This window comes from Sinohyriopsis cumingii, chromosome 15 (assembly GCF_028554795.1).
Source record: "Sinohyriopsis cumingii isolate HCF-2022 chromosome 15, ASM2855479v2, whole genome shotgun sequence".
Classification (NCBI taxonomy): Eukaryota; Metazoa; Mollusca; class Bivalvia; order Unionida; family Unionidae; genus Sinohyriopsis; species Sinohyriopsis cumingii.
In genome coordinates, this window is record NC_142975.1 from 80,700,549 (window position 1) to 80,772,637 (window position 72,089).

The window sequence follows — 72,089 nt, forward strand, 5'->3', positions numbered from 1 at the left end:
TATATATATATATATATATATATATATATATATATATATATATATATATATATATATGGGGTCATGAATTAAGCTGCCACTAAGCCAGCAAATTTGAAATGTAGGTCACATTGACATCCTTTTGTAGTATTACTATGGCACTAACCAATTGTCAATATTTTGCAAACAATCATCTAGTTTTCTGATAAACAGATCTTGCAAAGTAAACTTAAAACTGAATCTAAACCAGTGAAGCATGAATATAGGTCACAGTAACCTGCTTCTGTGATGAGAGTGCAGTACTCATACTGCTGAGTATCTCACAAAGTTCCCTGAATTTAAGTATAACATTATATCGATATGGTACAAAATATATCTGATCATGAGTTTAACATAAAAGTTCAACTTAAACCAGCAAGATGTGAAATGTAGGTCACCATCACTTATTTTTCACACAAGCGTGAGATACTAATAGAGGTCCAAACAATTTTGCAGTTTGATGATTCTACCATGAATAGAGCTTGTGAAATAAAATTAAAGCAAAGCAATTAACACAAACATTAGTAAAGCAAAAAATATACATCAAAGAGTCTTCATTTTTGTGATGAAGCACTTGCCAAGATGCATTGCCCAATTTTCTTATACCAGGAATAACAGTATTTATATGCAGTGTGCAAAACCATGATGTAAACACAAAACTTGTCCAAAAATTACAACTATATTTTACACATATGTACAAAGTCAGCTCCCATAGACCTCCTCCCTGAGACAGGTGCTATGAAGCCATTCCAAACTGCTGCAAAGGGTCTAGGAAGAAATAACATCAGGTAATACATGTTTCTTTAGTGCATAACAATGAGCCAATAATGAAGGTAATACCACCGATAGTACAATAAAAAAAATTAAGGAACATTTTCAGGGAAATGTATAATAAATATAATCTGTATTTGGCTTTTGGCAGCTATTACTATTCAACCCCTTGGCAGGTCAAGAAACATGGTGTAATAACAAATTATTCCGCACATAAATTTGACCCCATCCATTTTCAAGTTATACATTTTATTGTATCTTATCATGGGCCATATACCACCCAACTAATTATCTGTTTGAGTTTTGCACATTAAGCTGAAAACTTAGTGCAAAGAAATAAAACCCAAAACTAAAACTACATCAGTGTAGTTTCGAATCTATTTTTGATGGGTATGCAACTCTCCCTCCTGACAGACCAATGACCAGCACCCTGTCCTGAATTGTGGTCTGAGAACAACACAATATACTGCTGTTCTTACCAAATACTGATCATTCCATGGAAGTGATTTCAGACTACCTATGACTATTAAATGAAACATTTATAGAACATAAAAAGATTATTCTCAACTAAGGTGCACTTTTTTTGCTGACTATGTGCAGTAACATAAGCATCCAATACATCATTACGGTACAATAATAATAATAATAATAAAGAAATTAATAAAGAGTATTAAAATATAAAACATTCAAATTCAAGGTAAAAATCTGAATCCAATGTTTTTCAACATGCAAATTTAAATATCAACCTTAGAAACGATATTAGTGTATACAAATAATACAAACATTCCAGACAAAGATAATGGCTTTGAAAATGACAGTACCCACGTGCAAAATGTTATAATTAACATCAATTTCATGAAACATGATTTCCCCACACATACTTTACTCACCTTTATAAATTTCAGCTAAGCAAACATATGTTACAACATGGGTACTTATCAACAGCCTGATGCTGTCAAGAAAAATGGTGATGTAGGTGTCTGATGTAATAATAATAATAATAATAATAATAATGACCTTATTTAAAGAGGGTAACACAATTAGCTAAAAACTAATCTACCTTGAGGCCCTCATACAAAGGAATTTATTTATTTAAGCTGCATCTCTGAAGCCACTGAATATATTGGGTTTGGAAGAAGGAAATAGAGTGGGCATTTCTAATCTCAGCTGGAATACTATTCCAGAGCAGAGTTCCAGAGTATTGGAAACTTTTTTTAAATAACTCCTTATTTGGTTTGGGAATTTTATACTGTTTGGTAGACATGGATCGCAGGTGGGGAGTATTACCAGGTAGCCTATACTGGAATAGTGATTGTAAATATTCAGGAGCACTATTCTGAGATATCCTGTACATTAATTTGGCTTTTCTCAAACAGATTCGGTCTTTAATAGGTAATATTTTTAACCTACCAGCTAAACTTTCCTTGCTTTCTTTCTGGATTGATATTAGACCAAATGCTCTTTTTTGAAGATGTGCCAGCTTTGCTATGTTTTTATCATTTGAATTACCCCATACTGTACTACAGTAGTCCAAATAGGGTTGTATGTAACTGTTATAAAATAGTTTCCTGTGCCTTTCAGGGAGAAAATGTCTTATCCTACTGAGAAGCCATAAACTTGAATTGACTTTTTTACTGGTATGTTTGATATGTTCAGTCCATGATAGGTTATTATCTACCAGAACACCAAGTAGCCTATCATGACAGACTATTTGCAGATTTGTATCCTTCCATGTCAGACATAGTTCATCACTATCAAGATTTGTCCTTCTTTGCCGTGTTGAGATAAGTAATATTTTAGTTTTACCAGTATTTACCACCATGCCATTACATGTGCACCAGTTTTCCAGTTTGTTTAGTGCATTCTGTAAAGAAATTTCGAGCTCATGCTTTGTGTTTTGGATGTCTGACAATGTTGTGTCATCTGCATAGAGATCTGTAGATGATATTGAGTCTCTTAGTAAAAGTGGTAGGTCATTAATAAATAAAATGAATAGTAGTGGACCTAGAATTGAGCCTTGTGGTACTCCATATCTAATTGTTTCAGGTTCAGACGGAACATTATTTATGTAAACATGTTGTGTTCTCTCATTTAAGTATGAAGTAAACCATCTAATTGTTCTTTCATCACACTGGTAGATTTTCAGTTTCTTCAAAAGGATTTCATGATCCACCATGTCAAAAGCTTTCCTGAAATCTACAAATACAGTTCCTATTATTCTACCTTGGTCAAGTGCTTGAAGCCATTTATCAGTTAGGGAGATCAAGGCAGTCTCACAGGAATGGTTCTGTCTAAAGCCTGATTGATTAGGGTGTAACAGCAAGTGTTTGGTTAAATATGACATGAATGAGTCATGGACATGTTTTTCAATCAATTTTGACAAGTTTGGTAGTATTGAAATTGGTCGGTAGTTATCAGCATCATCCTTAGAACCAGATTTGTGAATAGGAGTTACTTTTGCAGTTTTCCATATTTTGGGGACAGATGAGGTTGCAATACTTAAATTAATTATGAATGTTATGCTATCTACAATAGCAAAGGCAGAAGATTTAATGAGTCGTGGACCAATCTGATCAAGTCCTGTAGCTTTCTTGGTATCAAATTCACTGAGACATTTTTTAACAAAGTTTTTTGACACTGGTGGGATAGAGAAACATACCTCCTTTGAGATTTTACTGCTGCAGAACTTTTTCAGTTCATTAAAGTTGTTTTCTATCACTGGCTCTTTTAACTTTGTGGTAATGTTGATGAAAAAATCATTGAAAACATTTGCAATGTCAGTTTCATCAGTGACTATGGTGTCATTTACCAGAAGTGAATGAATTTTATTTGTCTGTTTTTTGTGCGTTCCTCCAGTGAGTTCATTGAAGACTTTCCAAATGGAGTTTGTGTTGCTCTTTTTGTTTTCAAGTAATGATTGATAATAAGTTTTTTTAGCTTTTTTGATCATACTTGTTATTTTATTTCTCCATACTTTATATTGTGCATGGTTTTCCATAGCCTTGAATTTGTCTCGTGTTTTCATAGCATCTAGGATTTCAGTAGTAAGCCAATTAGGTTGAAAATCAGTCTTTACTCGATGTACTTTCAGTGGTGCATGCTTAGATACTACATCCATAAATAAGTCAGTCCACACCCTCATGGCTTCATCTATGTCATCCAAATTTTGGATCATACTCCATGGAACTTTATATAGGTCATTGAGAAATTGTTCTTCATTAAAAGTTTTGAACGATCTGTAAGTGATCGTTTTATGTGTATTTTTCTTATTTTTCTTGCATTTAACCTTTCTTGTCAAAAAAGTAGGATAGTGGTCACTAAGACCAACATTTGGTACATTAACACAAGCCACATTGTCTGGTAGGGGAAAAGGTATATATATACTTTCAATTTTTTTTTAAAGTTACTAATTAGTAAACTAGGTTTAAGTGACATACTTCTCCCATTAGTAACTTTTAAAAGATGTATCAAGTGAAGTTTCACCAAGGTTAATTTCACATTTACAGCTATATCAGCTGACTTATATCTGGTGTAACAGGAATAAGAATAAAGCACGAAATATAAGTCACAGTGAACTAAATAAGATGTTTTACAACCTAGATGAGGTCGTGGGTTCGAACCATGCTACATGTCTGCAGCATGATGCCCCAGTGCTAGACATCACTATAAACTGCCAAACTGCAAACATCGTAGCGATACGAATGAAAAATGGTTAAAGCTACATTAAAAATCCTAATCACACACACACACACACACACAAAACCAGACATATTGGTCAACTTTGATGAATAAATGGAGATATTCTGGTTCTATGATATAGGATGCACTGGATATAGTTGAAAATGTCACAGATTTATGTAAAATACCTGACTGTTCATTGTGAGAGTGTGGATTAGTGTGGTATGTCTTACATTCATCTATTAAATTTGACAAGATGTAAAACTGTTAAAGACATGGACTGATACATTTGGACAATCAGGAAATTAAAAAATAGTTGCTCCATGTAGGACCCGTGCATCAATGATATGTAATCCATGATTAAGGGGGTACATGGATTACACAAGCAGTGTCTCTGACATGATATATAATTTGAATCAAGGAACACTGAAAGATTTCAAAATTCTGTGTAATTCTATTTTCATAAAATAGACTAAAACTTCGTAGAAATTTCCCATGAACATTTACTAATTTTAACTGCCCCCTCCCCACAAACATTTTGTCATCATCAAGTGAATCCTACTTCCTCTGCACCAATATTGGCTTGAACCTACTTCCACCTTATATGGTACTATCTCTAACTATTGATGATTCTGAAGAACAGCTTACTTCAGCTGTTATCTGATTTCTTGTATAATCCAAAATGTCAGTAATTATTATCTTTTATCTAAATAGTGTCTTTTAATTTTCCACAAATTATTTTCCATGCATGCGCAATACTAAGAATGGAACTGATTTTCAATTAATAAAGGCTTTCTCTATTTCTAAAGATAAAAAAGTAAATGTTCCTTCAGTTACAATTAAGATAAAGAGAAGAAATCTTAGTCATATCTACTGTAAGTGATGGTGGGGGGGTTGCATGCAGTGTGTGTGTGTGTGTGTGTGTGTAAGACCATCACAAGTGTCTGTGGGAACTTTCATGCTTTTACACAAGAATGCATTTCTCTATCTTCCATATTCCTAACTTTCTACCTTTCATCAAGTCAATCAGTTTTCATATTATTACCTATGGCTGAGAATTTAACATGTAATCTTATTTAGTTTACCTTCTTCTTCTCCTCAATCAATAATCATTTTTCTTGTCATTCTAAGCCAAAATTTTGGAATCTCTCTTTCAGTCAACAACCAAAATGTCTCCATCATGTCCATGTCATTCAAATCAATTTCAATTCATTGACATATACAAAATTATCGCCCAAACGTAGCATTCTTATTCTTCCAATCTCGTTCTGTGTCTTGTTTTTTTTTTAAAAACCAATTTAATTCTACACACACATGTCCATCTTTCTTGTGTCTATAATACAGTGCAGGTCAATGATTTACTTTCTTTTATATCAGAGGGCGGAGTACTTTTTCTCTCACCATCTTTCTTCCTTTCCTTCTTGTTTTTACCAGACAGATACTTTTCCACCTTCTGGAACTGTACTTTGGATCTATTAAGGATGTCCATTATGATATTTGTTAAGTACTGTTCAGTTTCATCCACAAGCTGTACCATCATAATGCGACCATCTTCACATCCAATGAGGATAACGTTCTGCGGTGTGATTGATAGATTCATTGGGATGCTGTGAAGTGGACAAACACCAACAATTTGTCCCAATTCAATACTGCCAAGCTTCAGCATATGACCCTCTGGATGGACCCAAATGGCAAACTTCTCATCTGCAGATAATCTCGGAGCCGTCAAACGTCCTGCTGCCTCCATGTGATACACCTCTTCTGAATCAAAATGATGAGATTTCACACCTTCCTTGAGGTCATACACCCACCTGTAACGATCAATGCCATACCTGCCTATGTTACCAAATTTCAGCTTCACTTCTGGAATATTATTACTTGTGAAACTAATTCTGTTCTCTTCTAAGTCAAAAACTATTAGCTTCCACTTCTGTTCTCCTTTGCTTTCCTCATGTCTTTTGTTCTTCTGTACAGCTAGTATCAATTTGTCACCCTGTACCACTGGTTGAGGAGATTCTGGATGGATATCTGGGAGATCATATACCAGAGATGCACTCTCTGTTTCAAACACTTTAACCGCCATGTCAACATCGTCTTCTCCTTTGATGAATTCTGTTGACAGTACAATGTATTTGTCTTTATCGGCAAAAAATGCCTCTGTAATGCGGAACCTGCCAACAAGAATTTCTCTTATTAAACCACCACTTGGTACAGAATAGATACTGAGAGTTACTATTCTGGTGATGTCATTTTCCACAATAATTAATACTTTCTTACTGTCAAAGCTGGAAACATAATGTTTGACTTGCAACCCTGAAAGAGGAAGCTCAGATTCCATCTCACCAGACTGCATATTCCAGATTCTGATACACTTTTCTTCATCATAGCTTCTCAGCACAGCATAATTCCCATCAGGAGTTACTTTGGGTTCCATGGCAGAATAATTTCTGGACAAACTGCATTGCACTTTTCCAGAAAGCACATCAATTGAAATAAATTCATTCCCTGAGGTGCTTCGTGCTAATGCCGATGTCCCTGACAAAGCCACTGACACATACCTAGCAGATCTATCCATAGACAGGGGTCTGTAGGAGTCAGCCTCTTTGACCACACTGGACAGATTCCATATCATGATAGCACTGTTGTTCCTAAACATGCAGATGATGAACTGTCCATCTCGAGAAACCATGACCCTTTCCAATAGGGTTTTCATTGGCTGCAATGTCTGAAGGAGCTTGCCTGTAATTACACTCCATATCAGTATGTATTCCTCATATGTGGCGACCAGATACTGGAGATCAGGAGTCAAAACTCCTTGAAAATTAAGCACTTTTCTGTCTGGTTTCATTGACTGAGGTATTGTAAACATCATATTCTGTTTGTTTTTCTTTGTATCCCATAAAATGAGTTTGTCAGTTGTAATGAGCAGACATTTATCACCATAAGGTCTTGCCAACTGGAGTTCGGATTCTTTTGGGATATATATTTTAGAAACAGTTTTCCCAAATTTAGATGACTTTGGGTCAAAGTCTATAACATGCACTTCAGGAGATCCACTAATTAAAACACATCCCACTGGAGTACTTTCTCCCATGAACAGGACTTTAGGTGTCTGTTCAGTTGAAATCTGATGAAGAAGCACAAAAGATTCCAAACTGTGAATTAAGTAAATGTTTGACTGCCTTGTATGATAAAGTACCATTTCTCCATTTCCCAACACTACCACTTGGTCTGCAATGACTTTGAATTCTTGAAGAAGCTTGCCTGAGAATCTATCATAGACATCAGCTGCCTGACCCAAGACTGTGATGAGGATCAGTTTGGAAGTGACGTCAAGTTTGAGGTCATCAATAAAGCCTACAGCTGGGTAGTTTTTCTCCATGATAAGGGAGGATTCAATATTACCAGATCTCAAGTCCATAATAAAAATGGGGTTGCTTTGTTTCTGATAAGTGGTGCCAACTATGACATTCTCTGATCCAATTCCTTTTTTCATAACATTCAGTCTTTCACCATTTGGAGTAGACATCTTTGTAGTTTTTTCCATTTCTCCTGAGGTAAGATCCCAAGTTATCACCTCATTGTGAACAGTCAATGTTACTAGACTTTTGGAACTATCAGAGATAATCACCTGCATTGAATTAACTGGAATTGTAGGATGCTCAATAGAGCAAATAAGAGAATCACTTGGGATTGTGTAACATGGCTGGTAGGGTACCAAACGGGTTGTCCTGGCAGATGCAGACAAGCTGTCCTTCAAAAATTCCATTTCTACCAAACTTTTCAAACCTGACTGCACAGCCAACAATCTTCCAGATATCTCAGCTGCAAGTGTTTGTGGAAATCTATTTAGCGTTGACTGAGCTGCTTTCAAAGCCTTATGAACTGGGCTTTTATTTTCTTCATATCTAATGTAGTCTAAGAGAACACTGCTTACAGATGTTGCATCCAACTTTGTCTTTAGCCAACTGTAGTTGAAGAGGCATTTGTCATACAAGTCATTCCTCCTTCCAGCCATGTACAGGTGATATGGAAGTCTATTCAACTTTCTTTTGTTGTATCGTGTTGGATTCTTCCCTGTTCCCTGCTGAAAAATGAGAGGTTGGGTTGCAACTTTTCTGTCAGCTTCACTCTCTGCTTTGTTAAGCCCTAATTTGGTCATCTGAAGATGGCTATATATGAATGGTTTCTTTACCCCATGCCAGATCCCAAGATAATAATCAGCCATCAAAGAATGGATTTCCTTTGAGAAATCTGCATTCTTCATGTATCTTGCCTCTGAGGCCTCAAAAAACTGCCGATGGTACCAGAAAAAGACCCTAACAGCATCCACTTCCTTATCCACCAAGTATTGAGATATATCATGTCTGATTCGTACCCAAAGTAAGGGTGGGATCCTTCTAAAAGGTGGAACATGGATTTCAAAGACAGCATTTAAGACCACATCATCCAAGGAGAGAAGATCTTCCAGTTCCACCTCACTGATTCCAGTACTCGAAGCTGTCACATAGGCCATTGCTCGGGATACTAAAATTGGCCCATGCTTCTTCTCTAGTTGAGACATTAGTTCTTGAATACTGTTCTGAACAGCCGATTCCAGCCTACACTCAGATAAAGGTGTGTAGGACTTCCATGCCAAGACTTGATCAAATATCAATTTGACAAAAAGTGGAAGGGAACATTGCCTGAATGTATCCTCAACAATGGTGAACTGCTCTGTTGTCAATGTTCTGTTCTTCATTTTCAGCCATGATTTCAAGATCTCTGTACTAAGCTGTGTGGAGAAAACAGGGACAGTTATGAAGCTCTTTGACAGAAATACTAATTTTAGCATACCGATGATGTCTCTTGCTTCAGTGTATGTTGAAAGGATCATGTGCACATTTCTTGGTAATTTATGAGGAAGCCAGTTCAACCTGTGAGCTTTATGCTCTGCTGACAGTTGGTCTAATGAATCCAAAAGAATCACAAGAGGGTTTGAGACAGTGGCACACTCCAGCAGCTGAAGAAAATAACTTTTCAAACCTTCTAAATCATCAGGGATAAGTTTCTTGTCTTTGTTGTAGCATATCGAAATTTGCTCACTGAGGCTGCGTAGGAGTTTCCATAGGTTACTGCTGTCAGGAGATGTGCCCAGAAACCTGAGAACAACCACTGCATTTTTGTGGTAAATCAATGGCACCTGGTTAAATATATCACTGAATTAGTTGGAGAATAATAGTACCAAATAACAACTTGAGTACAAATGCTGCTGAAAGTTTTATGAACTTGATTAGCTCTAAATGGCTAAGTGAAACTTAAAGAATGTTTAACCTAAACAAGTTGTACATTAACTTACAAACGCTTTTAAGATAAGACGAATAGCCACTGTTCTAATATTCTAAGCATATAAATCCTACATGAAAAGCTATGCTACATTTTCTAATACCTTTACAGTATTGATGCAATTCCCCATCGGGTTAGGAACATTTTAATAACTTTTAATGAGTTTTCAAAGAGCTCTCTCAGATGTATTTAGAATGGAAGTTACAAGCCTAAATATTTTATAATGCTTTCTTCAATTTATTCACCAGTATCAGAATATTCTTTGATATTTCAGCTACATGTTTTATATATATATATATATATATATATATATATATATATATATATATATATATATATATATATATATAACAAACACCACACATGATGGAAATAATTATGGAAAGGAAATACTGTGAAGCTTTAGGTATGTTCTTGCAGTCAAAATAGATGAGTTTCTGGAGCACTCTTGAATGAGATTACAATGCCACTGTGTCTAAGTTCAATAGCCAATTGGGTTCAGGTGCACATAAGAACACAGTTTGTAGTAATGACAGTACTGTTGGAACACCTAACTTTCATACTGATTCTGTGAATTTAATGTTGGTGTTGCTCATAACTTCTATTTGAGTTAAAGAATGGGAATGAGAAAATCTCTGTCTGGTAATCATCATTCATCTGCAGCTTTTTACATCATCCATGACTTCACATCAGAAATGCACCTCTCTTAGCCATGGATGGTAGCACCAACTTCAGATGGATAGCAAGATTTGTATGTTTGCGTTGAGTGTCATCAGCATACAAGTAATGAGGCACCAGATGATGATATATAACATGAAGGTCATGGGTCCAAGACTATTTAAATTTAGATGAGATACAAACTGGGACATAACAACCTTTTCTAAGATTTTTCACAAGAATGGGAAATTAAAAATAGGGTGGAGCTTTTCTATAAATTGTTATGGTCAATTGTTGATTTCTTTAACAGAGGCTTTACAATGGCAGTATTGAAAAATGATGGGAATTCCCCATATGAGAAAGAAGTATTAACAAAATCAGTTAGTGAAGGCAATATTGAATCTAAGTACTCAAGCAGAAGTGATGTTGGAATTGGATCAAGTTCACATGACTTTAAGGTGGACTTCATCAGCATTGTATGGAAGAAATTCATAGAGACAGGCTAAATTCTGTTAAAGGTTGCCTTTGAAATTCTGTATCACAACTGTGTGGTGATGAGAAGTGAATTAGAATTGTGTTGTCAAGCTGATCTCAACTTGTTCACACTTGTCGCAGAAGAAATTTGCAAACCAGTCTAGAAGGCTAACTGGACAGAAGGTTGTTGGAAGTGATGTACATTTATTCATTGATATTAGCTTCTTAGGAATAGTAAACAGCTCCTCGCAATTGGAACTTTCAGTGACCTTAATACTGAAGCAGGTTGATACTGCTGCATGAGAAATGCTTGTCACATTCTTCTTCATGGTTTCAATTATGTGTTTATGAATAGTAAGATGGCATCAAAGCCTCTGAGCCATATGGTGTTCTCTTTTAGCAGTGTGAAACTGGTCCCTAACACTACAATACCATGTAGAACACTTATGAATTAGCACTACTTGTCAAGCAATGACACAAGCCCTTAGCACATTGTTCTGCTATAGGAGATAGCAAAGTTGTAAAGTTTTCATGTGTATCATGCATTAATTAGGTTCTATTTAACATATGGAGGTCTCTCTTGGCTGCAAAAAAAGTTGGAGGATTAGTGACTGATATGTCAAGATGGCATATAATGCAGAAGTGATCTAATGCAAGTCTGTGGGATACCAATGAAGACTGGATAATATCATCATCAGGTCTATGAAGAATCAGGTCTAAAATGTGACCATAAGTGATCATCTATCCTAGCTTAAGAGTTACTTCGAGGTTCTCTGACTTCTTCTGCCTCAATGAGTATCTCACATCTCACATGCATCAAGTTTTGAACTTGTGGCATGATTAACTGAAAATCAATATTGAATGTTTAGGTTTGTTTGATCAAATTACCTGTTTGGCCACCTGAGCTACAATGGAAGTCTTGCCACAGCCAGACTGACCATACAACACAAGAGGTTCTGAAACATCACTGGTGAGGTATTTCCCAACTGAGTCCAAGATGTCCTCTCTCCCATGGAACATGGCACATCTGTCGACTGCCATGGTGGCATGCTGCAGCACCTGAATGGTTGAAGACAATGTCAAATCCACAACTGTATCACTTGCACCATCCCTGAATATAACCATTCAGGTTAATTAATCTCCAAATTTAATCAGTTAGGTATAATTACTCTCTGGATAAAAGCAATTAGCAGTAATATTGTTTGTTTAGGAAACCAATGTAGTACAAATGGTAGAGCATTTTAGTGATAGTCTAAGGGTAGAGGGTCTGATACCTGGCCAATGCCAGCCCAACTCAGCTGCCTTAGAGCGTCCTTGGAAAATATACTTAATTCATGTTTTCTTGGCCTGATATACCAATAATGTGGTTGAACAGACATTAGAAAACCAACCAACAACAGTAATTGTTTGTGTAGGAAGCCAAGGTAGCTCAGTTAGCTGAGCATTGGAATCATTATCTAAGAGTCATGGGTTTGATACCTACTCATGGCAGCCTGAGTTGGCTGCCTTTCAGCACCCTTGAAAAATACAACTTATCTCACATTTTATCTGGATGATATAATAGTAGTCTCGTTAAAACCAACCAACATCAGTAACGCATTTGAAGTGATGATTTTAATTCTCAAACTATCACCCATGCATAGAATATGTCAAAATTGTTGTCCACTTTACATAATAAAAATGTAATAATATTCTTGTATAGTATATGAATAATCCAAACATCACTTACCTGTACCATACCTATGCTTAACAGACAAGAAGAAAACACAGTATGTACTTTCAAAAGCTACATGTTATACATTTATCATCTATATAATTGTGAGAATTTTTTAGAGGACATTATTTTAATTAGGTTCTTGTGAAATACTCTTTTATGTTCCATAAGGAAGTTAATATTCATTTGGGTACCCATCCTTTATTTAATAAACCCAAACAATGAAGTCAGAAGAGATATGCTGACAGGTTGTCAATTGGCTTGTCAGGTCAGATATGCAATTAAAGCAGAACTGACAGACTGTCAATTGGCTTGTCAGAACAGATATCCAATGAAAGCAGGGCTGGCAGATTGTCAAACTGGCTTGTCAGATCAGATATGCAATGACAGCAGGGCTGGCAGCTTGTCAACTGGCTTGTCATATCAGATATGCAATGACAGCAAAGCTGACAGCTTGTCAACTGATACTATCATAACTTCAAAAAATGTTATCAAATTTTTTTGCTTCACTTATTGGTGTATACTGAGATTTCATTGTACTATTTACAGAAGTTTCGCGATTATAAAGATTTTTATTTACCTTAAATCAAATGCTAATAAAGACGCAATTTAAAAAAAAAACAAAATGTTTCTTCCATAATACTAACACAATCATAATACATTAGAATTATATACCTCGCAAATCCAGCCTTCCCCGGTCAAAACTTTTTAGAGTGATCTCCCCTTCATACCAGACTGGCACCAAATCCTATAAATTCATCAGTTGTTATTGGATCAGAAGGCACACTATTTATATGGATGTAACTGTGGTGAGGTTGGCAGGGTCTATGTGTGCCATGATGGGGTAAGAAGTATTGATTCACATATTTTACTAGAAAAAAAGTGTTTTCTTCTTCAAATACATTACCTAATCAAAATAACTTAGGAGAATAGGTAAGAGGTGGAGGGAAACACATTCCCTTACCCTGGAGAAACCATCTGCATGTGAGACAGTTTCCTGATAACCCAACTGGAAAATAGGAGCCATATGTCAGAGAGCACCTTCAAAAGGGAATTTTTTTCCCCTCCCACCAATCCAGTATAAGTTGTGAAGTCACACATTTATGAAGCTATTGAATAACCTTTTGCACAATCTTTAACAGTTCCTCCAGACTGAATTAAGCCTTTTAGGATGAAAGATCTATTATAAAAACTGGAGAAATGTATTCAGAAATGTGCTCAGATCTCCATCCCATGGTATGGATAATTTATCAGAGAAGAGTTTCGCTCATATGCAATGTTTGTGGTGAATGTTCTAACTTCATGATCCAATATACGAAGCAAATTCATTAGTGTGGGTTTAGTCCAATATGTAGAGATAGCCCACTTTATTCAGGATGAAAGTATCTGTGTTGAGATATTGTCCTTCCACTCTATGCAATGGCTTGGTAATCCTGTAATACCACTTCAGAGCTGGAACTGGGTCATGTAGAGGACCTTGAGATGAAGTGTCCAGAGTAGACAGGAATTATTACCAATATCTGATAACCCATCAATGGTAACCTATTCTAGGCAATGAAAACATGGGGCTTCATGAATGAGATTGATCCATTTTGTTGTAACTGCCATGTAGATGGGTTCCCCAACAGGAAATGTAATCAATGCTTTTGTTTGCCAATCGCCAAAGCAGTAAGGAGGCAAGATTTATAGGAGATGTGAACTAATTAAGCTCTTAGGAGTAGTTCAACTGATGTCTTGTTCAGCCAGGTTAATACCCCTGAAAAATGTCACCTGGGCAAGGACACAGTGTCAATGGCCCGGTGAAATCCAAAATAAACTGTATACTGAGATTTTGTTGTACCATTTACAAAAGTTTTGCAGTTATAAAGATTTATATATACTCCGATTCAAATGCTAATGAAGACTTAGAGCTATGGGTGCAGCTTCAATTTAAGTGGACCAATTTGTAACTTGAACAGTTTTCTATCAAATATTTACATTTATAACATCAAAGTTTAGATTAAATGGAAGTTAAATGTCATGACTGAAATTAAAACGGAATTATGAATTCCTGTTCTTATGAAAATACCTCAATGTAAGCTTCATCCTGGTTTAGGCGTTGTTCCCTCTGTACAGCTTTGTCAATGAGGTTCACCACATTGTCATAGAAAGTTGCAGCGAATGACTCCAAGTAAGTCTTATGGTCCTCTCTGCTGATGCCATCTTTATTGCTCCACTTCACCTGTGTTCTGTAAAATGAAAGTAATTATGCACATATACCTACGTAGTGATAGATAATAGATATATGATGAAGTATCTGTGTGTGTGTGAGAGTGTGTGATTTGGATTTTTAACGTAGCTTTAACAATTTTTCAGTCATATCGCTACGATGTCTGCAGTGTGGCAGTTTATAGCGATGTCTAGCACTGAGGCATCATGCAGCAGACATGTAGCATGATGTCCCACCCAGTCACATTATCCTGACACCAGGTCGACCAGTCCTAACACTAACCTCTTAATGCTAAGTGCCAAGCGAGGCAGCTGTTAGTACCATTTTTGTACGTCTTTGGTATGACTCAGCCAGGGATCAAACCCACGACCTCACGCATCCGAGGTGGATGCTCTAACCACCAGGCCACCGGAGCGGTCATGTGTAAGAGAGAGAGAGAGAGAGAGAGAGAAACAGAATGACAGGGAGAGAGAGAGAGAGAGAATCCATCTATCTACTGAATCTAACCAAAGATACAATACTTTCTTGACAACATGGATTTGGTTGGACATGTATGAATTTCTATCACTATTCCGAATTGTATATTAAACATGAAGAAAGGATATTATTTATATTAAAATAAATACTTTACACGATGTATGAAAATCAATTACATGATGAATGAATGGTATTCATGATGTGACAACCATTCATACATAGTGTGTAATCAATTTTCAAGCTTCATGACTTCATCAATCCTGTAAGATATACCATCTATACTTGCTTATAAGTCTGGTCCAACTGTAGACTGCCTAGATCCAGATTTGCTGTTACATAACGCACCGGCAGATCTGAATCTGTGCAGTCTGTTAGGAGTAATCAAAAGAACACTAGACAACATGTACTCTTGTCTTCGAGCGCATTATTCCATAGCAGATCAGGATCTTTGTTGTTTGCAGTTTGACTTGGCTTATAAGTGAGTATATATGGTAATATTAATTTCTTGTCATGATTGTGACCCAACAAACATAATGACTGATATTACTTAGCAAGTATAAAGTGACTAACAATGGATTGTATATACCTTGCCAGAGGCTATAACAAGCTCTAAAAGTTTTTCAAATGAAACAATCACTAAAGAGTTCAGAATGTGTCCCTCCACACCACCTCCAACCCCTTTTGTTATGGAAGCATTATTTGTAATTCACGTTTTTCAAAACATGATCATGCCACTGTGTTTGGCAGATCAAACTCATTTTATTTCATTTGACACACTGTGAATTGTCATGTATAGCAATCTAATCAATAAAGTAAAACAAAGGTTAAAAATATTTTAGACCTGTCTATAAAGGACAAAGGAGGAACCACAATTTTGTCCTTGTAAGACCAGTACCATTCATGTAGAAATCAACATAAGTATATATAAATAATTTGATCTGCAAACAAGGATAAAAATAAAATGGTGATATAGAAGAAAAAACTAAAAGTATGATTCATGTCAGGTAATGGCTATTTATTAAATGTGGAATAATTTCAGCAACTTTTGCAATCTAAGAGTCAGAATATAGATGATACTGTTAAATATGTTATAATATACTGTAGTATGCATCAAAAGTTTTTGTGGGGGACCAATTTTCATGGTTTTCAAAGTGATTAATCTTGACAGGTACTTTTTGTGCTCATAGAGATGGCAGTATTGTTTTAGTGTTTTTGACAGTGTGATGGCTTTGACTAATGCTATTCACTTGGTCCAAAACATGGAGTAAGTTTAGAACTTTTCAGGTCTTTAATTTGTGCTAATAGAGGTGGCAGTATTGTTTTAAAATTAAAGTGACCGCCGTTTGCATCGGCATAGTTTTATTCTTTTGTATTCTTTATTTTGGGTATTTGTAGAGGTTAAACTATAAAATTAAATACCTACTAATATGTAAATTTTGAAAGGCAAAACCACAATTTAAGTACCCAAGTAAATGCCTTTATTTTATAAAACCACGAAAATTGGCTGAAAATGCTAGTAGGCAGCGAATTACTACACTGAAAATTATGTCTGCCCCACCCCAAGTGCAAAGAAAAAAGAAGTAAAGGAAAACGTTTTTGTGTTGATGGCACAAAATATCAAGCATGGTAAGCTACATATGTATTTAAAGAAGCCTACTAAATTCCATTTGTGTATAATGACTGTGTACAAGAGTACAGTGAACAGTACATAATACAACTAATAAAAATCAGATATTGTTGGATGAAATTACAACATTTTACATTTAGAAGAATCCAGCTATAAGCAAGAACTTGATTATCTTCAAGTAACACTGATGTCGCATCACAGTGCCTGAAAATTGACCTAAACACAACACCATTATGTGATTGTGTACATGGACAAGGACAATACAGATGCCCCACAAGTTCTTAAAACAAATAAGCTAAATGAAAAACCTAACCAATGTGTCATGGTCTTACAGATGCATGTGGGTAACAAAGATGTCCCAAAAGTGTGAGAAAAATGACCTAAATACAAAACCTAAACAAATTGGTCATTGTCGTACAGATAGACAAAGAGAAACACAGATGTCCCACCAAAGTGCACAAAACTGACCAAAACACAAACCGTAACCAATGTGTGATGGTCTTACAGATGGACAAAGGTAACACTGCCCTTATCACTGATGTGGTGGGGAGGAACACCTTATGCCTTTGTAATCACTAAAGACCTCATTACCTGAAAATGCTAACTTGTCTCAAAGATTGTTTTAAAATGCTATTCCAGACTCCATTTGAAAATATATGCATTATTCTGAAAAGTCTCGGCAAAGAAGGGTAAACATGCCCATTCTAACAAAATAACAAGCAGGAAATTTACTTTGAGATACTGAAATCCTTCAACTTCTGAATGATTTTCTCATCTCTCAGACTGGACAGTATCTGCTGTGACTCTTCATCGACTTTGTTTTCTTGAATCATATCAATAAAGCGCCAAGCTTTTGGGTGATGCAGATTCTGTTCAAGGTCCTCAATGATTCTGACAAAGCACAGACAGTGCTCTGTTGGGTCTCCTGGAAAATTCAGAATCCCGTTGAAGATCTCATCCTCTGTAACTGAAATCACAGATACAGAAAAGGTCAAAGGTCATCATGTTATCTGAATGAAAAATAAAACAATTATACAGAGGTGTAGCTGTTTATATAGTCATGTGTACAAACTACAAGTTGATGAGAAACCCTATGTAAACTTAGATCTTACTGAGATGGGTATCATTTGCAGTTGTTTTGTGGAAAAAATAAAACTTTTCACAGTACTTAAATAAGCAGATTGTTGAAAGGGTCTAGCAACATCGCAGTTTGTGGAAAAATCCATGAAGTCATTCCAAGTAATGACACTGACTTAACAGTATATATATGAGATGAGGAATAACTGGTTATTGGTTTAACAAGGCATGTGGTATATGTTTAGGTCACATACAAAACTATGGTTGCTTTCAAGTGGTAATGCAAATGATAAATGGTGCTGCATCAAAAATAACGTATATCCGTGAAAGTCCTGAAAAATGTCTAAACACAGCTCTTGCTAGACATGCTTCAGTAATTTGATACCATTCTTTTCACTGTTAATGTGGACACTATGCTTTCCATTCATGATCAAAATTGTGTACCTCATATTGTACATTTCCCAAGGAGAGCTGACAGAAGGTGTTATTAGTCTTCTGGTGTGATATACCTTGAACAAATACTTGTTACGGTCATCATAATAAAATATAAATAAATTATTCTTTTGAAGAAAGGACACATTTTTTTTATAAAATTAGGCAGAATATTTAAGATAAGTTACAGAAAACGTTAACATGGTTAATGACTGGATATCAGCTGGGAAACTGCACCCTGTACACATCAGTAACAAAAACCATTTGACAACATGGTGGCAGTTTTAGTATCATGGCAGACTTGACCCAACGAGGAAGAGTTGAATGCATGCTAATAATAAAAAACATTAAAATTTATAAAATCTAACGCAAAAGGAACTGTATTTTGCATGTTACTGAGGACATTTTCATTAATACAGATTTTGGCTGCTGCACCAGGAACCATTTGTAATGCCACTGGAAACCAACTATAATGGTCACAAAAATTAGCCTGTATATTGGATAAACTGGACTATATAATGGTTAAACTGGCCCAAATACAGTTTATATTGGTCAATATAATGGATAAAATGGCCTATATACTGGTTAAATTGGCCAATATATTGGATAAATTGGCATATACAATGCTCAAACTGGCCTATACAATGCTCAAACTGGCCTATATACTGGTTAAATTGGCCTATATACTGGATAAAATGTCCTATATAATGGATAAATTGGCATATACAATGCTCAAACTGGCCTATATAATGGTTAAATTGGCCTATATACAGGTTATACTGGCGTATATTGTGGATAAAATGGCCTATATACTCGATAAATTGGCCTAAACACTCAGACCTGCCAAACCCACCAAGACCTTCTCAGTAGGGCAGTCAATTTATTTCCGTAAGTTGGACCAGTTTTCAGTAATGTTTAACAAAATAGCATGCCATGCTATTTTCAAGCTGGAAAACCTGTATTTTAAAGTCAAGAAGTGTGATTCAAGACTAATGCAGCAAAGTAAGATGTTCATTTCAAACATTTGTAAAGTTAACTTGAACCTTAATTACCTCAAGCACAGGGGCCCCGAGTGGCCGAGTGGTCTAAAGCGCTATCCATTACGGATCACTGCCATCTCACCTCTGTCTGCGTGGGTTCGAGTCTCGGATTCATCTAATGTGGGTATGTGAGTAAGCTTGCCAGTAGCTTCTCGTCGGTCAGTGGTTCTTTCCGAGATTTTCCCAGGTTCTTCCTCCATCATTAATACTGGCCAACATGTATAGCCTATCGTGTGCTGAAAAATGGCGTTAAAACCTACAACATCACAACCTCATTCACAATTTCTCAAACTGCAATTATATTATTCCAAACCCTATGGAACTTGATAGCTTCTTGATATCTCTCAATTTGATGTAATCCTTTAATCCCTTCCTGATTTTTCCTGAAGAATTAAAATATTTCCTTGTACTCATTTGTACTATTAAAACATTTTAAGAGGTTTATTGTCCCTTTCATCCTAACATGTTGCTTGTTGAATGCCATTTTAAATAAAATAGCTTGATCATGCAGACATTTTACATCACAAAATATGTGCAGTTTAAAGCATCTGAGGCACTCCAATAAAGTTAGACTGGTTCCCTAGCCAATTCTACTGAATCAAATATGAAACATGTATCCGAATCAAACAAGATAAACCAGTATCCAGCTTTTACTGCAAACAATTTATTTCCGTAATCTGTGCTTCTATTCCACAAGTCCATATTTAAAGTGTCATTTCCAAAAGACTTTAATATGGCAAAATCATAAGGGTTGGCAGGTCTGTATACTACGACTAGGTAAGTTTTATAGTCATTAAACTCTGAATCATCCACTTACAGGTTACATATATATGCCATGAACTAATGCTATAGTGAGTATATGTCTCTTTTATGTTTTTTACGTACAAGGACAATGGGACCATTGCTTAATGACTCTGATAATAAAAAACACATTAACATATCACATTACATTAAACTGAACTTGGTTTACAGTATACTGGAATTGGATTATATCAAATTAAAGCTGTTTAATTACATCATGCTACTGTATACAACACAGTCTAGATGTCACATACACATTTATACCAAATTTCAAGATGATATGTTAGCTGGTTATGTAGATATGAATGGCAAATTAAGGTGTGGCAGATGGACAGACAGGCTGACTCAAGTATGTGCCCCCATGAAACAAACTCCATTTGTTAAGGCTGGGTGGTAGAACTTTAAATGATATCACTAGAACAGGCTTTTAAATTGTTAACCTCAATATACAGGAGACTGTGACCTAAATTCTAAAACTGACATTCTATGACGGCCCCATAATTTGATCCTGGAAGTAGGGATCATCATTAAAGTGATCTCTCCATGCAGCTTTCTTCACCTGTTCATTTTTGATCATTAACAATTAATAATTGAAAATTACATTACTTACCTGACATGAAGTACTTGTGCTTGACATCCTTTGTGATAAGACCCTTGTCAAAGCACTGTTGGCTTGCAAATTTTAGGCTATCTCTCAGTTCATTGTAGATTTTGTCCCAGTGTTGCTGTGCTTCTTTGTTCTCCTGAAGTGAACAAAATATGTACAAATTAATGAAAATTATTGATGTTTCCCTACATCAAATACTTGTTATTGCCAAGCTAAAAGTGGCATGATCATTAAATTATCACATAATCTTTGTGATGTCACTTGTTGCCTCAGGATATAAGACCCCTGTTGAATTTTGGATATGACTGGAAGCAAGATGAAATTGCATGTCATGTCTCACTACGAACCCACTGGCTGCCTCAATTTGTAAGACCCATGCTGAACTCTGGACAATGGAAGCATGATGTGATTCCACTACATGTCTTATATATTTTTTTTACAAATACAAATTATTAAGACAATTTTAAGCAGAGACAGAACAATCCTGTAAAAGAAAAAGGTACAGTTAATAAAAGTTGTATCACATCTTGGGAAATCAAAGCCAAACATTATTCTGTTACACAGACTTAATCAAAATTTCAACAAGATCCCCATAAATTTGGCATAGAGAAATAATTTATCAGCAAACTGTTATAATAATACATATGATATGAGGATTTAATTATCTTCCACCAGTACAAATGGGATGAGTTTGTAAATAAATCATTCAATAAATAATGTATGGCTGTTACGTGAGAGAGCATTGTTTCCATTGCTTTTCTATGAAGAAATAAAACCTGTTATTTTGGTGTGGATACACATTTCTGTCTTTGACAACAAAATACACAACAATCTACAGTATTTCATGTTGCTTTGATTGGTTGGATCTGCTGTAGAAATACATGTTTATCATGAAGTTAAATACTCTAAACTTTCATCAGCAACCATCTTTAACTTATTGATTTTACTACCTTTGAATTACAAATTCTTATAACCTATAATAGACCGATATTGAAGAGGCAATAACTTCAATTACTATACCTTTGATAGTGTATTCAATTTATGGTTTCAGCTAGTATCCCTGTCATAGTGTATTCATTCCACAGTTAGTATCCCTGTCATAGTGTACTCAGTCCATGGTTTCAATTAGTATCCCTGTGATCATGTATTCAATCCACAGTTAGTTGTCTGTCATAGTGCATTCAATCCATTAGCATCCTTGTCAAGTGTATTCAATCCATGATTTCAGTTACTATCCTTGTGATAGTGTATTCAATCCATGGTTTCAGTTAGTATCCCTGTGCTATTGTATTTGTACCATGGTTTCAGTTAGTATCCCTGTGATAGTGTATTCAATCCATGGTTTCTGTTAGTATCCCTGTCATAAAGTATTCAATCCAAGGCTTCAGCTAATATCCCTGTGATAGTTTATTAAAGTCATGGTTAGTTTCCCTGTGACAGTGTATTCAATCCATGGTTTCTGTTAGTATCCCTGTGATATTGTATTCTATCCATGGTTTCAGTTAGTATCCCTGTAATAGTGTATTCAATCCATGGTTTCTAATAGTATTCCTTTCATAGTGCATTCAATCTATGGTTTTAGTTAGATCCCTGTGTTAGTGCAATTCAATCCATGGTTTTAGTTAGTACCTCAGTCTGTGACAGTGTGTTTCAACCTGTGGGTTCAGTTAGTATCCCTGTGTTAGTGTAATTCAATCCATGGTTTTAGTTAGTACCTCAGTCTGTGATAGTGTGTTTCAACCTGTGGGTTCAGTTAGTATCCCTGTGAAAGTGTATTCAATCTTTGGTTTCAGTCAGTACCTCAGTCTTTGATAGTGTATTCAATATGTGGTTTCAGTTAGCAACCCTGTGATAGTGTATCCAAACCATGGTTTCAGTACCTGTCCCTGTGATAGTGCATTCAATCCATGGGTTCAATTAGTATCCCTGTCATAATGTATTCAACCTATTGTTTCAGTTAGTATCCCTGTGATAGTGTATTCAATCTATTGTTTCAGTTAGGATCCTATGAAAGTGTATTCAATTGATGGTTTCATTTAGTATTCCTGTGACAGTGAATTCAATCCAAGGTTTCAGTTAGTATCTCTGTGATAATGTATTGAATTCATGGTCTCAATTAGTATTCGTATGATAGTGTGTTCAATCAATGGTTTGAGTTAGTATCCCTGTAACAGTATATTCAATACATGATTTCAGTTGAATCCCTGTGATAGAATATTCAATCCATGGTTTCAGATAGTAACCCTGTAATAGCGTATTCAATCAGTGGATTCAGTTAGTATCCCTGTGATAGTGTATCCTTATCATGGTTTCAGATATTATCCCCATGATAGTGTGTTCAATCCATGGATTCAGTTAGTACTTCAGTCTGTAATAGTGTATATAATCTGCTGGTTTCAGTTAATATCCCTGTGATAGTGCATTCAATCCATGATTTAAACATGTGTAAGAACAAGATATGAAGCTGTCAGAAGACATATTTTGTTCAGAGATAAGGGTTTTGTACTTATTCAAGATCATCAATACTGAGTTGTAATTAAGAAAAACTAAGTGGCTATTTTTTATATGGAAATACTGTACTTTTCAGAATGTACAATCATATCCAATCTGAAGAATGTCCAAACAGCAGTGTCTGAGACAGGCATCTAAACACAAAAGCGTGCATAATCATTGATGCATAAAAAGCTGGTCACAGTGACCTCACCTATTGTTTCATTCTGGTGTACTATAGTCCGGCATACATGCACATATATTTTCATGTCTGTACAGACAAGCAATTCCCCAAAACTAATCTCAAAGTTTTCATGTCTGTACAGACAAGCAATTCCCCGAAACTAATCTCAAAGTAAACACTTCTCATGATTACTGGGTTACAGTGACCAACTTCAGTTTCATGGTAAAGTACTCCTCTGCATCAACCACTGGTCTACTTTCATGACTCTACATGCAACAATGTCCCAAAAACACTTCAACATACAAGACACTGTTACTAAAGTATGACTTGTAGGTCACAGCGACCTCCTTTAGGTATGGTGGTGTGTTAGTCCTCATTACTGTAGATACAACAGCATCTGAAATAATGACTTAAAGATGAAAGAAAACCAATACTAATGCAAATGACTATGACACCTGGGAAATGGAATAAGCTCTTTAGCACTTCACATAGGGTTGGGGTGGGTGGGTGTGGTGGTAAAAATTGGAAGCCAATTAAGATCAGGTCATAAATTTTGGAGGAAACAATAATTGAGGTATATGTGATAAATGATTTTAATATAATAATTTTGTATTTACTTCCCAAACATATTATTGGGATGATGGCTTGTGATCTGGCATAAAAGTAATTTGAATAATCTGATATTGTAACTGGAACTGACTGGGATTCTGAAAGCAAATGCCTACACTTTTCTTGCCACACCTAATATCAATGACAGTCACATGTTCTCATATATCGGTTGTGCAGAAATGTATGCATGCACTGTACCTGTACCAAGGACATTAACAGAAACAGTGTGAAATAGTAGTATGAATGCCTTGTATCAAGGCCATAAACAGAAACTAAGTGAAAGCAACAGGAAATCACCTTATAGGTGGGGTGGCCTTTCTAGAGGGTGAGTCAAAACTACACATAAAGGAAAGATAAAACTAATTTTAAAATATTTTATACTTTCATTTAAAAGTCCAAAGGGTGCTATGCAATCAATGTGATAAAGTGTATATTAATGTTATTTAAAATTTGCAACAATTAATTCCTTCATTGTTAATTTGTAGCTATTGCACATGATGCTTGGTATTTACAAAGGAAGAAAGTGTGTCATGTGATCCAAATGGTTTAAGTCTGGTACCCTTTCAAGTACATTTCATAACCTATAAGAGAGAAATCACAACAGCTACCATACCAGTCTTACTTTCTGGGAACCAGATATCATGCTGAAGTGAGCTGAACAACAGTGCAGTCAGCATTTGATTTGTCATCTTCATATCAGAGGTAATAATAGCCAGTAATTATCAAAGTGATAAAGCTAGCATCTAAGGACAACAGTAGTAAGGATAACTGGATTACTTACCTCTTTGTATGGATCAAATTTACTTCAAATTACTGGAATATTGGAAAAAAAGTAAATTTGTGTAATTTAGAAATCCACAAATATTTGTGAGCTTTCAATCAGTAAACCCCATTATGTGGCCACTTGCTAGGGGTAAATTTGACAGTTTTTGCATGAATATGTTGACTGCTGGTCATGTGGGGGGAGGGATTTTAAACAATTTGATGGTGTCATGGGATTCTGACTGTGGTTTTTGTTGTGATTTGGATTTTTAACATAGCTTTAAAAAAATTTCCGTCATATCGCTACGATGGCTGCAATGTGGCAGTTTATAATGATGTCTAGCACTGGGGCATCATGCCGCAGACATGTAGCATGATGTCCCACCCAGTCACATTATCCTGACACCAGGCCGACCAGTCCTAACACTAACCACTTAATGCTGAACACCAAGCGAGGCAGCTGTTAGTACCATTTTTATAAGTCTTTGATATGACTTGGCCAGGGATCTAACTCATGACCTCCCGCATCCGAGGCGGATGTTTTAACCACTAGGCCACTGGAGTGGTAGGATTCTGTCTGTAAAAAGCTGGTGGTTCTTGGTCCAGAGGACCATTCAGGAAGGGGATTACTATACTTTGAAGGTTCCTAATTTACAATCTTCCACAATACTTTGATGGCAGATCAGCATCAGTTTGTACACATTGGAAAGATCTTCAAGCCAGTATCTTTTTCATCAAATTTAATCAAATTCTATTAAGTGTTAATGACAAGAAGTCACTGAAAGCTTCTTTCTACTTGGAAAAATAACTGCCATATTTGACTGCTGCACTGAATCATTAATAAAATTTTAAAGACTTTCCTGCACAGATGCATCTGTTAAATGTGATCAATCTGTAATGAGCAGTTTTGGAACGGTTTATAGGTTTTTCTACATTTGTTAATAACAGACCATACTGGATTGCAGATCAGCATTATTTGTGCAAACTTGAAATATCTTTATATCATAATTATGTCTGTCAACTTTTGTCTATTTTTTTAAAATATATTAGAAGGTTCTGCTTTTTTAATTTTTGGCAGCCATACTGAATTTTGGATCAGTCATTTTCACAACCTTGAATGACCTTGATGGGAAGAAAACAATTGCCATGAATTTTGGTCAAATTCTGTCGAGAGGTCCTTGAGAAGAAGTCACTAAAGGTTTCTCTGTGCTAACTTTAAGTAATGGCAGAAATATTTGATGGTGGAAAGGCATCATTTGTATAAACCTGAAAGGCCATCATTCCAGAATGTTTTGTGTTAAATTTGTCAAATTCGGTTATGCTGTTTTGGAGAAAAGACATTTTCCGCTTTTCCTATTTTTAGAAAGGAAGCAATATTGGACTGTGGATCAGCATCATTTCTACAGATCTGAAAGACCTAAAGGCCAAGATGCTTTGTCTCAAATCTACACAAAATTCTGTTCAGTCATTTATCTGAGAAAATGCTCTTTATTTGCTTTTCTCTTTTTTTAAAAATATACTTGATAACCCTTTATGAAAGGATATTTTCTGTAAAACTAAGTCAAATTCTGCAAAACCATGGTTTTGTAGTATTGGTTGCCTTACTGGATTATGATTATTTGTACAAATCTTAAAGGACTTGATGCCAAAATGCCTTCTATAAAATTTAGTCGAATTCAGTGAGCTGATTTTGTGCAGAAGCTTGTTTTAAAGTATTTTTTCTAATTGTTTGTAACAACAACAATATCTGATACCAGATCAATAACATGTGAACAAAACTAATAGCCTTCTTGTCTGGAAGCTTTCTTGCAAAATCGGTTACGCAGTTCATCATAAGTCAATTAAAGTTTCTTTTTCAATTGTAGCAAATACAACAATATTTGGTAGTGGACTGACATCATTTCTACAAATTTGGAAGACTATGCCCAGATGCCTTTTGTCACATTGTTGTCAATTTCTTTTAAAAATGAAAGATCTTTAAACATGTTTCTATTATTAGTAACAGTGGTCATATCTGATGGCAAATCAGTACAGAATTGTGCTAACTAGAAATGCCTTTATGTGAAGATCATCCCTGTCAAAACAAGATCAAGCTGGTCCAGTGATTATTGCTTAACAAGTTGAAAAAAGCAAATGCTGATGGACAACAGACTAATGATGCACAGTGGGCATGGGATCATACCATTAGCACACATGACCTTATGGCTGGAGTGCTGACAATTTGAATGGTCATCATAAAATTTGATCCAATCTACAGATGGTCAGCTAATAAATGAGTGGTGACATATTCCCATATATGTATCACTCTTTTTATGTTCACTGCATGTGACACAAAATATGAGGTGGAAACTTACCATTTCTTTGTATCCAGGAATGACAGAGCTGATTGGTTGTAGTACATACATAGGGGGCACAATGTTGTCATCCCTTTTGAACCATGTCAGCAGCTGAGTTACCTCCCTTTGTGACACCCTCAGGGCTGACAAGAGAGCATCAAATTCAACAACATGGATTGCTGTCTGCAGTGGTTTATAGCCATGCTTTTGGTTTAGAAAGGTCTGAAAAAGATACTACTTAAAATCAGAGTTTCAAAAAAAATCTGTGAAATACAAAATGTTAAAAAGTGCAAAATATACGTAATTTAGGTCACTAACATATATGCATTGTTTGAAAAAAGGATACTAATATGTTCAATTTGTAAATAAGAAAATAAAGTAGGTAAATATATTAACCTGAAATTTTCCACTGAATGATAATAGTAACCTTTTGATAAGTGCCTTTGAAAAGTACAGAATTTCAAGTGCTTAGTAACTGCCACATTCAAATTCATTTTCTTCCTCATTATGTCCCAAAGATTTCTATCTGAATAAGTGATAAAACGTTTTTGCTTTTGTTAAAATTAGCAAAAGTTTTGCTGCTCTGTACATTTTGGAGTTACTTTAAATTTACAATTATATTTATTCATGGATTTCAATGTTTTTACAATTAAAATACCTTATGTAAGATGTACGTACCAAAAACGCAAGCCTTGAAAAAGATTTTAGAAGTTAACTTGCTCCGTGGCAAGCAAATTTCATATTTTCACTTTTAAAATACTTTCACTTTCCTTGCTAAGCATGCTATATGCAGTGTTTTTGATGACTTCTTTCCCAACCAGTGATCTGCATCTGGATATTGCCTTGCCTGTGTCAAAATTAACTTGCATTGAGCAATGGCAATGGGAATTCTGAGAGGCAAAAATGGCTGTTCTATAGAGGTATATATATATACATGTATATAAATTAAAGTACAAAATGAAAATGTAACTTTCTGAACATGGGACTAGTCAGAAATAATTTTGGACAAGTCATTATCTTTCCTACTTTTACTCTTTTTAATTTCTGAACACTGAAACTATCTCACATGTTTTCTTAACTTCAACAGACCAAATTTAGCAACAAAAATATATCCTAATATATTGAAGTTAATAAGTACAACACAAAATTTAACCTGATATCATGGATAAAAGATCATAAAACTCATCTCTGACAATGATTGCTTGTTTGCTTAACGCCATTTTAAACACATGAAGAGACACAACAACATGTATATTTTACCTCTATATAAATGACACATGCCACAGTGTACAATGTTAACATCGACATAAAAGAGACATGTTAACACACATACATATTGCTTGTCTATAAAGGAGACATGTCAACATGCATATTTAACCTCAATAAAAGGACATTATATCGACATGCATATTAAAACACTACATAAAGAAAACAAATAAACAGGAATATAAAAGCTTCATATAAAGCAATGATTTTAACATTCATATTTAAGCTTCATATAACAGACATGTCAGCTCTATATACAAGACACATGTCAACATGTATTTTAACTTCTATATAAAGAACACATGCCACCTTGTATATTTACATCAATATAAAGGAGACAGGTCAACATTTATATTTAATTTCTATATCAAGGAAACATGTCAACATGTATATTTATGCTTTTTTACAATAGACTTATGTCATTGTGTATATTTATCCTATATATAAAACACATCACATGTATATTTAACATTTATATAGGTCAATATTTATTCTTAACCTCTAAAAAAAGGACACATCTCAACATGTATATTTAAGTTCTATGAAAAGGACACATTCCACCATACATATTTAACATCTATATGACAGAAATGTGTCACCACATATATCTAACCTCTATATACAGACTTCAAGGTATATTTAAGCTCTACATAAGGAACAACATGCATATTTAACCTCTGTATAATGGACATGTGTCTACCTGAATATTTATCCTCTACATAAAGAACACAGATCAACTTCATTTTAAAAGCATAACAAAAGTGATTTTATTAAATCTGGCTACATAACATTAAACTGAAATTACCAAGTAAACTTCCTCCACAGATAATTCTCACATAAAATTTGAAAATCAAGCATCCAATAAGTGACTGTTCATGGAAAATTTATTTTTATATCTTTGATAATGAAAAAATATTTGTAATTAATTTCCAGAAAATTATATTGTCAGACATTACCACAAAGTTTGGTCCTGTGGAGAGCTTCTGGCAGTTGTATATTTCTTCTCGGCAGAGAGTGGTTGCTTGATGATCATTTGTGGCATCAGCTGGTACACCCCATCTCATGTCCACCAACTAAAAGTAATCAGTGATAATATTTTTAAACTGTAATGAGTAATTACATCTTGAAGTTCATATAAAGAGATCAAAAATATCCAAATTTCATAAATTTTCACCTGAAAGGAGTGAGTTGAGTCCCATCCTTTTCAGAAGTGACTACGGCTATACAAAGACCTGATGACACACATGGGTTCCACACCACTGTCAATATTTACATCAATCAAATATGGACTGGCCCAGAAATAGGGTAGTCAGCTGGCATATATTCTAACCTTGCACTATGCAGCATTTAAAAAAACAACAACATACTTACAGTACTCAAACTGATTAAGCTATGACAATGTACACAAATACATAATGCAACCATGCTGTCTCTATGGCTGAGATTTTATCTATAAAAAATTAAAAAAATAGCCTGAGTCCCCTACTAATAATACCTTACACTCATCCATGTTATTAAACAGTGTGCCATCAGGTCTCTAATTGTGAAGCAGATGCCCTAAAATCTGTAATACTAGTTACAGGGATCTGAATTAGAACACCAATGACAAAGAAAATGAGGGGCCCCGATTGGCAGAGTGGTCTTACAGATCATTGCCATCTCACCTCTGTCTGCATGGGTTCGAGTCTCGGATTCGGCCAATGTGGGTATGTGAGAAAGCTTGCCAGTAGCTTCTCATGGGTCAGTGGTTCTTTCCGGGGTTTTCCTGGGTTCATCCTCCACCATTAATACTGGCCGCCATGTATAGCTTATCGTGTGCTTAAAAATGGCGTTAAACCCTACAATAACAACAGAGAAAATGAGATAATCCCTGTACAGCAAGTGGATGGGTTAGGTTTAAATATTTATTTACTGACCTTGACACAAAATCAATATGTCTGTAAATTTTTCTTGTTGCAAATAGTTCTATAATAATGTGAACTTTGTAAGATCTTGGTGCTGAAAGAATCTGGAATGAACATGTAGAAATATGAATAACTGTCACATGTAAATTTCACTGTAAACCATGTTACCTTTCTCATACTTGTAAGTAATACTGAATGTAAGACATTAAGAATTTGGTTTGTTGTTGTTGTTGATAAGTTTGGTATGTATTTTGTGCATCTGCCATATGTTAGTTGACACATCTGTTGAATTAGATCAGAACTTTTGCAGCAGCTTATAAAACTCTGTCACCTACACGGGATATCCTGCCTCTGCTCTGTGTTCTAAAGAAGCTTATAAAACTCTGTCACCTACACGGGATATCCTGCCTCTGCTCTGTGTTCTAAAGAAGCTTATAAAACTCTGTCACCTACACGGGATATCCTGCCTCTGCTCTGTGTTCTAAAGAAGCTTATAAAACTCTGTCACCTACACGGGATATCCTGCCTCTGCTCTGTGTTCTAAAGAAACTTATAAAACTCTGTCACCTACACGGGATATCCTTCCTCTGCTCTGTGTTCTAAAGAAGCTTATAAAACTCTGTCACCTACATGGGATATCCTGCCTCTGCACTGTGTTCTAAAGAAGCACAGCATTAGACACACTGATGTTCTGTATAATACTAGATCTCAATTTTATGATCTACATGGACTTGAACTTAAAATCCTTCACACTTAAATTAGGAAAAATATACAGAGGTGTATATATCATGCTACTTTCTTCCCAACTTGGTGAATGATGTGACTGTTTATTGATATTGTTACATTCTTTTTGAATTAGGTGATTGATACAATAGTTCATCCAGATTCTTCCAAATAAGATGAGTGAATATGATGGTTCATCCATATTCTTCTAAATTAGATGAGTGATATAATCGCTTATTTAGATTTTTCCAAATTAGATGAGTGATATGATTTAGATTCTTCCAAATTAGATGAGTGATATGATGGTTTATTTCCATTCTTCCAAATTAGATGAGTAATATGACAGTTTATTTAAATTTTTCCAAATCAGATGTGTGATATTATGGTTCATTTAAATTCTTCCAAATTAGATGAGTGATATGATGGTTTATCAAATTCTTCCAAATTAGATGAGTGATATGATGATTTATTTAGATTTTTCCAAATCAGATGAGTGATATGATGGTTTATCAACAGTCTTCTAAATTAGATGAGTGATATGATGATTTATCTAGATTTTTCCAAATTAGATGAGTGATATGATGGTTTATCAACATTCTTCCAAACTAGATTAGTGATATGATGATTTATCAACAGCCTTCTAAATTAGATGAGTGATATGATTTAGATTCTTCCAAATTAGATGAGTGATTTGATGGTTAATCTAAATTCTTCCAAATTAGATGAGTGATATAATTTAGATTTTTCCAAATTAGATGAGTGATATGATGGTTTATCTAAATGCTTCTAAATCAGATGAGTGATATCATGGTTTATTTAAATGCTTCTAAATTAGATGAGTGATGTCATGGTTTATTTAAATTCATCCAAATTAGATGAGTGATATCATGGTTTATTTAAATTCATCCAAATTAGATGAGTGATATCATGGTTTATTTAAATTCATCCAAATTAGCTGAGTGATATCATGGTTTATTTAAATTCATCCAAATTAGATGAGTGATATCATGGTTTATTTCAATTTCTCCAAATTAGATGAGTGATATCATGGTTTATTTAAATTCATCCAAATTAGATGAGTGATATGATGGTTTATCAACAGTCTTCTAAATTAGATGAGTGATATGATGATTTATCAACATTCTTCCAAATTAGATGAGTGATATGATGGTTTATCTAGATTTTTCCAAATTAGATGAGTGATATGATGATTTATGAACATTCTTCGAAATTAGATGAGTGTTACGATTTATTTGGATTTTTCCAAATTAGATGAGTGATATGGTTTAGTTAGATGTTTCCAAATTATATGAGTGATATGATGGTTTATCAACATTCTTCCAAATATAATGAGTGATATGATGGTTTATCAACATTCTTCCAAATATAATGAGTGATATGATGGTTTATCAACATTCTTCCAAATTAGATGAGTGTTATGATGATTTATCTAGACTTTTCCAAATTAGATGAGTGATATGGTTTATTTAGATTTTTCCAAATTAGATGAGTGATATGATTTATTTAGATTTTTCCAAATTAGACAATAATAATAATAATAATAATAATAATAATAATAATCATAATGAGGACTTTGTATAGCACCTAATCTTTAGAAGCTTTAAGTGCTTTACTACATTAGACAACACCTATAAGATAAAAAACATATAATGATATGATTACAAAAAACAAACACCATGAAATTAAAAAACATTAAAATACATGCTGAGAATATTTAAGGTAGGAAACATTATTAGGTCTTTAAGTTTGTTCTTGCAGTCGAAATAAGTGAGTTTTGAGATCCCTCTTGAATGTGATCACTGTGTCTTTGTGTTTAAGTTCAGTGGGCAATTCATTCCATGTTGCTGGGCCCTGGTATGCAAAAAATGCTGTCCATATGACCTTTGTTTTCATAGTGGGAATAATGAGTACACAATTGTCATTAGAGGAGCATAAGTATCTTGCTGGTGTGTACACATGGGTGAGGTCAGATAGGTATGTTAGACTAGAGTCCGACAGTGAAATGTAGCACAGAGAACAAATTTTGTGTTTGATTCTGGATCGAATGGATAGCCAGTGTAGGGTAGAGAGCAGCGGGGAGATGTGCTCTGATCATGGTACTCTAAGTATGATCTGAGCAGCTGTGTTTTGAACTTTTTTGAAGTTTCTGGAGCAGATATTGAGATGAACCAGACAGAACTGAGTTAACAATAGTCCGGTTGAAAGTACTAATGAACACACAAGTGTTTTAGTGGCATCAACTGAAAGATATTTGCGAATTGAGCTGATGCGTCTCAGCTCAAAATATGCAGACTTGCATATGTTCATGACATGTTGGTGCAATGTGAGAGTACTGTCCAGAATAACACCAGGGTTTCATACTGACTGTGTGAATTTAATGTTGGTGTTACTGATATTTATTGTTTGAGGTAAAGGATGTGAATGAGATAGTCTTTTTGTTGCGATCAGAATGGCCTCAGTTTTATCATTGTTCATCTGCAGCTTGTTACATGTCATCCATGATTTCATATCAGAAATGCACCTCTCTACACCTTGGATGGTAGCATCAACTTCAGTTGGGTGGCTAGATTTGTATATTTGGGTGTCATCAGCGTACAACTGGTGAGACACTGGATGATGATCTATGACACTTGAGAGTGAATGAGTGTACAGAATGAAGAGAACAGGTCCAAGAACAGACCCCTTTGGAACACCACAACATAGATCAACTGGGCTGGAGTGTATTCCATTTGCAGATACAATTTGTATCCTGTTGACCAGGTAGGACTTGAACTACAGTAAGGCTGTATCATGAATGCCAAATACATGCTGGTGACAGTGAAGTAATATATCATGGTCTTTTGTGTCAAATGCTGCAGACAAATCAAGGAGGGTGAGGACTGTAATCTTTCCGCTATCCAACGCAGAGAGAATGTCATTAACTACTTTTAGAAGAGTAGTTTCAGTACTGTGGCAAGGGTGATATGCAGACTGTATATTGCTAAAAAGACTGTTTGAATTTAGATGAGATACAAGCTGGGATAGAACAACCTTTTCTAAGATTTTTTATATGAATGGGAGATTAGAAACTGGGCGGTAGTTCTTTAAATCGTTATGGTCTAGTGTTGGTTTCTTCAGCAGAGGCTTTACAACGGCAGTTTTGAAAAATGATGGGAATTCCCCGGATGAGAGACAGTTATTAATAACATCAGTTAGTGAAGGCAATACTGGATCTAAGCACTCAAGCAGCAGTGATGTTGGAATTGGATCAAGTTCACGTGACTTTGGTGCACTCGTCATCAGGATTGTATGTACAAAATCCATAGAGACAGGTTCAAATGCTGCTAATGGTTGCTGCTCAAATTCTGTATCCCAACTGTATGGTGACAACAAGTCAACTGAAATTGTGGTGTCAAGCTTATCTCTAATGGCTTGTACTTTATCACGGAAGAAATCTGCAAACACGTCTGTTAGGTCGACTGGAGAGAAGGTAGTTGGAAGTGGTGTAGATTTGTTCCTTGACATTAGCTTGTTAGAAATCTTGAAGAGCTCTTTACAGCTGGAACTTTCCATGATCTTAGTAGTGTAGTGGGCTGATTTCACTGCATGGACTATATTTGTGACATTTTTCTTAGCGGCATCATAGATTTGCTTATGAATAGTGAGATGGTGGAAAGCCAAAGCCTCTCAGCTTTACGGCAGTCTCTTTTAGCAGTGCGACGCTGGTCCCTAACACTGCCATACCATGCAGAACACTTTTGAATTGATACTCTGCACTTGGTAGCTGGTGCATGTTTGTCAAGCAATGAACACAGGCAGTTATCGAGTTGTTCTGCGGTAGGAAGTAAGCAAGATGTGCATTAGTTTGGTTCTATTTATCATACGGAGGTTTCTCTTAGTAGCAGATAAATGTGGAGGGTTAGGGACTGATACGTCAATATGGCATATAATGCAGAGGTGATCTGATGCAAGGTCATGGGATACCAGGGAGGACCGTAGAATGTTATCATCAGGCCTATGAAGAATCCAGTCTAAAATGTGACCGTGTTTATGGGTGGGTTGGTTAACTGACTGTTTCAGGTTGAAAACATTAATGGAATCTATGAGTTTTGATGTATCTGAGTTTCCAGGACAGTCAAATTGAAAGTTGAAATCTCCAAGAATAACCAGGTTGCCACCTATCAAATTTCCGTAGTCCAGGAGATTCGGAAACTGCTCCAAAAAGAGAGAGTCAGCCAGCTTGTTTTTTCTACTAGGAGGAGGGTGGTATAGCCAGAAAAAATGGACTGACCTTTGCTCCAGTGTGAGTGTGGTTTGGACTAGTTCAAACGATGTGTGGTCAAAACTGAATGTTGTGGTGTGGTTAAGACGTTTTATCATGGAGTTCTTTGTGATGACAGCAATTCCACCTCCGCGAGAATTACGGGGGAATGACTTGATGGAGTAACCAGTGGGTGTTAGATCTGCACACTTGGGCTCATCGCCTGATGTTTTTATCCATGTTTCTGTCAGGAAAAAGAGGTGAATATTCTGGTCGCTGATAAAATCAACTATTTCTGTGCACTTTTCCGGTGGTTCTACTGACTGGGCATTGATGAATGATATGACGGTTTATCTAGATTTTTCCAAATTTGATGAGTGTTATGATTTATTTAGATTTTTCCAGATTAGATGAGTGATATGATGGTTTATCTAAATTCTTCCAAATCAGATGAGTGATATCATGGTTTATTTAAATTCTTCCAAATTAGACGTGTGATATCATGGTTTATTTAAATTCTTCCAAATTAGATGAGTGATATCATGGTTTATTTACATTCTTCCAAATTAGATGAGTGATATAATGGATTCTTCCATCTGACTATCATATCCTTTCAAACTATTTTTAAATTTGAAAGCAAATCTTTTAAAATATTCAAGGCTGCTGTATTAAAATTAATTCCACTTCAGAATCATGTCAGAAACAAGATTATATGACTATCAGTCATTTTTTTTTTAAAAAGTGTAAATGCCAATTATTAAAATTTTACAATATGCCACTGACTATATTCACAATAGGAGAAAACTGACATGCTGGTGATGGAGATGTTATTTTTAGTTTTACTGTCATGAAAAGACTCTGTAAAATGGATATCTCAGACAGTAAAACAGTACCACTAATATCATTTGGAAGATCTCAAACACAAGAATGTTATATGAATTCCACACTCACTACCCAAAGGTCATATATCCACTTTGTTCCACATTGACTTGACTCTTATCATGTATACTTAGTTGAAATGTTACTCTACCACTCTGCCGTCTAATTAGATGCAGCCAAAATAAACTGATCCAGTCACATTGCTCATCACATTACCTTGGAAGATAATTGGCATTAATCACTGTGACATCCACATATCATATCGTCCATGATATGAGAGTTTCTCCATTTTAAATCCTTCACACTATAGTTCAACTTACGGCATGTGGACATTGCAGAAGTCACCCATCATATGTCAGTTTCCCCATTTTAAATACCTCACATGCAAGTTTTTATTTTGAGTCAAAGCATGTGAACATCACAGTAATCACCATTTTGAATAGTTAACAGGTGTAACGAGCTCTCACATTGGCCAATTGAGTCAGCTTGCATCAGGCAGTAACATTTTCATTCACAAGATGGCACTTATTGAAAACAGTTTTAACTCCCTACATATGCCAAGAGGACTGATGTGGAACAAAGTGGACTGATGACCCTTAGCTAGTGAAGATGTCTGAATTCTAACACTATGTGGAACAAAAGTTAAAAATTTATGCAATTCTCCATGGTGAGTCATGTAGTCACAATGGTATCCAAATTTCTGAAGGTATATCACTGACAATACTGCCAAAACTGCTGATTCTGATGCAGCATCAGAAAAATAATCAAACTTTTATAATAATATGTGTGGACTGAATTAACAGCCCTAAGTAAGTCACATGCATGCTGCATTATTATAAATAAACAATAAACCCCATACCGGAAAATCCAGTCCACATTCATGCTACATTAATAAATAAACAATATATACCATACAAAAAAGTCCAGTCTATATTATTCCTAAATTCAAAATTAAACAATAAACACCATACCTGAAAGTCTAGTCCATACGCATTGCTACATTAATAAATAAATTATAAACTCCATACTGGAATGTCCCATCTATATTCATGCTACATTAATAAATAAACACTAAATGCCATACCAGAAAGTCCAGTCTATATTCATGCTACAATAATAAATAAATAATAAACACCATACTGGAAAGTCCAGTCTATATTCATGCTACAATAATAAATAAATAATAAACACCATACTGGAAAGTCTAGTCTATATTCATGCTACAATAATAAATAAATAATAAACACCATACTGGAAAGTCCAGTCTATATTCATGCTACAATAATAAATAAATAATAAACACCATACTGGAAAGTCCAGTCTATATTCATGCTACAATAATAAATAAATAACAAACACCATAATGGAAAGTCCAGTCTATATTCACATGACATTAATAAATAAACAAAAACTTCCATACCTGAAAGTCCAATCCATGCTTTTCTTTACAGTAAGTCTTTAGCTTTGGATAGACACTCTCCAGCAGCAAATTCCTTTCCTCTCTGGTGTCTGATGAAGAAAACAATATTCTATTAAACATCATCATTGTGATAAAGACTTGAAGACTGGTGTCTGATGAAGAAAACAATATTCTATTAAACATCATCATTGTGATAAAGACTTGAAGACTAGTGTTAGCAAAACATATATCACTGCACTCATCCACTTTGTCCCAACCATACCCAAAGCCCTGTGAATCAAGTACCCAAGGTTAAGAAGAGACACAGGGAACTATTTCAGATGCATATCTCAAATCATGTTTTCATGCCTAGTAAGTGATTTATACACATACAGGATGGGGAACCAAACAGTTTCCAAGTTATGACCAACCAGTTTGGTCCTTGGGGGTAGGGAAGGACCAAAGGGTCAATGTCAGTCACTTGCATAAATTTGTCTTTTCCAGCCAGTGTGTATATATCACTGAAAAGTGGGAATCTCAATCATTTCTGTGTTGAGACCCTGGGAGTAAGAGAAATCAAAGACACTTTGTACCTGACTTTATTTTTTCATGCCTAATAACTGTATATACTGTTAATGGGTGTGAATCTCAATAGCTCCTAAGTTGTAGCCCTGGGGGCCAAAACTGTATACCCAAGGGAATAGCCCAAGGGTCCAATTCAAACACCCATCTAACACGTGTTGATGCTTGGATCAATAATGATACACACACACAAATAACAATTCTCAGATATATCACTGAAAGCTATTTTACACAAAGTTTCAACCCCTTACCCTTGCTCATCTGGTTTTCCTAGGAATCTGAATGTTGAAACACACTGTGATATTGTGATAGGCATGATTGGAAATAGATGATATAACTGCAAATCATGAGGATATGATTAATGACTATTTTTGTCATAAATAATATATATACATAAATGTAATAAGCTGACTACAAAGCCTAGGCTAGTTAGATACTGGTTTTGCACTGTTAGTAATCAGTTTATTGCATTTATCTTAATCAATACCTGACAAACGTGATCCCTTGCTGGATACAGTGCACTTGAAAGGACTGTTATTTGCCATATGATTTGTATCTTAATATATATATATATATATATATATATATATATATATATATATATATATATATATATATTGTTCTGACTCAATGGATAGTCTTAAACTAAGTAACTAAAAAAGGCACAAGCCATCAAGTTTTGTAAAATTCAACAAATAATTTATTTCCGAAGAACAGTATGAAAATTAAAAAGCACTAACAGTGTTGTAAATTAAATCCTAAATAGTCATGAATGTTTTATCACAAGTATAAAGTATAAAGAATTCTGAATGAATTCCTGTGGTGTTACAAATGAATTAAAATCTTGAATGAACTGATCTCCCAATAACCTCAAATTGTGCTGATGTGTCAAGAGTCTTGATGTATTACAATGACACAATTGAGAATATTCTTGAATGAATTCACAATAATTTGAAAATAGTGATTTGGTCCTAAAGTCCTAAAATATCCTTCCACGAATATTAAAATCATTTTTTGAAAATACCGTCATCTTCATATATTTTCCATCAAATTCATAAACAAGGTCAGATCTGTTTACTTAAATTTAACAAACAACTGATTAAGATCACATAGACCATGGTTTTTTCCACGTAGAAAACCAATGTACTGAACTGAGATCCAATTAAACATGTTTACCCTAAAAGTGATAATTATATTAACATATAATCAACATAGACAAGAATTAGCAATGTATTATCTCATTTACAAAATTATCCTTACAATCTATGATCATGGACGAAAAAATTAAACACACAATATAGATATACATAGTCCTAATTGCATACAATATTTGTAACTCAAAATCACTCCTGCAAATGGAATATATCACGTTTACCAACTTGTTAAATCTGAGATCAGCAATCTGACGATAAGCAAACAGTTTCCTTTTAAATGTGGCTGGTAGTCAAATTAATTGGCCACAAATCTTGTATTGATATTGATGATTGGTGTACCATCAAACAATATGCCAACACAGGTTAAAGAGTTGAATAATCATAATATGTGTCTTGTTTTCCATCAGCTTTCTATGCCAAGTCACTGTGACCTTGAAGTTTCCTCTTTCCACTTAAAAAAAGCAATAGCTATCCCAAATACAAGTCATCAATAGTTTCTTAAAGTTGAGCAGAACAAATGTTACTAAGCGGAAACAATTCTTCTTCTTTGAGTCAAAGTAACCTTTAACCTATTGACTCCATAATCACTAGCTGCCCTCATGACTCCAAGAGCAAGTAAGGTAATATATTGTCTGGTACAAGGTCTTGAAATAGTCACCTTACTGAAACCAATTACCTTTTTCAGTCACAATGATCGTGACCTTTAGACCCCCAAACTAAAAAAGCTTTACTCTATCTGAAGTCAAATTCAGCCATCTACAAGTTTGGTATGTGTGTGATTTGGATTTTTAACGTAGCTTTAACAATATTTCAGTCATATCACCACAATATCTGCAGTGTGACAGTTTATAGTGCTGTCTGGCAATGGGACATCATGCTGCAGACATGTAGCATGATGTCCCACCCAGTCACATTATCCTGACACCAGGCTGACCAGTCCTAATACTAACCTCTTAATGCTGAGTGCCAAGTGAGGCAGCTGTTAGTACCATTTTTGTAAGTGTTTGGTAAGACTCGGCTGGGGATGGAACCCATGACCTCTTGCATCCGAGGCAGATGCTCTTACCACTAGGCCACCAAAGCGGTTAAAATTTGGTAAAGTTAAAGTTTGGTAAAGGTCTATCACCTAGAACTAAAGCTGTGTGGCAAACCATAATGGATGGAGATATAACATTATGGCTCTGCTTTATAGCATGTATATAAAGAAATATAGGGAAAGCCACAATAGTTAAACTATTAATAACATGAAATTAAAACAGTAATTTAAGATTTTTTAAAAATTCTTTCAGGATATACCATACCTGTAAATGTTGAGCTGATGAATATTCGAACAAGTCTAGAGTTCAAGGTTGGCAGGTTGTCAAGGCAACCTCTCATCACTGACTGGTACTTTGATTCTGACATTACTGGGTCTTGCTGGCCAACTCAGGAAACTATTTGTGATCCACTCAGACATACCAATCTTCCCTCCTTCTGAGTGTATAGCATATAGGGTACTGGTAACATCTCTCTGTCAACTACCTATTAATCAGAATTCTGGAAATAAATGAAAATGTGATGTAGAGTACAAACCTATTTAGTGAATGAAACAACAGTACAAACTTTTTCCTGTGGATGTAAATTAAAGGGACAAAGACTATATTCATTTTTCTGCAAAACTACTTAAATTAATAGATAATTAAGCACATCAGACTGGGACCCCGAGTGGCCGAGTGGTCTAAAGCGCTGTCTGTTACGGATCACTGCCATCTCACCTCCATCTGCGTGGGTTCGAGTCTCGGATTCAGCCAATGTGGGTATGTGAGAAAGCTTGCCAGTAGCTTCTCGTGGGTCGGTCTTTCCGGGGTTTTTCCGGGTTCTTCCTCCACCATTAATACTGGCCACCATGTATAGCCTATCGTGTGCTGAAAAATGTCGTTAAACCCTACAACAACAACAACAAAACACATCAGGCAACAATGCTAACAAAATAAGATCACTGCACCTAAAAAGCAGGTTACAATCATGACGAATTCTCAGGTTACAATGACTATTTTAAATACAATCATGAAGAACTCTCTGTCTACCACAAAATGATTGGTGGTTAGACAGACTGGGTGGGGGGGGTGATAGTATCACTTGGATTCAACTGCCTCCATATAATTGTAATTATTTCACATATAATGCTGGGCTTTTTTTCTTTTGTTGATACCTGTGATTAAGTCCATTTATTCATGTCATAGATCTTTCAAGAATTCACTGATTGTAGCTTGGTTCTGGTAAGGGCCCTTTATGAATAACGCATAGCTCTTAAAATTATATATTAGTACAATCTTTCCAAGTTGTTAATAGGTTCCTATGCAGAGCTGATACTAGGTGTAAACAGAAACTGTGTATTTGACATGAGGGAGATAAGCCTGTTTATTTATGTTTACTTTTCTGTACCATTTTAAACAAAACTTGTAAGCATGTTTAAGCCCTAGAATTTAAACCTACAATTTTTAATGACAGTGGAGGGTTTGATACTGTTCTCCATCACATTTAATGATCTTTTTGACACTACTGGCTATAATAGAGATCAACAATACAGCTAATTTTTGGGTTACACAGTCCAAATACCTGCTCCAACACGCTGAATACGTACAAGTTCACCCACCACAAAACTGAATCAGCTGTATACAATGAATTCAAAATAAAGCCTGTCTTGAGGGACCACTGCTATGACAGACCACCTGTATTGAGAGACCAGATTATCCTTGCACAAATATATAGTGTTATGACCTGTCATAAGAGAACACCTGTCTTGAGAGACCATTATTTTTGGAAGAAGGGGTAGTGTTTCGATACATGTTCTACTGTCACTGTTTGAAAAGATCACAAACAAGGGATTGAAAGAAGGTTAATAATTATTGTTTGGATATAAACTAAGTAAAAATATTCATAATAAACACTGCAAATCCCTCAGCATACCACTCCTCCATATATGAAACTATGAATATTGTCAAGGATCCCATTCAATTTTATTGCCATGACATAATTTTAACTTAAGTTCACTTATTTGTAGTTTTTATCCAATTAAACCTGATTGAAATGATGTTTCAAATAATTATCTATCTTATTTTGTACTTTTATCCATATTATCACACATCATTATTGGAAATTCCCTTATTACAATATGGCCTCACTTACAGCTTAAGTCATTTTTACATGAACTGCATTATAAGGAGGGAGTGCTGTTACTGTAAACGACTTGTAATCCTCATTTCTACAATATGGATTATCTAACCTGGACATGTAATCCAATTTCTACATTCTAGATTATCTATCCTTGTAATTCAAATTTCTACAATCTGGAGTATTTAACCAGGATTTGTAATCCAATTTCTATATTCATGATTATTTAACCTTGTAATTCAAATTTCTACAGTCTGGACTATCTAACCATAACTTGTAACTTAGACATATAATCAAGTATTGGACACAAACATCATTTGCAGAAACCAAGGTAATTTGGAAAGGAATAGGGACAATTTAAGTTGTTCTGTTATATTCTTACATGTCTGAAACACTATTTATAAACATATTCTTCTGCTTTAATTCACTATAATATTTCTGTACAAACTTTTTATTAAAGGTCCATTTTAGACTGGTTATGTATTTTTCTAATTGTTTAATGCTATTTTAAACTTAAAAATTTGACTTCTTTAACATTTTACCAATAAAAAGAAATAATTATATGAATTTACAGTTATTAAGTATTAAATGCAATACAAACGTTTACAATAGCAACGATAAAAATACAGGGTACGAGACCACTCGGTTACGAATAGTCCTACATGTAAGACCTGACGCTGACATTAAACAAAATCAACATGTGCCATCTTACATGTAGGTTACGAAATGTTCAAGTTACAAAACATACAAAGCATTCATGCACAAACACTTGATTCTGGGGTAAACTAATGTGTACACTCACTATATATAGTGAATGTACACATTAGTTTACCCCAGAACCAAGTGCCTGTGCATCCGTGTTACAAAACGATCTGCACCCCGATGCTCGTTAAGATAACTTTCCATGTGAATGTGTATAATATGTTCTGTAATGCTCATTCATATTGTTAATGTTATATCTTACATTACTCTAGTGATATAATGCTACATTAATCACCCACCGCTTTATTGTTGCTTGGCAATGAAAACGGTACACACACTTCGTGTGTTGTTTACTGAAGTCCTTGATGAGTAGGGTTCTGTAGCTCACATTCACGATTGGAACAAACATATCGCTGCTCCCGCGTAATGGTACCAGTCGTACAACCCTAGGTGGGCGGAGTTTAAAGGTGTAGGAGCATTGCATTCAGAAATAAAGAACAACACTAGCTTTGATTGGTGCATTATGTAAGAGTTCTACATTCTGTTAGGCTTATACAAAAGTTGTGCCCCTTGGCAACATGTGGGGTTATGTTAATTCATATCTAGATAATATTTTGCATTTTTTATGATTTCTTTTAAAATGTGGTACACATGGCTGAAACTGTCTGTTGTGACTAGATAACTCTTACACCTGTATAGTTTCATCAGAGTTCTCTCTCTTAAATGCAATGGTGTACCTAGTTTTGTCCTTGTCAAACTGACAATCTAGCATTGTTCTCTATGACAGTGTGTGGCATACATGCTGAGGTAGGATAGAAAGTATATTTATTTCACAAAACATTAACGTTGAGGTATATGGAAAAACAATTGGTACCGTGATACCCTCAGAACCACGGATTTGTTTACTGTGTAAAACCGGCTTGGTGTATAATGTTAAGAAGTTCTACTGAGTGCGGCTACTACAATCACCAATTACTATAGAGCAAAGGAACAGGAAAACAAGAACAAAGACATAATACTAAGAAGAGGAAACGAATAGCAGCCGTGAACAAAGAAAGTGCACAGAACAAAGGTATTCTCGAACAAAGGAACGATAGGAACACTCATTAAGATCGTAATATAGTAATATAATTTAAGCCTGCGGACAATTGCATTTTCTGTGCTGTTTTGAAGTATTTATACTCACTACTCTTAACACTACCCGTATATATTTCTATTTTCTCAAAACTAACAATAACAATCTTATTCTATTGGCGCCATTATCCTTAAACAAGTCCAGTTTTCTCATCTCCACTAAGCAAGAATATGCTATTTAATCAAGAGTTAAAATATTATTAAATAAACAAAATTCAATCAATACCTACAGCATATAACTGATAGCTCTACAATATTAATAAGCAATCCAACTTACATAGGAAATTAAATAAAACCAAAATTCACAATAAAACCATCAATTGAAATTAATATATACACTAAACCGAAAACTATAACTATCCAAACCAAAGGAATTTACAAAAGAAAGGTCTCACCTTATTAGTAACAAAACGAACTGTGAAAGACCAATATTCGTTTCCTGTGCGTTTGTCGGAATACTGCGACTTTGAAAATCGTCTTCAATCGTTCAAAGGAAAATGGCCTAAGTATCTGGGAGGACCGACCCCCGAAGAATTAGCCAGAGCCGGATTTTTCTACTTGGGCGAAGGAGATAAAGTCAAGTGCTTCAGTTGCGGTGTGTCACTTCATTACTGGGAACCGCAAGATTCAGCCTACGTAGAACATGCTCGATGGTCACTGAATTGTCATTACTTACCCTTAGTGGGACCGAGACATTGAAGTAACTTACCATAATCTGTTCATGGATACTTTACAAGAGAACATTCGTGCTTTGCCTGTGGAGTTGAGAGAACGCATTTACCGAGAGCTGGTCAAAATACAAGTGAAACGTAAAGAACAATTGCATCCGTTACGTCACCGGTGTTTGAACCACTGGTACCTGAAGGCTATACAAGGACTGATTCAATTGAAAGTGTTCCTTTGGACAGACATTGATCAACGATCCCCTAGTTTTAAAAAGGATTGGTTTGTTATGGACGATTCTATCTACTACATCATTGTAAACTTACTACATCGAATTCCAGAGGAAGAGTTAACGAATTACCAACATCTTGAACACAATGTCAACTTGGTGAAAGAGGAAACTTCTGAACGAATTGTAATGTGTAGATTAGTGACTAAACGATTTAAATTCGACACTGAAGTAAAACCATGTCTGTGCAAAGAGTACATTTCTTGTGTCAGACCAAAGAGGATTTAGTATGACCTATTCATGGATACTTTGCTAGAGAACATTCGTGCTTTGCCTGTGGAGTTGAGAGAACGCATTTACCGAGAACTGATCAAAATACAAGTGAAACGCAAACGCAAAGTTATTCAACCGTTTTTAAATTATGCTCTGTTCCAAAGTATAAGAAGACTGATTATGAGTGGATATTACATCAGGCACAAAGGTAAACGAGGCTATTGGCCACCACCCAAGGATTCCAAAAGCAGTGTATATACTTATGGATACTTTACAAGAGAACATTTTGGGCTTGCCTGACGAGTTGAGAGAAAGGATTTACCGAGAACTGGTCAAAATACAAGTGAAACGTAAAGAACAATTGCATCCGTTACGTCACCAGATCTTTAACCACTGGTACCTGAATGGTATAAGAGGACTGATTCGTCAGAAATTTTTTCAGTGGTCAGACCTTGTTGAACATTTTCAGTTTGTGAATGATGATGAACTAGACGTTCGTAATTTTGGTTACTTCGAGATTCACTTACTGAAACGTATTGAGGAAGACGAGTTAAAGGATTACCAACATTTGTTACATGGAATCTGCTTAGAGAAAGACGAAACATCTAGACAAACTCTGACGTTTCAGTTACAGTATGTAACATTTAAATTCCCTACTGGAGAACGAACATGTTTAGTTAGAAATTACCTTTATTGCTTCCGAAACAAAGACACTATAAAATCAAGTTGCCATGCCACGGATTATGTCACATATTATTGAACAGATTCCGTGGAAGGAACTCAACGACCATATTCAAACCGTGGATCATTACCATCGATTATTACAAGAACTGTATCCATTCAATTTGGGACGACAAGTGGTGTGTGTCTTAGTGACTTGTTTCCTGGGATTTCGTTTACCAGCCGATTCCTTGTGGACTCTTTACGATCAGTACTTACCACCTCAATGGCCTTAAATGGTCACGAAAAACTCCTTTTGCTCAAAGCCTTGCGTTTTCATCTGGATACTTCTCGACCTCTACGGGAGAAAAAGATTCGTCAACTTTTAGCTACCCAAGACGTGTATGACGATGTGTGTGTAGCTTGTGACTTACATCCCCATTGGACAGATGTCCGTGCCTGGAAAGAATGGGATTTTGAGGCTTGGACTCAAGAAGTGGCCCAGTATGCACGAGAGTTGTTCAAGGAAAAAAGTTACTTTTCAACCCGTGTTAGTGATGGTGCCAGAAGAACCCGTCACCCAGGACGGGACTGTCGTGGACAGGCCTGAAAGACCCTTTCGGGAGGACACTTGTGTGACCTTACCCACTACTATAGAACTGGTTAGCACATTACCCAAAACATGTTGTTGTACAGACACTTGTTTTTATTCAACGTTAATGGTTATCATGTGCCTTTTATTCTTGTACTTTAGCCTTTGGCTTTTATGTATTTTTGTCTTTCGTATTCATGTTTGAAAACATTCAATAAACGTGTTCTGAAAAAAGTATATAAACTCTTGTCTTGTTTGTTTTCGTGTCACAAGTGACATTTCTCACACTATGGCTACCTCTGCTGTCTCTGCTCCCTCTTCCTCTACTGTCAAAGTCATCGACGAACACTTAGATCGTGCCAGTTTGGAGGCTTTGTATCTTCGCCATCCCTTTAACATGCTCATTGCTGGACCTAGCGGTTCAGGCAAAACCGAATTCGTCAAACCTTTGATCGAACATAAACATCATTTGATCGATCGGCCACCTCAACGTATCGTGTGGTGTTACAAAGAGTGGCAATCGGCGTACAGCCTCTTGCGAGAAAGTCAAGGCGATTCCATCGTGTTTGTGGAAGGCATTCCTAAAGAAGACGACGGCATCGTCTTTGACTCCCGTCAAACCCATTTGGTCATTTTCGATGACATGTTAGGAGAAGACGAAGAAGAAATTAAACTGTGGTTCACGCGCAAAGGGCATCACTGTAATGACAGTGTCGTTTACATCACCCAAAATTTGTTTCAACAAGGTAAAGCTCATCGCACCATCAGTCTCAATGCGCATTACGTGGTCTTGTTTAAAAGTCCTCGAGATAAATCGCAAGTGCAAGTCTTAGCCAAACAGTTAGGAACGCCTTGGCTGACTCAGGCGTACGACGATGCCACTCAAACGCCACACGCCTATTTACTCGTCGATTTGAAGCCTACAACCCCCGAGGATTTGCGATTTCGTACCCACTTGTTTCACCACTGGTGCCAAGACGGAGGGCCTGTCCTGTACACGTCTCCGTCCTCGACTTAATTTCACTCCACATAAAAAAATCTATAAAAACCTCAGACCCTTTTCGTCTGTCTCACACACAGTGTGAACATGACGTCCCTTCAGTCGCATCTTCCCGTCAAATTGATTCCTGCCTTGTACGGCATCAGTCGAGAAAAAAAATCCACAAATACGAGCTCGTGTCTTAGAAGCTGGTCTCAAAGAAGTCTTACGATGGTTCACGGTGACGGCACGTCAAATACTCCAAGGAATCATTCAGATTCCTCATCAAACCAAACGCTTTTTCGATCGAAACAAAGTTGCTTTGGTCCAACTGGCCGATCCCCGCATCGACACTCAAACCAAAAAACAAATCATTTTGAAACCTGGAGGGAGCGGTACTCTAGGAGGGGTCATCATTCGCTCACTCTTAAGATGGGACCCTAATGCCCCCAAAGTTATCCCCAAGAAAAAAGTCCAACGAAGCCCCAAGAAGAAAAAGAAAAAGACCAGGTCCCCAAGAAAAAGAAAAACTTCTCCAGTGGCAGGACCCTCCTCTTACCAGACACCACCCCGGAAAAAGAAAAGAAGCCCCCAGAAAAAGAAACAGAGAAAAAGTCCCCAGAAAAAGAAAAGTCCACAGAAGAAAACTAGTCGCAAGAGAGGTACTTCTTCTTCGGCCAGGACGCAACCTTACACTCGCAAACCACGATCTGCCACGGCAGTGACAACGTCTCCGGCAGCCTCACGTTCATTTACTTCTCCATTAATGACACCAAGAACTGAAGAGTACTTGGAGACGTTGATCACACCAAGAACTTCTCCGTTGATGACCCCAAAAAGAACTTCCCCAGTGACAGGACCCTCCAATTTAGTGGCAGTGGCTGCTGCTCACAAAGTACCTTCTCCCAAAATCAAAGTCCATGAAAGATCGGGCATGTTACAAAGTTTACTGGATTTGTCCAAGCAAGAACTGGCTCGATTTAGTCCGTTGCGTACCCCTCCACGACGTGTCATGCCTGTCCTCAAACTGATACGACGTAAAGACAATCAGTGGCGACGCGTTCCAGTATAAAAAAGACCTGTGACCAAGTCGGGGGTATCAGTGTTTTTTTGGTGCTCCTGAAGACTCAAAGATGTCACCCTCGAGAAAACCCCAAGGAAAGAAAAGAAAAGGACTACCACCACGTTTAGTCAAACATGGGGACATGTTATCTGTCCTGTCCAAAGCTTCTCCACCTCTACGAAAAAAACTCATTCAATCGGCCTCCAAAGAGGTCATCGATACCGTGTGCGAATGTTGTTTGAACGTTTTGAAAGGCACGATCCCTTTGTCCATACACCAGAAACAATGCTTAAGCAAACATCGTCACGTTCTTCGCCAAATGGTTCAAAAGAAAATTCCCATTCGTCAAAAGAAGAAGATGTTGGTCCAACGTGGAGGCATTTTGCCTCTCTTGTTAGGCCCCATACTGAAAGGAGTCTTGGGAACCATGTTGGGAGGACTGGTGGGAGCAAGATAAAAAGGCCTTCGGAAGTCCCAAGATCTCAGAATCGACCCCTGACAACCCCATGGAAGGACGAAAACTAGCTTTAGTGCCTTACAAACGATGGATGGAATACCATCGGTGGCAAGAACAATGTACCCCGCATTTACCTCCCAATCCCAATTTGAGCGAGATGTCCCAGTTACAACACGAATTGCAATCCTTGATGGATCGCCAAGATTTGTCCGAAACAGAAAAATCGCAAAAGTACGGTCAACTTTTGCAACGACTGCAACTCTTTCACCAGAAAGCTTTAGACGAAACAGCTCTACCCACTCTGAAAGATTTTAAGACCTTGATGAAAAGTCCAGCACGATCATCATTACCAACACCACCACTACTACCATCCCCAGGAGTCACCAGAGATGCTACCCCACGAAGGCCTGAGGAAGAAGAGATGCGAGAAGTGTTTCAAACACCGTCAGCAGCTCCCATTTCGAGTAAGATTGCAGCATCCTTGTTGACCCCGTCCCCCACACCCCAACGAGAAGAAATGAAAGCTTGGGTTAAAAAGATGATGTCCACTCCTCCTTCGACAGAAGTGAAAAAGAAAGAAGGAAAACCAGAAGTGAAAATAGAAAAGAAAACCAAAGCCATTCCATTGCCACCTCCACCACCACCACCACTACCTTCGACTTCTACTCCCGTAGCCCATCGGACACGTAAATCCGTTTCTAAACCACCCTTTCGACCCACCCAAAGTAGCATCACCGAAGAGTGGGTGACTTATTAACACACCAACCAACACAAAAAAATGGAAAAAGTCTTAGCCAGCATTTACTACGATCCCTCCCATCCTGCAGGTTACGCAGGAGTTCACAAATTGTATCTTGCTGCCAAAACTCGACTGAAAAGTCTCCGTTTACCTCAAGTGCAACGGTGGTTATTAGAACAAGCTACCTACACTTTACACAAACCCATTCGACGCAAGTTTGCCAGAAGTCGCACCCGAGTGGAAGGCATCGATCATCAATGGCAAGCCGATTTAGCCGATGTCTCTCATTTGGCTAGCTACAATCGTGGCTACAAATATTTGTTTTGTGTCATCGACGTCTTTTCCAAATTTGCCTGGGTCGTGCCCTTGACTTCCAAATCGAACAGCGAGTTAGTGCGAGCCCTGCAACGGGTGTTGAAACAAAGCGGTCGTCACCCTCTTCGATGGCAAACGGACAAAGGCACCGAATTTCTGAACCAAGCTTTCCAAAAAGAATTAAAGAAACGTGACATTCATTTTTTTGCCACCGAGAATCCTGAAACCAAAGCCAGCATCGTGGAACGTTTTCAACGCACTTTGAAAGAACGCATGTGGAAATATTTTACGCATCACCACACTCTGAAGTACATCGACATCTTACCGCACCTGGTGCAAGCGTACAACCAGTCTTACCATCGAAGCATCGGACGTGCCCCGCAAGACGTGACTCTCGACAACGAAATGTTGGTGTTTGAGCGCCTGTTTGGTACGTCCCCGACGAGGGCTGTCCCCAAGAAAAATGGAGAGTTGGCCGTAGGAGATTGGGTGCGCATTGGCAAAACCAAACGCACTTTCGACAAAGGTTACTTACCTAACTGGACGACCGAATTGTTTCGCGTCACTGGACGAGTGCATGGCCGTCATCCTGCCGTCTATAAATTGGTAGACATGAACGGAGAAGTGCTCAAAGGAACGTTTTATTTGCCCGAGTTACAACGTGTCACCAAAAAAGAAGACGACGTGTACGACATCGAAAGCATTCTCGAACGCAGAACCCGTAAAGTGGGTAAACGACGTGTCAAAGAAGTCAAAGTACGTTGGAAAGGATATCCACCCAGTTTTGATTCTTGGATCGACGCTTCGCAAGTCATCGACTATAAAAAGAAGTGACCATCATGCCCTTTCACATAGACGCAGCTACGTTGACCACTCCTTCACCCAGTTCTTCTCTGCAAGATTTACAGAAACAACCCATGTCGGTGTGGTGTGGAGAACGTGTGCCTAAAACGCAAATCGTCTTTTTCTGCCAAATCTTTGTGGTGTATTGTGTCATCGGGGCAGCCATTGCCAATTTGAGTTTGCAACAAGGAGACAAACAATTGTGGACCATTTTATTGAGCAGTTGCATCGGTTACCTGCTTCCCAATCCCTCCCTTAAATTCTTCTCGAACGGGAACCACGGGAACCTTGTGTCCAGTGCCAGTGCCAGTCACCACTCCAACAACAACCACAATCAGAACCCCATTTTGGGCGGAGACACGCCTCTGACGTCCAGTAATAACCCCTCGGACAGCCACAGAACTCTGGAATTATGAGTCACCAAAACCAATTTTACTTAACCTTACCCAGTGACAGTTCCATGGAGGTGTTTCCCCACAACACGTTGTGCTGTTACACGGCCAAATTAACTCAAGCCATCCCCTTAGATCACGAAGCCCATTGGGAAGTGGCTTTAGTGGAAATCATTCATCCGACCCAAGTCCACAATGTCCTTCCCAATCAAAATTTTTTATGGTGGAAGTTCATGACGAGCAAATGTAAAAGTACTTGGATAAGAATGTCAAATATGACAATAAAACCTATGATAGCAAAACTCAAACGTCGACCTACAACTTGTTTATTCCCCCAGGCTATTATTTTAGTGGTCAACATTTGGTCAGCACCATAGCCTCCAGGTTTAATGTCGTGTTTCTGAAAGCTTTGGAAAGTGTCCAAAAAAGTGTCACCATGGAGTACCACAAAACAGCTTGTCGCTTCTTGATGAAATTTGAGCGGAGTAAAATCGTGTTCATTGTATTTTGTCCTGAATTGTTTGACATGTTGGGCGGGAACATGGAGCTGAGGAAGGAAGTAGAAAAAGAAAAAAACGAATTACGAGTCATTTACGACAACGAGTCTTTTGCCCAGTATTTTCGTTCCCCGGTAGAACTGAACCAAGGACTGAATTTGATGTTTGTGTACTCTGATGTGGTGGAGTACAACGTGGTGGGACACACCTCCGTGCCGTTACTGCGTGTCATTCCTTTCAAAGTGGATTCTGCCACGACCAATGACGAGGAAGGTGGAAACACTTATCACGTCCACCGCGAATTTGTCCATCCTCACTATTTGCCTGTCAGCAAGTCTTATTTGGACACGGTCAACATTGCTATAAAAGGAGATTTGGGACAATATATTCCATTCACCAAAGGAAAAGTCACGGTGAAACTCCATTTTCGAAAACGGTTTTCTCACGACTCGTAAGTCATGTATCCAGTGTACCGAGGGGTTGCACGACAGCGAGGACACGGTTTAGGAGATATGTTAAAATCGGCCTTTCGTTCGGTGGCCCCAGTGTTGAAACCGATGGTTACACGCGGATTGCACGCCTTGAAAGATGCGGCACTGACGCAAGGCAAAGAATTTCTCCAAAATGTCATCATCGACAAACAAAACCCTAAAGAAGCCTTCATGAGGGCAGGCAAAAATGTCTTGCTGCAAACGGGCAATGACATTTTGGGCCGCCGAGACACACCTATAAATGCCCTGCACGCTACCGAGTCAGGCATTCAGCAAGGACAAGGTAGAAAGAGACGACGAAGAAAACACCCTTTCACCAGACTTCAAGCTAGAAAGGCCAAGAAAAGAAGAACCGTTCGAGACTTAGACGTTTTCGATTATTGAGACACAGAAAAAAAATGATGCACCGAGAGTCTTGCGCTTGTTCCAAGACGGAACTGGATATGTTTGCCATGCCCCCCACCATGATGACGATGCAAGAATCCCAATGGGTGGAATTTCACCCCGTCTCCTCATTGACCGATTCCGCTCCCATCGAGTTTGAAATCAAAGGACAGCCCGAAGATTACATCGATCTGAATTGCAGTTGCCTGTACTTGAAAGTGAAAGTGATCGAACCACCCAACACTAACATAGACAATGATGATGTAGTAGCTCCCGTCAATAATTTCATGCATTCCTTGTTCAGCGAAGTGGACTTGTGCTTGAATAACAAACTAGTCAGCAGCAGCATGGATACTTACCCTTACCGAGCGTACCTGGAAAATCTCTTGACGTACGGAAAAGAAGCCAAGAACACGCATCTGGATGCTTGCGTGGTATGGAAACCTGACCAAGCGACTAGGTTCAACGGCATTACACTTGCTGGGGATCTTTCAAATCCAACGGGATTTGTAGAACGACGAAAGAAAATTCATCTAAGTCGTAGTTTAGAACTGATGGATCGCTTGCATCTAGACATGTGGTTACAAGAAAAGTATTTGCTGAACGGGGTGGATATCCGCTTGAGACTGAATCGCTGCAGTACCGCTTTCCATTTGATGGCTGCAGAAAATTCCCCTTACAAAACTATCATTCAAGAAGCCAGACTCTACATACGTCGTGTGGAAGTGTTACCTAAAGTGGGAAACGACATCAGTCAGACGTTGAGCAGAACGACCGCCAAGTATCCCATACGACGAGTGGAAGTGAAAACCTTCACCATTCCTGCTGAACAGCGATCCATGATCGAAGATCATCTGTTCCAAGGACAGTTACCCAAGCGTTTGATTGTTGGTATCGTCAATAATTCAGCCTTCAACGGAGCCTACCATGAAAATCCTTTCAAGTTTAAGCATTACAATGTGTCCAAGATCGAGGTCAGTCGCGATGGCAAGACCTTGTGTACCCGACCTTTCGAGCCTATCTTTGCCCAGAAGAATTACTTGAGATCGTATTTGTCCCTGTACGAAGCCACCGGACAGTTAGGAACCAACACCAGTCACGGTATTACGTACGATGATTATGAAGGAGGCTATGCTTTGTGGGCTTTCGATTTCACTCCTGACCAAGGCAGCGACGAGGGACATTTCCACCCTATAAAATCTGGCCAGATTCGTGTGGAAATTCAGTTTGCGAGTCCACTGCCCCCAGAGAACACAGTGAATGTCATCCTGTATGCATAATTTGACAATACGATAGAAATCAACAGTTTGAGAGAAGTCATTCTACACTATTAGAAGTCATTGAAGACTGTTATCCCTCTCTACCTAGTGGAGAAACTTTAAAGATGAAATGTGAGGAAACTGTGGAAGAAGAATCCCAAGACAAAGACGAAGAAGATATCATGATGAAGTCAAGATGGCCAGAACAAGAAGTCCATTTAGTCTCCTGTTTGGCCGAAAAAATGACGGAATTGATCAAGAAAGAGTGTTATTGATGTCAAAACGATCATCCCAGTCAAATTCAACACGATAAATGCCTGATGTTGAGTCAAGAAGAAAAATTGGACTAGTATCTGGACGATGCTTGGAGTCTCATCTCGGACGAAGACGTGTGGCACCAGCGGTATAAAGACTTGCGTGAACATTCTTGTCCACCATTAACCACTCAAGAGATCCGTCTTATCGAAGCTCTCCTGCATCAGAGTGAGGAGACGAAACGAAGAAACGGTTATTTGTCAGACATTTTCAAGCAAAAAGTCAGGATCGAATTGACGACTTATTATTACCTGTGAAAAAGAAGAAAAAAAAAACACACACAAAACAATGGATACCTGGGAACTTTACTACCTTTTGAACCACAGTTCGTATACGGCTTCTTGGAATCCTGTCGTCTGTGCTAAAGATGAACGCCCTCATCGCAAACCTCAAGACCATCAAGTTTATGTCATCAACACGGACGACAGTCATCTCCCAGGAACCCACTGGGTAGCCGTCTACTTTCCTCAAGAAGGATGTGTGGAATATATCGATTCGTACGGATTGCCCCCTTTGGAAGACGATATCATTGACTTTATGAGAAGAAATGCTCAGACCACCCGATTCAATAATGTGAAATTACAAGGCACAGATTCCTTGGTGTGTGGACAGTACTGTGTGTATTTTCTGCATCATCGCAGCCTGGGCTATTCTTTAGAACATTTAGTGACTCATTTTGATCCTCGTTCTTCTTCTTTAAACGATGTGAAAGTAGATCGATGGTTTTGTGACCATTATGCTTATCTTTTGTCTCAATCTAGGAAACGTAGTGTCCATCAATGGCCTAATGATTTCCAACAGTGGAAATCACAATTTCATTCACAACGTTGTCAGCCCTGTTTAAAGTAGACTGTCAATTGAGAAAAAATGTTTGTCATTTTTGAAGAAAAAAATGTTTGATTTTATAATGTTGAATTATTGTTTAAAAAAATGTTAGAGTTGTTGTTGGTAAGTGTTAAGTGATTCTTGAATAAAAAATGTTGTGTTTTGAAGAAAAAATGCCTTTGTGGTTTGTTTGGCTATAAGAGTGTTTGATTCATGGTCTTTGACTTCTTACTATCCCTCCCATAACACTATTTGAACGTTGCGACTCGAAAACCGTGTGGGGATGTTTTCCTTCACGTCCGCGCTTTGACTTTAAGAACCGGGGGTTGTTTCCAGTCTAACCATCCATTGTCGACTCATCCTCCTACGAAGATGTGCTCCAAACTAGCTAAGCTAAACGAAGCCTACGTGAATTTGCATAGGGTCAGACACAGTCTGATACCGAAGCCAGAAGAGATAGAGAATGTGAGAATGCTAAAAGTCACTGAAGACCTGATAGAAGAGCTCTTCAGAGAAGAAGTGAACAGGGAAAAAGAAGAATGGACAGAGAAGTACAGACTTCAGAGACAGCAGCAGCAACAGCAGCAACAGCAGCAACAACAACAACAACAACAGCAGCAGCAACAACAACCTGAACCTGACAGAGGCTTTGTCGATTGCCGTATCGACACCAAAGAGTTCTTCTTCTCTTTCCGAAGAAGCAGACCTATCGCCAGAAAGTCTATCCTCAGAGGACATCGCATTCTTAGAAACTAAAAAAGATTGCCATAACAAACAAAGAAAAACAAAAAAAACAGCCCTTTTTAGGGCTACCCCAATACTCTAGAAAAGAAATAACCATCAATTTGCCAATGTGTGTAGGTAGAGTAGTGTGAATATAAACACTAACTCTTTTTTAAAAAATGTGAGGGTATGTGTTTGTGTGTTTGTGTTTGTAAGTGTTCACGTACGTTGGTGAGGATAGTAGATTAAAATGATGTCTTTTTTGGTGTTTGAGGTGTAGATTTGGGGTTAGATTGGATTGCTTTGCGTATGTGAATAGTCTATTGAAGTGATTTTTTTTGAAATTTTTTACAATAGGAATGGGTAGCATAAAAAAGTGAGTGAGTGTTTCTTTTAGGTCGGCGCGTTGTTTTTTTTTTTTGTGGTCATGATCTAGGTAAGATCAATTTTATGTTTTTAGGGGGATGTTTTCCTTCACGTCCGCGCTTTCACTAATAAATTGAAACTCGTTCGGCAGTCCAGCTACCCTTGTTGATTGATCAACACCAAAAATGAACACGAGACTGGCGAAACTGTTTGAACTTCATGTGCATCTGGAATATGCCAGGCGCATACTAAATGAACTGGCCGCGGAAGCCATTGTAGAAGAGGGAAGGATGAGAGAGGAGGAGGAAAGAAAAAACAAAGAAGAGGAGGAGAGAAGATACAAAGAAGAGGCGGAGAGAAGATACAAAGAAGAGGAGGAGGAGAGAAGAAACAAAGAAGAGGAGGAGGAAAAGGAGAGAAGAAGAAGAAGAAATTTCAGAATCCCAGAAACCGAAAATTGGGATTCTGAAGCCACATATCCTGCCTCTGCTCTCTCCCAAAAAAAAGTAAAAAGTAACTGGGGAACAAGATGTGTATGTGGCGCCAGGCCTGGAAGGTGCCACCATTAACCAGGTGTCCATGAAGTTCCAAAAAAAAAAACAGCCCTTTTCAGGGCTACCCAATACTCAAGAAAAGAAATAACCATCAATTTGCCAATGTGTGTAGGTAGAGTAGTGTGAATATAAACACTAACTCTTTATTGATAGTGCGAGTGTATGTGTTTGTGTGTTTGTGTTTGTAAGTGCTCACGTAAGTTGGTGTGAATAGTAGATTATGGGTTTCTTTATTGTTTCTTAGCGTATGTGGAGAGTATAGTTTGGGTTTTATTATATGAAATGAGAAAAGTGGGGGATGTTTTCCTTCACGTCCGCACGTTGTTTGGTCATGATCTAGGTAAGCTCAATTTTATGTTTTTAGGGGGTGTTTTCCTTCACGTCCGCGCTTTTCATATAAGAACCCACAGTATTCGTCGTTCAAACCATTCTACAAAGAAGATGGCTTCGAACCAACTTGACAAAATGCAAAAAGTACAAGACGTTTTAGACAATTTAGGAATGATGGAGCAGATGTTAGTGAGACTCAATGAAGACCACTATTCCTATAGTCCCCATCGACTAAAGATGGAAATTAATAACTTAAGAAAAGTAAAGGACATAATAAGTGGTGTCATGAAAGAGATAAAGGAGGAGAAGGAGGATGAAGAGGAAAGGATAAGAATAAGAAATTGGAATGAAAAAATTGAAAAGAAGAAGAAAATGAGAAGAGGAAGAAAGAAGAGAAGGAAGAGAAGAAGAAAGAAGAGGAGGAGAAAAAAGAAAGAAAAGAAGAGAAAGAGTGTAGGAGAGAAAATAAAATGTTGGTGGAGAAAAAGAAGAAATTAGAAGCAGAAGAAAAAGAAGAAAAACCAAAGGCCCTTTTCAGGGCCGCCAATATTTCTCGAAAAGAGAATGACTTTTCAATTGCCTACCCCTTTTTTTAATTTAAATTTAAATTTTAAAATTTTTTTTAAAAAAATCCCATGTTCAATTCCCCTTGTCCCTAAATAGACCCACACTTTATTCCCCCATGTTCAATTCCCCTTGAGGCTATAGTGGCCCAAGACTTTTTCCCATGTTCAATTCCCCTTGAAGCTAGAGTAGCCCAAGACTTTTTCCCATGTTAAATTCCCTTGAGGCTATAGTGGCCCAGGGTTTTTCTCCATGTTAAATTTCCCTTGAGGCTATAGTGGCCCAGGGGGTGTTTTTAATGCTAAGTCCCATTGAGGCTAAAGTGGCCCCATTCACTACTACCAGTGGTACATGCTCAATGCGAGCGCACACCACTATAATCCAACTCAACAACAACAACAACATCGTTCGCACCATTCTAAGGAATAAACAAAGAAGATGGAGGTGACAAAATTATTTAACGATTTGAGACATAGCTATCTTTGGATCATGGATAGGACTTATGTAGTAGAAAGATTGAATAAAGAAGGAAGATTTGAAGGTAGCCTGAACAATGTGAAGAGTCTTGGAGTAGCAAAAGATCTAATGGGGGAATGATTGAGGAAGAAGTAGAAAGAATCAGAGGATTCATTGACCCACCTTACGTGAGAGTAGGTACTTTAAAGGAAGCCTTGGATCATGTCATAGAAGTCAGGAGCTTCCTAGAAAATAGCTTTTTTTGGACTGACTGGTGGTACGTAAAGTGGGGTTTTAACCAGTTGATAACAGCAGAAGAACTAATTAGAGAGGTAATGAAAGTAGAAGTGATGAAGATAAAAGAAAAATGGTGCAAAGAGAGAAAGGAAGAAGAAAATAAAGAGAAGAAATTAAAGTTTGAAAGATTGAATAACAACTGGATGAAGATCCAACAGAAATCCAGAGATATGGGTCATCCTGACTGGAAAACAGAAACTGAAAAGAGGAAGAAGAAAGGAATAATGGAAAAAATGAGGACTTGGTGGAAAAAGTGGAGGAGTTAGAAGAAGAAGAAACCCAAAGGCCCTTTTCAGAGCCACTCCAATATCTCGAAAAGAGATAGACTTTCAATTGCCTACCCCATCTTATTTTTTTTTTTATTTTTAAAAAGAAAAATAGAGACCCATCCCTGTTTCAATTTTCGCCTGTTCCATTTCCATAGACCCATCAGGTCGGGGCCCTATTAAAATAGGATCCCGACCCTGTTCCATTTTCGCCTTGTCGCTCAACAGTCCCATCCCACCATGTTAAATTCCCATTGTCCCTAGACAGTCCCACGATTTATTTCCATGTTAAATTTCCCCTTGTCCCTAGACAGTCCCACGATTTATTCTCCCATGTTAAATTTCCATTGTCCCTAGACAGTCCCACGAACTATTCTCCAATGTTAATTCCTATTGTCCCTATACCGTCCCAGGGGTTTTCTCCATGTTAAATTTACATAGTCCCTATATCGTCCCAGGGGTTTTTTTAATGATAAGTCCCATTGTTCCCCTATCTTCCCACTTTACTACTCCTGGGAAAGGTCAAATTGGATATATCATATTCAAAAATCTTCCAAACAACATTACAATAACCATTATGAAACTGCTCAATCAAATTTGGCGAAGTGGAAAACTACCACTCAGCTGCAAACAAGTAAATGTCATCCCAATACCTAAACCAGGTAAAGACCATAATAATATTAACTCGTATCGTCCTATCTCCCTCACTAATAACATATGTAAAATGTTGGAAACAATCCTAGCCAACAGATTAAAACACCACCTATCAGAAAACCAATGTGGATTCTGTAACAGGCCCTCTACCACAGATCAACTTTTAAGACTAGAAGCGGATATTACATTTGGTTTCAACTCCAAAAGAAAATCAGACAGACAACTTATAGCAGTCTTCCTTGACCTTGAAAAAGCGTTTGATCTTGTCTGGACCAAAGGATTGATTGGAAAAAAACTTAACCACTTTGGAATTACTGGACGCATGTTTAACTGGATCGAAAACTTCCTAATAGATCGCAGAATAATCACTAGAGTAGGAAACACCACCTCAAAAGAATACTCCCTTGAAAACGGTACCCCACAAGGGAGTGTACTCAGTCCTACGCAATTTAACACCATGATTAACGACCTTGACCTCAACCTAGCGATAAAATGGGTTAACATTTCCCAATTCGCTGATGACAGCGGTATATGGAAGGCAGGAAACCCTGCTAGCAATCAGTAGTCAAAGAAATCCAGAAAAGCCTAGATAACATAGGGGGATGGGCGAATAAATGGGGTTTTAAGATCTCGAATAAAAAAACGATAGCAATAATCTTCTCCCCATAACACAATAACCATATAATTTACCCCAACTTCTATATTCAAAACCAGTTAATCAAATATACTAAGGTAGTAAAATTCCTAGGTATATTCTTCGATAAGCATCTCTCTTGGAAACACCACATTGAACAACTAATTCAAAATTGCAATAAAGATATTAATCTCTTACGAAATCTTAAATGGACAACATGGGGATCCAATCAAGAAACCCTATTAGCCACCTATAGATCACTTATAAGGTCGAAGCTAGATTATGGATGCCAAGTTTATTACTCAGCGAAACAAACATTACTTAACAAACTGGATACCATCCAAAGGAAAGCATTATCTGTTTGCACTGGCACTCTACCATCGACATCACTGGACGAACTTCAACCTCACCGGTGAACTGCCATTAAAAATAAGAAGACAGGAAATGCTCCTCCGATACCCCAATCGATTAACAAATCACCTCGATTCGCATGCTACAAAAGTAATCATTAGCAAATGCAACAACCGTATAGTTGCAAATTAGTTCCTAACCCACCCCGTGGCAAACAAATCCTAGAACTCAGGGAAAAGCTGCCAACACTTGCTCTACAAGATGAGTACACTCACTCCCCTGACCCCGCCCCTTGGACAAACCCTATCCCTAGAACCAATATTAGAGTCACCAATATTGAAACAAATTATAACAAAAATCTAAACTCAAAACCATCGTAGCAATGGAAATAGAAGACACCTAATCTGGCTTCGTAAATTTTTTTACCCAACCCATCCCCCACCCCCAGAACAGCAGCTGCAGTGGCTATTGCCGAACTGAACATACAAATGGGATCCAGATTGCCAGACTACTGCTCTACTTTCACCACAGAGTTCTGGGCAATAATAGAATCATTAAAATTGATTAAAGACCAAAAAGTTCCAAAAGGAGTTATCATCAGTGACTCACTTAGTGTAATATAATCCATCAAATCTCACACCACCAACTCAAGAGAACAATTCTTGTCTAGAGCTTTTTATATGTTTAAGAAATTATCCACAGCGGATCAGAGAGTTGAATTCAGTTTAATATGCGAGGGGCATATAGGAATCCCTGGTAATGAGCTTACCGACAAAGTCGCAAAAAACATGAAGCCTAACCCTGCCCCACTCAGATATTGCATAACTGAAGCCCAAAGCATGACAAGAAACTATATCAATCAGAAATGGCAGGAGCACTGGAACTCCACTAACAAAGGTAGGATACTCTACTCCATTATAAAAGAAACCAATAGGTTCATCAAACCACCTAAAGTGAACAGCCTGGACGAAAAAATTATCAATCGCATCGTAACCGGAAAGACAAAATTAGCAGGACGTTTTGGCAAATATCTAGGACCTGCTAATTAATATCAATTGCTATCAGTGCAAAACCATTGAAGACCCGCCAAACATATTCAATAGCTGCACAAAATATCAGGAAGCTAGAATGGAATTTCAAAAGCTCAAAACAAAATTGGATCCCCTTCCACTTACCCAGAATTCCTTAAAAATAACAACCCCAACATAAATATGACATACCAAAACATACTTAAATTCCTAGACACATCCAGGCTAAAAGAAAAAATATAAAACACCCTGAAATCATAAAATAAACAACCCGACCTCACTTAAAAATAAATTTCCACTAGCAGGTGGGCACCTTTGACAGGTCCTGGGGGACCTGAGTACTCAGCAAGGGTGTCCCTCTAGCTTAAAAATAATAATCTGTAAAACATACATAACCGACCCAAATACTTTCTAAAACCAGATAAATATACATAGACAGACGTGCGCTTTTTACACGTCTATATTGACCTCAGTACTCAGCAAAGGTTCCCGTCTTATTGAATCCCAAATATATCCTTAAAAAATAAACAAAAATAATATTTTAAAAACAAAAAATCTTCTTCGCTCTGTTCCTAGCCCTAACATGAAAGTCAGCCAAAGTAATAATGTCGCCAGAACAAGTAATGGATATTTTTCCAAGTCAATTAATGTAATAGGCAATGACAATTAAAAAAGATGGGACAGTTATTACTTTATTGACAACAATCAATACAGCCATAATATTACAAAATAAATCATTACATGACTGTTTTGCACTACTTCCATGGGCTTTGCATTGCGCATCACTGTTAGTGCATAGGTCTAGCTATTGTCACCTGAAATAAATGCATTATCAAATGTAAAATATATACTTTCCTGACATCTACAGTCTTTTTCTCTCTCGCTCCCTCTCTCTCTTTAATATAAACATCAGGTATTAAGCAAATTTATATTATGTATATTATTTTCCAAATAACCATTTTGTAAAGAACTTTAGTTAATGACATTTTAATACTAAAACCCTACGATTGTACTTTGCAATGTAAGATAAATGACATATAACGCGACCGTCAATCTCATGCATTCAGGAATTATATGCCCCCCCCCCCCCCCTTAATGGCTCGCTTCACAAATTACATATTCATCAGCCAGGGGTTCAGATTTTTTTGACGCGCTTTACATGCTTTGCTTAAAGTGAATTGCTTCCTAAATCCCCAAAATAATCACTCAGTGCTGCAGAAGTTTTTCTCGACAAGGAAACCGGGATTGTCATTCCCACCAATTAAACTTACATGAATCAACATTTGGCATTTATTTACCGTATATATATATAAGCATTAATTACCATCAATAAACTAAAAAAAGAAATGAAAAAACATATCACAGAGCATATGTGCCCCCCTCCCCCCAAACAAATTCGGAATAAATATGTTATTTAGTAAACAGTGTTATATGCATGTTAACAATAAGGAAATAAGGTAGGATATAACATATGGGAAATAGTTATCACATGTGTGGTAGCTTGAGACCACATTTGAACTGTTAACATAAATTCACACCCATTTTAGGCATTGTTAGTTATAACAAAAAAGAGCAGCAGAGTGGGTGAACAGACTACATGCTGGTAGGTACGTTTTTGAAAAATAAAGCTTCCTACGAAAAATGAAAATAAAAGGTCAATAACATTAAATCGAATCCTCTAACCAAAACCGAGAGTTTATCTAATGGGATTAGTTTATTTTGTTACTTTATCTTTGTCGTTTGTGTTTTTCTAAATTTTGTTTACCCACCGTGACACTTATTTGTAGCACCTTCTCTGCTGCTGTCTTTTTATGCAAAGATTTTATTAAAACCTATATGATATCGCGATCGAGGATCATGTAAATTTATTGTTATAAATCTGCGTGAAGCAGATTGTGCTTTAGAAAAGAAGTTTTTGAACTTAATAATGTCCATGTCTCCTGAACGCCAGGTCTGATGAATGTTTCGCAGAGTATGTGTATTGTCTTCATTAAACACAACTAAAATATTACAATTATCTCTGATCACTTTAGGTATTTGTGTATATCGCTGAGTAACATAAATCACGTCTGTGTTTTTATGCCTGCCTCGAGAAAATGTCTGAGTTGAATTTCACTGTATGTCCAGCATTACATTATCGTATACCACAATGTTATTAATAAATCCATCAAGATCTCTACAGATGGGGCTTCATCAATATCGGTAATAAGATCAATAATTCCAACAATTTTGCAATTTCATAAAAACATTTTAAGTACATTGTTACATCTCTGATCATCAACTGACGGAACTACTAAATACAACGTTTCCCATCTGAGACATCTCATTATCGGATTCAGTAATAATTGCAACTTACCTGACCCAGATGAAGCTATGATAATTGCTCTGATATAATTTGGTAGCACTGGATGATGTTTTACTGGCACTTGCTTTCGTGTCGCTGAGAAATCAATGACATCCATGTAATACAAATATAATAAATAATATGGATTTATATTGTGTTCGATGTAGAGCATCCACTCCCACAAGTGGATTAACAACAATAATAACAAAAAGTAAAATGCGTGCACTTACAGGCAACTGTGTGAAATGTACAAATAAATATAAATTTATTTCGTCTCGTATGAAGATATGTGGTGGTATCGCTACATCATTAGACAAATTACCAGGAACTCCATGGGCTAAATGCCCAGGAGAAAAATATCTTCCAGGAAATAATTATTGTGGTCCTGGAACCCGACTTGATATCCAACTTGAGGAGCAAGATCAACCAAGACCTGGAGAGTATCCAATAAATACTATTGATCAAGCATGTCTGTTCATGATGTAGCTTATAAAAGTAATGATTTACAACAACGACATATTACAGATGTGAAGCTGATTCATTCGTTAAATTCCACAAAAAATGAATCTTTCAGAGAATCATTAGCTAATTGGTTGGTAAGATTTGCGATAAAAGGTAAACTAGTGCTAGGTGCTGGTAATTAATCAGCCGATTATTAAAATAATGCAATCGATTTATTATAGCCCAAGAGAATCGTGGAGGGGTAGAGCAGCGATTAGTAAACTCAATGATGCAGCAAATGATACACATTATGTTGCTGCAAATTGGTTAGCACGACAGGAAATTTGGCAAAAGTATCTACCACTACCTAAAATTATTCCGGATGCACATTTTGATATCAGCACCCCTAATGAAGTTCATCAAACAGATATTTTATTTTTATCACACGATACTATTAAATTGGCAAATGTCAATCATGTACATACAAATACGTGTCAATTGCCATTGAAGTTGTATCTGGCTTTTAACGAATTTATCAACGAGGACCCTTGCGATGGGTACAGTTGATACAGGTTGGTCCTGGCAAGGAAATTCATGGTGCAGTAACATCTCTGATAAAACAACATACCGTCACGCTATTGTTGAACGATTCAAACGAACACTTGCTGATCGATTATCTGGATATCAATATGCAATGGAAATAATTCAGAACGATATGAGATCTCACGAATGGGTTGCATGATTGCCAAGTGTGATAGCTGCGTTAAATAATGAAATTGCTCGTGCGATTTCTATGAAACCCGTTAATGCAATTACAAAAAAAAAAACAAATACCAATACAACAAAATGACTTTTCAAAACAACCAGTACTAGGTAATGTTACTGTAAGATATTTATATGAACCTGGGGAACTTGAATGTGTTAATACAAGAGCGACTGATCCTATTTGGGGTATATAGTATGGCACATTCAATTTCCAGTGTGATAAGATCTAAGGGGTAGATCTGCAATCTACAGACTAGATTCAACTGCTCATCAACGTGATTTGTACGCGAGCAATTACAAGTAATTCCTGACTACACACAATTACCACCTCATTCACTCTTGAACTCTAGCAACTCGACATCAATTACATTAAAGAGAAGTTAGCACCACATTTTTGCATTTTCTCCAAGTGTACTATTAATTTTATCTACGGTAAATGTCTTGGATTATTATTTGAATGCTGCCATAACTGTGTTACAGCTTGCACAATGATTATTTTTCTGTTGTTTCAATGTCGTGATAAATTCAGCATCGAGATCAAAGTCACGCTTACTTTTTGTTACACTGTTATATTAAATTATTTTCTTACTATATCATCGTCAGTTTCCTCAATTTGATTATTATTTTCTGTGAAGTCTATGACAATTCTCCACAGCTGTGATATTCTTCTGACTCGAAACACTGCGAGAAAAACTAAGTTTGACTATTTGATACTATCATCGACGATCCAAACATTTGTACCAGATATCCTTGTGATGAATGAATTGTCATTGCGTAACTTTATTCCATATGTAATGCTCTCTCAACAACACCGACAGGAACTAAAACAATATCATTTGCCACTAGATTATGTTTCTCTGATGTACCTGGTATATATATATATATATATATATATATATATATATATATATATATATATATATATATATATATATATATATATATATATATATATTATATATATGGGCGTGTGTGTGTGTGTGTGAAATTAGTATAGATATAGTCTATTAGCTAAATCCATACTAATAATTTCATATTCTGATGTTGAAATTTCGAATTTGATGATGTTGGATAAATTCTGTTCAAAGTCCTATGACAAAATCAATGAACCTTTCTTTTTTCTACCCGTAAATAAGATATTATATAGTTTCAGATTAATCTTTTGTTTTCGTCTGAATTGTTCCTCAAAGAAAATTCTAATTCCTCGAAAATGATATTTTTAGCATATCTTCAAGCATCACATTCGGTACCCTTTAACAACTTTGCTTTGGAATCATTACAATTTTATCAACTCTAATTTCTAACAGATATGATACTATCTACAAACTCTAATCCCTTTTGAAATAATGCATGCATGATAATCAAGGTTAGCAATTGCAAATAAAGTCTTTATCCGGAAGCCAAAGCATAGGATTGATGTTGAGATGTTATTAACCGTTAATATCCAGTGGATTGATACTAGCTAATGCACGTTCGTTAATTTGCTGTGTGTATACATAGAAGTCTAGTCAATATATGCTTTCCTTGTTCATCCGTTGTAGTCACATTTTACAAAATCCAGTATTTTATCTCCTTCAAAGTTTTGGTGCGGTATACATTTAGCCAAACTGTAGATCACGTTTTACATCTGCTATGGTATTAATTTCTTCACTCTATATTATATTGTCAACTGTTTTGTTAATTTACAAAATTTGGGAAAATATAATTTCCGTTTGATTGCTCATAATTACCTCCAGATTATTTGATAATAACAAGTTCTAAACACTGTTTTTAGCATTAATTACCATAATGTATTTTGGTGACTTCCATATCATTATCTTTTTGTGAATCTCCATTAAGTTATGTGTACCTGACACTTTTCATAGGGACTGAGATAACCATGTTTGATTATTTTTCCACAAGAACGGAGCCTTTTCAGTTTCTTTCAAAATCGGATTCGAAACATTTTGGCCTTACCCTCACATTTCCATAATCTATATCTTTTTTTTTTACTCTGCTTACATTTCCATTTCCATTAATTTCCGATCAATACTATCTGAATTTGTTACACGAATCCCGATCTGTTCGGCTGTTAGTTCGAGCAAGCAAAATACACTTTAAACGTAGGTGCAATTTATTTTGAAAATCGAAAACGTTTGTCAAATCAAACGGAGTTACATCCTTACTTACGCAAGCTCATTCATATAGATATCTGAGAATGGAATGTTGACTAATGCCAAGAGATAGATTTAAAAAAGTAGCCACATAGGCCCTATTTTAGCTACAACCTTTTTTAATTGATTCAAGGTTGATTCAATTTCTGTCCCTTTTTTAATCAATCTGAATGTCATGCCAAATTTAAAAATCATTTTACTTGAAGAAATATATAGTTGCATAGATGTTCGTAAAATCTTTCTAATAATATTAATTTTCACACTTTCTTGTTTGATCCATATTTCGGGAAATGTATTATAACTTCAATTATGCTGATCAATGAAAGGACATATTTTGTTCCTAAATGATAGCAGTTTGATTCCTTATATGTCGGCAGATAACAATGACAATTGTTCTGATCGTGTTGGCACATATTATGTTTAAATGTGTATGTCTCAGATTCATGAGATCTTCATTTCAATTAGGACTATTAATTGGTTGATAACTGCTGGCGCCAAGAGGAAAATATAATGATGTTGGGTAAAATGATGACCCGAGCTTAAAACGTATTTTTGAGATTTCAAATTCTTGATTCAATGAATGTTACTATTATAGTAGTTTGATAAGTTGGATAAAAAGCTGTAATTGCAATCATATTCTGCTGCTCAATATATTTTTAACAGTGGAGTAATAACTAGAGACTGAAAACATCCATTTCGCAACAATATGTTTAATTTTATCATTTCTTCTGGATGATATTGAAAATGGAAACGTTAATCATGGCAGCAGTACCGCTGGTCATGGAAGGGTTCGTATCGTAGATAAAGAAAATATTTGTTAGTATCTCAGATTCGAGTTAACAATATGATATTTGTTTTGACTACCATCGTGCGTCTATTACACTAATAGTGGTAAGCGTGTTCGTTGAGACTGCTGGATATCAACTTTACATAAAGCAGATAATAGATATGAAATACGACTAGCATATAATAATACGGTATATTGGACATATAATTTGTCAGGCCATGTTTTCTGATCATGGTGGCACATGGTGGTACAAACTTCGTTTAACATATTTAACCGTCATTGTATGATATTTCAGATGATAATTTCAGTTATGAATATATCAGTTTGAACCGTGATAAATACATTCGTAAGCAGATATGACAGGATGGGTTGCTGGGTCTGGCAGTGAAGAAATGAGAGAATTTATAGAGAAATAGAGAAAATATCAATAACTTCCATTGCAACATATATGTAATCATTAAATGCTTTACCCAGAAAAGGAAAAACACCCATCATTGCCCCTATAGTATCCTCTCAAGAAGTCCAAGACTTTCTCTGGTGGAACGCCAACAAGAATTTCTTAATTGAGTAGGAAAATTGGGGTACTATTCTGGGACAACCTACAGGTAGTAAGTAGACTACAGAGGGCAGTAAGTCGGATGGAGGACGCATTAAACACACAGGTAGATACTACGTAGGCATGTGTAGGCGGTATGAAGGCAAGTGCATACAGTACGTAGGTAAGAGCAGACAGTATGTATGCAAGTGTAGACAGTATGTAGGCAAGTGTACACATTATATAGGCAAGTACAGACAGTACGTAGGCAAGTGTAGACAGTACCGAAGCAAGTGCAGACAGTACGTAGGCAAGTGTAAACATTATGTAGGTAAGTGTATACAATATGTAGGCAGGTGTAGGCAGTATGTACGCAAGTGTAGACAGTATGTAGGCAAGAACAAGCAGATGCAAGGCATAATTGGTGAGTTGACGAAAGTAATTAGTAAAATAGTTTATATTCGGCTGCTCAATTTATTATTTAACTGTCGCGTAACGACTAGAGAATAGAAATATACATTTTTCCCGTTGGAATTAAGTCAAGCATGTACTATAACGTTTCGTGTTTTATTGTTTCAGATGATGCCTCTTTAATTTATTAATACATTGTTATTAATTTACCATACAGGCGCAAGATGAGGCAATAGACGTAGAACGTCCAGCTCATGCTGGGATGATCAATTCACATGGAGTGTTTAGTATCTATGATCTTAGATATTTGGAAATATTATATTTGGCAAGTATGATTGCTGACAGTGGCGCTTATAAAGTAGATAATAGCTTCTGTGAAATAGAATATATATATATATATATATATATATATATATATATATATATATATATATATATATATATGTTGCATTTGCCTGGTGTTTCTTGCAATTTTTTTTTTCCAGAGATATTACAATGTAAATTATATTACACAAATGAATCTGCATATTTTATTTATCTCTGAGAGCTTGAGTACTTATGCATTAATAAAGAAAAATCTATTATTATTACTCATTCCGTAATTTGCAAAGATATTTCAAATTAGCAGAGTGCATAATAATACATTCGATATGATTTTCGTCCATGGTTAGTTCTTGTAATAAACGTTTTATAATGGCACATTTGACATAGACTATGTGTTTTCATGTGAATGGATAAGCTTATTGTAGAGAACGTCTATTTGTCTTTGATAAAAATCTGAATCGATTCTTTTGAGAAGTGAGACGTATTTGATCTCACGTTCGCCGCAGGTTCCCTAGAATCAGTCCAACTACATTTTATCCTCTTTATTCAAATATCGAATTCATGCAGCACCACTACGTGAACGATTTATTGTATGCGTTGTTTATAACCTTACATAGATCAAGTCAACACTAGTTTAGATTCTAGATAGGATAGTTTTAATGCCCTGTGTTTATCGGGTACACGACAATATTATAGTTAAACGAGATTTAATGTTTCAGATAAATAAATGTTTCTCACACTCGGACTAGAAATATTGTTTTCAAACTTTTTAATTCGAATGTTAACATTTAGTATCTGTGTATACTATCTCAAATTTTCATAAAGTGTGAGGATTAGTGACAAGAGAAATGTACTCTCCGTTCATAAATAAAATATGCAGATTCATTTGTGTAATATAATTTACATTGTAATATCTATGGAAACCCTTACCGCCACACCACCTCACTCCCTAATACAAACTTTATAGGGATTGACCTCTAATTAATTGTCCATAGAGCTGAATGATAACACATGCAAACAAATGTTCATTTTTCACAAGATCGACAACATTCCTAAAGTTGACTAACAACAACGGTTTACAAGCTGATATGTATGCCGGTAGCTCCAAACAAAGGAGTTAATTAGAAACTCCTCTTACAAAAGGTGAGGGCAGGTGATAACATTCTAAGCCAATTTGAAGAAGAACAAAATAAACTCAATCAAACCATGACAAATAAGAAAACACATGATCCAAAATACATATCTTAAGATAAAGAGATCATTTATTTCGGGTGATAGAGTTTTTCGCACAGTTAATATATGTAATTTAAAAATTGCAAACTAGAGGTTCCAGTTTGAACTTCAGACACATGATCTAGGGGAGGTAACAAATACATTGTAACTTTAAGAAAGACAACATTTTAAGATTGATTTGGATATTGAAATGGTTGATATTATCGATGAAAAACAAAGACAACATTTACCGTCATAGGTTCAAAATGCCACCGTATCACAAAGACGCCTCAATCAGTATTGACATCCTTTCTCTAAGACAATTGCCTATTCCTCCAATGATTATACTCATTGCTTCGTGTTTTCGAATACAGGTCGTCAACTAAAAGAGAACATTCTGATCATCTTAAAGTCCGTTTCTCTTCTAGTACTTACTAGTTATCAGTTTTAGCTTGTGCTCTCGATATTAACTAAACAATGTCATATTGTCAGATAGACAGACAAAGCAACGTTTTGACGTGATGGGCAGACATAATAAAATGGCATCAGTTGAGTTCGGATTTCTCTGTGTATAAAATAATTTGAATCAGTTGAATTTAAAATGTTCACAGAATGCAAAAATTAGCCATTGTGATGTTTTTAAAAATATATCCAGTAAGGAAAATAATGTGCATATCATCTCCCTATACAATTGTCGGACAATGCTTATGAAAATATGTACGGAAGGAGCTTGAAATTGTATTAAGACCCTAAGAAATGTTTTTTCTCTCCATGCTCAAAGTATAGCTGTAGCGGATAGTGCCAGATCAGATTATATTGTATAAGATCCTTATAAAAAGAATTCGCTTGTCATATAGATTTCAACACTGTTTTAAAACATATCTCACTAATTTCCATAAGAAATATCATTTCTGAGTCTGGTTAGATAAGGTGGGTAAAACTTCAAAATAATCTATCTTATAATTGTAATCATTTTACAGTAACTCGGTTAGGGGAAAATTGGTTACGTATTAAATAGTTATTTCTCCGTTGCAAATTAGAAGAATTATCTCTGATACGGTACTTTTTTATTTGCAATAAACTTACAAATAAACATTACTCAAAAGAATTCGTGGTTGTATATCAATTTACATGAAACGAAAACACATCCCTGAGACAACTTCATATGAATGATAGCCTTCTCTAAAGGATGAAACTATGCTGTCTGTCTTATCGTAGACAATACTCAATCCACTGAGTTCTCTCTCTCTCTCTCGTTATACACACTCATGCGGTTCCTTTAATGTCTACGTTACAATGTGTCCATTAAATTTGATTAGTCATATAAATGTAGGGAAATTTAAATGCTACGTCATATATGGATACGGTTTGAGTACTATTCTTCATCTTCATCATTATCATCATCATCATCATCATCATCATCACGAATGTGCTATTTTGAAATTAAATTGTATTAAAGTTAGAATGCTAATT

At 36.5% G+C, this 72,089-nt stretch overlaps 1 protein-coding gene across 1 annotated transcript; it reads right to left on the reverse strand.

The window, feature by feature from the left end:
* Positions 1–4,316: 4,316 nt before the first annotated feature.
* On the reverse strand, positions 4,317–43,692 carry LOC149782168 (NACHT and WD repeat domain-containing protein 2-like). Its single transcript, XM_089933592.1, has 10 exons — positions 43,611–43,692; positions 40,758–40,992; positions 37,742–37,830; positions 29,511–29,627; positions 27,307–27,510; positions 20,911–21,043; positions 17,683–17,917; positions 14,706–14,865; positions 11,812–11,982; positions 4,317–9,649 (listed from the first exon to the last, which is right to left on the reverse strand). The coding sequence occupies exons 2-10, from the start codon at positions 40,858–40,860 to the stop codon at positions 5,801–5,803; spliced, it is 5,061 nt and encodes a 1,686-aa protein (XP_089789718.1). The 5' UTR covers positions 40,861–40,992; positions 43,611–43,692; the 3' UTR covers positions 4,317–5,800.
* Between the last annotated feature and the right edge of the window lie 28,397 nt (positions 43,693–72,089).

Bases quoted from the DNA above. Each gene is read 5' to 3' on its own strand.
- LOC149782168 (XM_089933592.1), bottom strand. From the start codon at position 40,860: ATGTCAGAATCAAAGTACCAGTCAGTGATGAGAGGTTGCCTTGACAAC. The intron at 21,044-27,306 runs GTAAGTTTCCAC...TGTTCACTTCAG, and splicing joins TTCCTGGATACAAAGAAATG to GAGAACAAAGAAGCACAGCA. The intron at 17,918-20,910 runs GTAAGTAATGTA...CTGTGATTTCAG, and splicing joins GCACAAGTACTTCATGTCAG to TTACAGAGGATGAGATCTTC.